The 66,845-nt window shown below is 36.4% G+C and overlaps 2 long non-coding RNA genes across 2 annotated transcripts; one reads left to right on the top strand and one right to left on the bottom strand.

Annotated features, from left to right (window-relative positions):
- Positions 1-6,237: 6,237 nt before the first annotated feature.
- LOC125871257 (uncharacterized) lies at positions 6,238-17,061 on the bottom strand. The gene is made up of 4 exons (XR_007446990.1): positions 16,846-17,061; positions 16,315-16,373; positions 14,669-14,743; positions 6,238-6,413 (listed from the first exon to the last, which is right to left on the bottom strand). It is a non-coding gene; the product is annotated as an uncharacterized LOC125871257 (long non-coding RNA).
- A 1,647-nt stretch (positions 17,062-18,708) lies between these two features.
- LOC125871256 (uncharacterized) lies at positions 18,709-20,831 on the top strand. Its single transcript, XR_007446989.1, has 3 exons — positions 18,709-18,821; positions 19,283-19,360; positions 20,585-20,831. It is a non-coding gene; the product is annotated as an uncharacterized LOC125871256 (long non-coding RNA).
- Positions 20,832-66,845: the final 46,014 nt, after the last annotated feature.

Below are 66,845 nucleotides of genomic sequence, written 5' to 3'. Positions count from 1 at the left end.
GGGGGGGGGGGTATATCAAAAGAAGCAGTAGTATTCACTTGTTAATTTCAACAAGAAAATCAGTTCATTTTTTATTATTACCTTTATTATTCCACAACAATTCAATTAATTCTGTTTATTTCTTTATTTTTTATTATTTTTATTCCTTTTCATTTATTTTTTTAAATCATAATATTATTTATTTTTTCGCCACTATTTAATTTTATATTTTTTGTCATTGTATATTTAGATTTTTATTTTTTCTTTCAGTTAATTTTCTTTTTATTTTTTCATTTGCTTCTATCTGTAATGATACTATCATAGTATATCTATACACTTTTATGGTATCATTGGTGTATGCTTCAATACTTTAGTGAGATCTCCATAATACCATCACAGTATATCTATATACTAACATAGTATCATTGCGATTTTCATTATTTTGTAATGATACAACCACAATATATATATTTACTATACTATCAGGTACCATTGATGTGTACATCATTCATTCAGCAACACCTCCATGATACCATCATATACTTGCATGGTATCATTAAGGATTGTTTCATAAAATAGTAACATTCCCCATATTATGTATGATACCATCACAGTATGTGAATATACTGTTGTGGCAACCCTAATGTTTCTTTCCTTCATTCATTCACAATACTACTCATTCATTATTGATACCATAATAGTATATATATATATATATATATATATATATATATTTATGGTATCACTAAGGTTTCATACATTTCATTCATGTATAACCAACTCATTCCTTAGTGATACCAACACATTATATATATAATAGTATCGTATCATATATTGATGAGCAGTCCTTCGAGGGAGGAACTCATAATTTCTCGATGATACTATCACAACATATTATATGTTGACATGAAATCATTAAGGACTATTTCATATGTTGGTAACACTACTCAGCTCATGTATGATACCATCACAATATATGAATATACCGTTGTGGTAGCACTAAGGTTTCCTTCATTCATTCATTTACAAAATTACTCATTCCTTAATAATACTATAACAATATATTCATATATTTATGTGGTATCATTAATGTTTCCTGCAACCATTCATGTACAAACAACTCATTTCTCAGTGATACCATCACAACATATCATAGAATGATATGATATCATTAAGGATTGTTTTCATATATTCATATATTGATATGGTATCATTAAGATTTCCTACAACTGTTCATGTATAACCAACTCATTTCTCAATGATATCATCACAGCATATCATATACTGACGTGGTATCATTAAGTATTGTTTTCATATATTCATATATTGTTATGATTTCATTAAGATTTCCTACAACTGTTTATGTACAGCCAACTCATTTCTCAAAGATACCATCACGACATATCATATATTGTCATGGTATCATTAAGGAATGTAGCAAGAAGAATGAGATATTGAATATTGTAGGAAGAAAAGTACATTGAAGCTAACATAGTTATGTATTTCTTTTTTTTAAATGACACTAAATGTCAAATGTAGTTTATGCAGACCCAAAATCACATAATTCTATATTTTTCTTATTTATTTATTTTTATTGTCTAGATTTTTTTTATTAATCTGAAAGATTAGTCAGTATTTTAATTTTTGGTATTTATTTTATTTTCTTAAAAAGACAAAAATATAGAAAGACAGAAAAATTTAAAAGATGATAAACTGGCCAAAAAATAAAAAAAAGGACAAAAAGAAAGAAAATATAGAAGAAGAAGCAAACAAATAATAAAAATATTACTCCATCCGTCCAACAGTAGTTGTCCACTATAATATTTTGGCATGTCCAATCATATTTTTCCACTTTATGAAATCAATGGATTTAATTTTACACTTAGTTTCTAATTTACTGTTATCATTAATTATAATCATTTCTTTGTTGCATTTTTCAAAACATTGTATTTATTATATTCGAAGGGTGATATAGTAAAATTATCCTTATGTTTATAGTTTCTTAAGAAGTTTGTTGTCACGACACGAGCCTACACCCTGGACGTGACCAGCACTCGAGAACCATTGCTGGTCCCCAAGCAAACCCTCATCATGGCTATTACAAGTGGAAGACTTACTCAAGCATACATAGCTTAAAACAAAATAAAATTCATTGAAACTCAAGTAATTAACTCAAAATATAATTGTATTCAACTAGGCAACACAAATCTTTAAAACATTTAACATGATAAATGAAACAAACTTCTCAAACTCTATTGTCTATCTATGAAGCCTCTAAATGACAAAGATGGAAGTCGGGACAAGCCCCACGACATCCTGACAAAACTGAAAAGTAAATGAAATCCTCTGAAAGCAATGAGGTTCACTATAACTAATTTGAACTCCATGTGGAATCAATGAAGCTTTTGTTCATGACCCTGAATACTTGTATCTGCATCATGAAATGATACAGGCCAAATGACTCAGTACATGAAATGTACGAGCATGTAAGGGAAATTCTAAAGCATAAACATAAGCTTGAACTTGATAAAAAGGAAACATACTTACCTCCTTTCAACTCACTCATGCTAAAGTCAACTCACGAATAAGAAACATAGTTCAAATCAATGATAAGATATTTAACTCAGTGAAATAAGGCTACTCGACTCTGGGTACTCAACTCTGGATATTCAACTCAATATAAAGCAACAATACATATGCAATATATGGAAAGCTTTTAAAATAATAGAAAGCAACTTAGTTTGTATGCAAGGATACCAGATAAACTCTGCTTGTATATGAAAATACAAAGTAAACTATGTGTATATAAGAATACAAAATATCTCTGTGGGAGTTTCTCTAACCGACAACCATCTCTATGAGCTTAAGTGATGATACAGTGTTTTGCCTCATGCTGCCAGGGCCGTCCTTTACCTTGCAGGGGGTACAGAACCTAACCCACTAAGTGGATCCACTAGTCTATGCTAAAAAGATTAATGAATCATCTAAAGAGTTTGACCCTTTTCTACCCATGCTGACCACACGATTTATGGAGACTTTAAATTATATAAACTCAAACTCGTCCCCATATCGGTGCTCAATACTACTTCCATAACGTAACTAGCTCATATGTTTAAAAACATAACTCTTTTTGTGATTTGAGATTATTACTAAAAATCTTTCTCTAAAAAGAGATGTTACTCAAACTGCTCAAAACTCTTTTGGAAATCTCAGTTTCCTTCTCTTTTAAATTTGAAAACATTTACTCTTGGGAATACATAGTTCTCATATATCATTTTAAAGAAAATGAACTCGACTCTACTCTTTCTCAACTCAAGCGCTCAAGTCTTAGAATAATTTTAGAAAATTTTGTAAAAGACTTTTCAGAATAAAGCTTATGTTGAATTATGGACATGAATGACTCATTCAAGGTTTTCAATAACCATAACTAGAACTCAATACTTGAGACTCAACATCTCAGAACTCAAGAACTTTAATGGTAATACTCGTTTCCAGAATGCTCAACTCAGAGGGTGCATGCAGAATTATGGGCATGAACAACTCAATTAAAGGACTCAATAATAATTTTCATCTCAAGACTGCTCGACTCATAGGGCTCATGCGGAATTATGGGCATATACTCAACTCAAGGACTTAATGGGTAATATGTAATAGTCCCGTGATTAGGAATATAATCTCAAAAGGGTTAGGAACTCAATACTCAAGACTTCGAACTTGAATATACTACTCCCCTCAAAGATGCTCAGTTTACGAAGTTCATGCGAAATTTATGGGCATGAATGACTCGACTCGTGGGTCTACATAACAATATGGAACTCATGTATACAACTCTTCTCATTCTCATACCTATTTCCTCAAAACTCTGTTTAAAACTCAAGTGTTGGCTTTGAAAAACTTCTCAAGATTTATAACTCAAAATAGGTGTAACACCCCGTAATTTAGTGAGTTCTAGAGCCTTTGGTAAGAGTTTTGGAGTGTCGTATGAGGGTTAAAACTTGTAAAAATGGTTTTCTTACTTAGAATAGGGGTTTTAGGGGTTAAATGTTAGGGTACGACCCCCCAAGGACCACCCAAGGGGTCATTGAAGGATACCCCAAAAACAGTCCCCAAAACTATCAAATTTTTTACCTACGGATGGCCATCTACGGCCAGTAGACCAAACCACGCCCCGTAGGTGATGGGCGTAGGTCAAGGCCTGCACTGGCCTACAACTTCTAAGTTGCAGACCCCAACCACGAAACCAAATGACAGACAGTAGACCCATCCACGGTCCGTGGATGGGTGGGCATAGGTGGTGACAGTTTTTAAAGTTTTAGTTTTAGTTAGGTGTTTAGGAACTAAGTTAGTTATTAATTAGGGGTTAAGGGAGGTCGGTTAGTTAGTTAAATTACCTCCTATATAAGCTTAATAGTCCCCTAAACTAACTAATTAATTCATTCATCTTAGAACTCCCAAATCACTCTCCAAATATTCTCTCTCTAGAAGCAAAGAAGAAGAAGAAGAAGAAAAGGGGCAGCAACTAGGTCGAGATTCACCATTGATTCAAGGTTTGTTTAGGTCTTTGAAAGGAGGTATGTGAAGCTTATTCATCTATGGGTTCTTTCACCCATAGAGCCCCCTTAGTTATCCCCAAATTGTGAAGTCAAAAACCCAATTCTAGCTAGGGTTGATCTTACATTGTGGGTAGGGTTTGGGTGTGATTCCAATCTAGTGGATAACTCCTAATTATAATTGATTTAGCTTTGTTTAGTGATATTATGATGAATTCATGTGATTTCTATGGTAAACCGTAATCTAAATTGATGAATGTGATCTTTGTGGGTTTATGCCATTAGAGGTAAAGTTGAAGGTTCTTAGGTGATCTTCCTAATTCAATGTTATGTATGGTAATTGATCAAATTTAGGATCATATAATCATGAATTGAACTAGACTCTATTGTATATGATGAATCTTGACATGTAAAGTTAGAATTGAACCTTTATGATCAATTATGACTAGAATCGCCTAGTAATGATGAATATGATTAGAATACCTTGAAATCTAGGTATGAATGAAGGTTATAAGAAGTAAAGCTTGAATGTAAGGCTTGTAGTAATGAATGTTGATCACTAGGGTTTGAAGGTAAATCCAATATGATTGAACTATGAATGTTAAGGCTTTAAGAGTAAAGTCTATATATGAGATTAGAAGATGAAAGTATAGAATTGTGGTAGAAGGCCTATACCTACTTAGTTTACATTATGAAGGCTTAGATGCACAAAGTGATAGACTCACTTGATCTATGATTATACCAATGTCTAATGTAGGATTCTAGATATGGTTTTAGGCATGAGTATGATATGACATGAAGGGTTCTCTCACAAATGATTCTAGGTTGAAAGGCTTGCTCATCTAAAATGAATCAAAGTCTTAGGACTATTAAATGTGATGAGGCTTGTGGTGATTCCCCCTAAATGACGTTTACATGATAGGAATGTGTGGTGATTTCCCTTACTCCTAATTAGTTAAGTGTGGGGGAGTGGAATGTGATTACCCTTTGTATGTGTGACTCCCAAGGCAACAGGTGATTACCCATTAACCTTTTTGTTGGCCATGAAGGTTATTACCTATGATTCTTATGTGATGATGTGGGGGAGAATACCTACATTACACATTAAAACTGATATGGAGGTGAATACCTATATCACCTTAAAATGAATATGGAGGTGAATACGTATATTCTTCTAAAAATGAACATGGAGGTGAATACCTATATTCTTCTAATAATGAGCATGGAGAAGAATACCTATGATTCATGATATGTATGACTAGAGGTGAATACTCTTGTTTTTATGATTCCATGAAATGTGTGTGGCTTGAGGTGACTTCCCTTGTCCTTCATCAGCCTTGAGGTGACTTCCCCCTTGCATTTATGAAACATGAGCATGACTAGTTTGGGATAGTAGGTCTAGACACCTCTTCACTTCATGCATGACTAAGAGGTGATTACCCGTGTCTTTATGATGTTAAGATATGATGAATATTAATGATAAACCTAAGTGTCTAGCTTAGCATGGGTAGTGTCACGACCCAAGTCTAGACCCCAGATGCGATACGGCATACTTGACCCCGAAGGGGTCTCATACAAGCCTCTAACATCATCATTACATAAGACATAAAAAATAATGCGGAAAATTTTAAAACTTTTACAATAGAAGTTCAACTTCATTTTTCATAAAAGGAAATCTAGACTTTGTCTCATACACCATCTAAAACGTAGGAACACAAAATTTGGGACTTAGCCCTTTACATCAATAAAAGTCTCAATATAAGAGAAGTACAATAGGAACTAAGAAATGGAAATCCATCCTCGAATTTGAGGACTCACCACAACTTGGAGATAAGCAATCCAAGTCTTCTTCAAGAAAGAGAGTGTATGTCACCTAGCCGGAACCTACACTTATCAAAATGTAGAGGAAGAAGGGATTAGCACAAAGGTTGTACCAAGTATGGAAACATGCATAAAATCCTTAAAATATGATAAAAATGATATTTTAGTTGAAAGGAATGTATTTATCAAGTTTGGAAACTAACATGCATTTTCAATGTCAAAGACAAGCCATAATCACATTTATATTCCCAACATAATAATATCAACACCTTAGAAACCCCTAAGGAACACTTGTGCAATGTATGGTTGGCATCCCATAATACCAACCATACTAAGTACTCCCTTGGAGCTACCTTAGTCATACATATAACCTTTAGACCTCATCATAATCAATAGTCATCAATAAGGAACTAGTCATGTACATTATTTGAACATAAGGAAAGTCATTCATATCAACTATCCATTCAACATACATGCATACATTCATATCTCATAATAACATAAAGGACCCATCCCATAACATGCTACTAAGTCTACTTGTGCAATGTGGAAGTGATGTCTCATACCCCACTCCTACTAAGCAAACTCACCAAGAAGTTATAGTTTAGTTCATGTCTCATTCATTATCTTATCATATAGGGAAGAGTAGCCATAACCGACATAGACCATGTGATCTACATGGAATCTAATGTTGTGTAATCCCACACCGAGAGAAGGTGTCCTACTTACCTAAGGTAGAACTAACATGTTTATCTTTTAGGTGGATCCACTAGCTAAAGTCCTATGATGTCACATAGTTATGGGATAGGGAGATTGCTTCTAGAAACCCGACCTATTGCATTGGTGGAGGAGCTTCCATCTCATGAGTTCACTTAGATGACCCAACCTCTTGCATTGGCAGAAGGGCCTTTACCTCATTTTTCCATATCTACTCGGTGCTAAGCATTATTTCTCAAATTATACATAATTAGTCTCAAATTGTATTTACATGTGTGAAGGATTGTTCTACCCTTCGTTCAATACAATTCATCAAAATAGCTCATAGATTCATCAAGGGTGAGAATATATTTTCAACCTTAGAATCGTCATTAACATGTGAGTAGAACTGTTTTCATGAGAACTAGCCTTTCAATCAACACACAATGTTATCACCATACTAGACAAGTCATACATGAATATGTGTAAAGGGTAAGGGGAGAATTGACCTTTCAATAATACCTCAATTTACACAATGGTGATAAGATATTTACTTTTTAAGTGAATTATAAGTTCACATACAACTTCCAACAATCATGAACAAACCTTCACAATTTACCCTCTTCAAGGATCATGAAGCAAGTCTCACAATCACACTTAGAAATACTACTTTAAGCATGAATAAAATAAGATTCAATAACTAGATTAACTTAGGAACAATTCATAGTAATCATCTTGCATCAATACACCCATCACAATTCATGAAATTGGGGTCATTGGGTAGTTCATGGGTTTATGGGGAATTTTACAATAAAAATCACCATTAAACATCAAATCATCCATAATATAATGCAATTAACATAGTAAAATGTTTTTTAGGAAGAACCCATGGCTAGAATGAAAACCCTAGTTTTTGAACAATAACCCAAATTTGAAATTAGAGTTGGAAGGGCCTCATGGAGAAAAGTGTTCCATGAATCAAGATTCCCATACCTTAATTGAAGCTGAGAAGATTGATTTTTGGGCCCTAACCCTCAAGTTCTTAGTGTTCTTCAATGGAGGAACTTCTAGAGAGAGAAATATTGAGAGGAGAGGAATTTGGGGAAATATTTGGGCGTTGTGAATTAATGAGTCAGTTTTGTGAATTATGACTTGAAATCAATATATATATTTTACCCCTAAAATACCTAAAACACCCCACATTAATTGGACTTAAAAGTAAAAGACTTAAATGGCCCTCACTTAAGGCCCCCGTCCAGACCTCACACCCATCTTCACGAGTTGTGGTGAGGACCACGACTCGTGGTCCCTCTCGTGAATATTGGGACAGTGGCTAGTTGTTGGTGGCCTTTGGATCATGAGTCCAACTCATCTCCACGGGCCCCGTGAAGTGGACCACAACACGTGGCCATTCCCGTGGAAGGTTGAGGCAGTAGCCCCTCCATGGTGGCACAAGGCCTACACACCCAAGGCATCACCACGAGGGGCTCCATGAGCCGTGGTCCCTTCCGTGGTCCTTGAGGCAGTAGCCTCTCCACTTGGGACCTTGCTCATTTGCCTAAGGCAACTCCACGAGCACCTCCCATGGTTGTGGTCATGACCATGGACCATAGTGATGGTCGTGGAAGTTTAGGAAGTAGCTAGGAAATTTGGTGGTCAAACTTTCATGGCCAAGGCAAGACCACGCCCACATTCACGAGACGTGGTGAGGACCACGACTTGTGGTCCTTCTCGTGAAGGTTGAGGTAGTAGCTAATGGCTAGGGGCAGCATTGGAATTTTGGCTTTGGCTTTGCCCCTTGGCCATGTCACTTGCCTCTTGGCCTTGACCCCTATAACTCATTTTCAAGACGTTCGTCCTCACGTTTAGGCTCTAGTTTAACTTATCATTTTCTGGAGTGTCACAGGTAGGATTATGGGGTCTTGTTCATGCATGACACAAGCTTACCTTAGGTGACTCATGAGATGTTTGCTCTTATATGATGTATGTTTAGATAGGATTGCGCTATAATTGCCTTCCTTGACATGATATGATTGACTAGGGTGATAGTTCCCTTGTCCTTATGAAGTAAGCTAGTATTGAGACCAAAGTAGGGTAAATATGACTATGATGACTTCAAGGTTATGTTTAGTGTGAAGGGTAGTGTGGGATGCCTTTCATACATTGCAAAAGTGTGCTTTGAGGTTACTTAGGAGTATGGTTCCCTTAAGGTAGGAAAAGCTTAATGACTTAAACCATGTATATAGACTATGATTAAGAGGACCAAAAAGGGATACTTGGCTTGGGTGGTATTATGGGATGCTATTCATACCTTGCACTTGTATGCTTTTAAGGTTACTTGAGAATGGTTCTATTATGGTACAGATGACTAAGAGCCAATTATGCTTATGAGATGATTATGTTGAAGACTTGGCTTATTATGATTATGACTTATCTCCTATGCTCATTAACTATGTCTTATGTTGACTTATGTTTATATGAGGCTTATGTTGGAGACCATGCTATGACTATGATGATGATTATACTATGACTATGATGATTATGTTATGACTATGTTATTATCTATTATGCTTATGTCTTATGTTGACTAGCCATTTTGAGATTCTCTTATGATGTTGTGCTAGCTTCATACTTGGTACATTTTGTACTAACGCATATTGCCTACATTCTAATCAAATGTAGAGTTGAGAAGATTGAGTTGCTTTGAAGGCTAGGTTTCCAAGGATCTAGAATAGTTGAAAAATTGGTGAGTCCTCATAGCTTCGAGGACAAACCCTTATTTCCTTTATGTCATTTCTTTATGTTTTAGACATTGCATGGGCTGCGTCCCAAGAAGTTCTATTCATGAGTTCAAATAGATGGTTTGAGACAAAGGTTTTAAGTTCTGTTTGCTTATGAAAATGTTTTTAATTGTATAGTTTTAAAGAAGTTTTAAATTTTCATACTTTTCTATTACCTATGTTATGATGCTAAGGGCTTGTATGAAACCCATTCGGGGTCAAGTGCGTCGTGTTATGTCTAGGGGGTACTCCTGAGTTGTGACAATAGGGTTCATGCTGAATTATAGACATGAACAAATCAACTCAAGGATCTCAATAAAAATATAGAAACTTAAAATAAAAATTAGGAATAGAATTTTTAAACGAAACATGAACTCAAGAACTCAACAACAACCTATCTCAAGAATATTCAAATCTAGGGGAAAATCCTAAATTACTCTTTTACTGATTTGAAAGTAGATGTAGGGCGTGAGGACGAACTAGTCCAACACTATGATAGCCTTACATACTTGCAAGAACAAGGTTCTTAAAGAATCTTGAAGAAGAACTTGATTAAAAGCCTTGAAACCCTAACTTGAAGGTAAACGATCAAGAAAACCTTTCTTGAGATTCTTGAATTAGTTTCTTGAAATATCTATGACCAAGAATTATGATTTTCATTAGTGATTCATAATTTTATGGAGAAATTTGAGTTGAAAAAAAAAAAGAATTCTTGGAATAAGACTTACCTTGAAGAAGAATCTTGAAAAAGATTGAAAGAATCTTGAATGGAGTCTTCTACTTTAATTTTTCCTTAGGGTTTGAGAGAGAAGAGAATAATGGATTAAAAGATGATTTTTTTAGCCTTTTATTAGTAAAGAAATTTGTTTAGGGTTTTCTTGGAGGTAAAAAAAACAAAAAAAACTCTGTTTAATATTTTCCTGCCGGCTAAATTCGTAACAGCACTGTATAGGTTACTAAAATAGTCATAACTTTTTACTCAAAAATAGGATTGACGCAAAATTGGTGGTGTTGTAAAGTAGATTCAAATACCTTTAATTGCATAGGTTATGGCTCACATAACTCTTTATATTCTAATAGATATGGTCGTTTAAAGTTGACCCATGTATAATCTTACATCAAAACTTAATCAATAAGGAAACTTCAAGAACACTTATCAACAACTCATCAAGAAATTAAATTGATCAATATTTATGGATAGATTCGCAAAATAAAATCATGATTGGCATGTGGGTGAACGAACCTAACAATATGGAAGCTTACGTACCTCTTAGGGATCAAACCCATGGCGAAAATCTGCAATGAAACTCAAGAACCTCGACGAACGCCTTGATCCTTTCCACTTTTCTCCTTTTTTCCTCTTACTTTCTCTTCTTGAACTCTCAACTAAAACCCTAGGCGTATATTATGATTATAAAACTGAACCTAATAGGATTAGACCCTTAAAACCTTACTAAGACCCTTAAAACCTTACTAAGACCCTTAAAACCTTACTAAAAACGAATTAAATCTGATTGGGTAAGGAAAAGATCAAAATACCCCTTACTATTTTTGGGTAACTTTCCTTAACTGGACAGCTTGACTTCAAAAGGGCATATCTCACTCATCCGACCTCGAAACTTAGAAACTGAGTGGCGTTGGAAAGATAATCAAAGATCTTTCACCAGATATCTTGTAGCCCACCTAATCATCATGTACTAAGAGTTATAGTCGTTTGAAGTTCACCCAAAACTCATAACTAGAGCATAACTTGCAAAATTTCAAATTTTGCTATTTTCAATTTAGTTCTTTTTGGAATCAAGATGCTACATCTAATGACCTTAACACTTAGAAAAAAAATTAAATTCCTTGGTAAAAACTTACTCACTACGAAGGATGGTTCGATTCTTAGTTCAAAATATTTCTGGGGTGTTAAATGTGCAAAGTCACTAGTGGACAAGTATTATTGGACAAAGGGAGTATCAAATCGTATCTCTAATAAAGAATAAAATAAAAGAGGGGATAAAATAATAAATGAGAAAAAAACAAAAGAAAAAATGAAATTAATAAATGAGAAAAGAACAAAGAAAAAAATGAAAATAATAAATGAGGAAAGAACAAAATAATTAATGATATGACAAAAAAAAAATAAGAAAACTTGTGTTGTAGTTTCAATATTTATTTATTTTCTATATTTTTATTAGGCAAAAAATAGTAACCAAATTTTTTATCATTGTATTTATTCTTCTCTTTGAAAAAAAATAAAGAAAATTATTAATAAAAAAAAAGCTAAAAGGATACAGTAATTACTAATTGGTGGGGAGCATCGAATAAGTCAAAGATGAGGTCAATATTACAAGCAATTCCTGCCATTATTATAAGGGAGCTTTGGAAGAGGAGAAATGCTAGAAGACATGGGAATGAGGTGTCCTATTAAAAGCTGCATCCACAATGTCAAGACACTGTGTACAAGCTGATTAAACATCTTTACCCTTGGATTCAGATCCCAAGAAATTGGGAAGGAATGTTAGGGGTTATGAAGGAGTATAAACCTAAGTTACACTATCATACTGTGTGTTGGGGACTGCCTCAAGAGGGGGGAGTGAAGTGCAACACGGATGGAGCAAGTAGAGGAAATCCGGGGGAAAGTGCATATAGTTTTTGTGTTAGAAATCAGGCAGGAGGCAGGAAATCTGATGTATGCAGAAGCATGTAAGATTGGCATAAGGACTAATATGGAGGCAGAAACAGTGGCAATCCTAAAAGCCCTCAGATACTGTAAAATTAAGAAAATCAACAAAGTGTTGATTGAGACAGATTCACTGGGGGTCATAAAAATGATAAGAAATGAGTGGAAAATTCCATGGAATCAGGCAGAGGAGATAGAGGAGATGGAAGAGATTCAGGAAATTATAGAGAACATACAAGCAGATATTACACATGTTTTTAGAGAAGCTAATCAGCTAGCAGACAAGTTGGTCAATGAAGCATATACGCACACTGGTCTAAAGCAATGAGAGAAGTTTCAATAGTTATCAGGTGAATGCAAGAGTATTTTAAATGCAGATAAATCAGGTATCCCTACTTTGAGAATAAAAACAAGAAGAATAAGAGTGCAGCAGAATAATCATGGCAGTGTACAAAGTTAAAGCATTCAAAGAATCTTTTGCCACAGAAGGGATTACAAAAGAGAGAGATTTAAATGTACTAGGATATCTGTGCTAAACTATTACAGTTTATAGAAAGTGTTACGAGCATGAGATGAGAGCAACAAAGTCAGATTGGGAGTTGAGAACTTGGAGCGGTGAAGACAACCATGGACGAAGGACCTAACGTTTCAGTTGCTAAAAGAATAAAAGAACAATGAAATTGAAGAAAGAGGAGACGGGAAGAAAGTAGAGAGATTTACCTGATCATAACGAAGCAATGCTGTAAAAGTGATTCTGAAAATCAAGACAATCAATAAATAAGTGCTCAGCAAACAACAAGCAAAATAGGATGTTTCAAAGAGTAGAGGAAGAGAGTTACCTTGATAAGCTGAGTTGTTACTAATGGAAGAGTTGAAGGCATCGTTGACCCAAAGCAAATGGAACAAGGAGCTGATGGAAGCTCAACATAATTCACATCTGAGACAAGAACACAAAAATGAAGGAAGACAATTTTGGAAAGCTAGTGGATAGGAATTTAGAAATTTGGGGGCATTATGGATTGGGCCATCTGGGTCAGGTACATTTATTTAGTTTGGGCCATTTTGGCCAAGTTTTGTACTGTTTTATTGTCACTCAATAAAAGAGCTATAAGCTCATTATTTGATTAAAAAAAAAAAGATAAAGTAATTAAATTAGTTAGGTATGAGGGGGAAATGAAAAAAAAAATAGAAATGAAAAAAAGAAAATAAACTGAAGCACAAAGTAATAGCTAAGAATTATCAACTGAGTATGCAGGTAATTATTTACTATCATATGATCATTGTTGTAATTAATTTAAGTAGGGGCATATCCGAGTAATGATTTTAATTTTATGAATATTACATATAGTTTTCCCTTTCATATAGTATTACTAGATGATATAAGCCTATGCAAGCACGGGCCCAACGTAACGATCTACTATTATGATAAAAACATATATATATGTCATTAGCATTTGTAGAACAGTGTCGTACTCTATATTGTATTTGATTGTTCCATAATCCAACTTATTGCTAATGCTTTTTGGAGATAAAATTGGGTTGAAAGAACACTGTGTATACTATTATGATAAAAAAAAAAAAAAAAAAATATATATATATATATATATATGTCATTAGCATTTGTAGAACAGTGTCGTACTCTATATTGTATTTGATTGTTCCATAATCCAACTTATTGCTAATGCTTATTGGAGATAAAATTGGGTTGAAAGAACACTGTATATACAACAGAGTGGTTAGGAAGAGAGAGAGTGAAATAATTTTAGTGGGAAGGAAAAAACAGGTGGAATTTTATTATCATGATTCATGAATAACACATTGATATTCACAACTATTTGCACTACAACTATCCTTTACTAGGATTCCTTAGTTCTAGAGTAACTATTGTTGTTTCTAAAAAAGCTTCAAGAACTAAAACTGTGCAGCTAGTTGTGTTTGTATCCTCAAAAGATGAAGCCTGCAAGGCTGCTACACATATCAAGCTAACATCAGTACAGCCATAGTATACATACATGATAAACAAGTTTGGAATACTTTCAGATATTCTCTCTTTGTCAAGTGGTCAAATTATATACAACATCCTCTCCTATACCATTAAATGAAGTTGCAGTTAATGGCTACAAGGACACCAACGGAAAGAGAAATAGAATCACAAATTCTAGCAGGTTTCTTACCTTATAAATAATGAAATGGCTAGCTAAAAATCCGATAACAAAGCTCAAATTACTCTTGCTACCACCTCAAAGAATCTGCATTTTAATATTGAAACAATGTTATAGATTCAAGAGAGTATATATTAACTGAAACAATTTGCAGATAATAATCAGTTTCGAAATTGGTTCTTTAATAACTTAAGCATAACCCCCAACAACAGAACAATAATAAGCTAAATACGGAAGAATGAGAAACCAAAAAATTCAAATTTTGTTACACCAATCCAAGCTCCCTACCCTCATGGAAAAGAAGTGTCCACCTAATTAATTCCATGCTTCTAATATGCTGATAACTGACCCCCTTAATTCCATTTTTCCTACCATGTAAATAATAAATTTTAGACGCAATATTTTACAACATTACAGATTTTCAGAACAATTTATAGTAGATAATTACTCGAAGAGCATGTTCTTCGCAACTTCAATTAAAAAAATTGTAGATGTTAACAACAAATCAATATCTTTGAGCGAAAAATGAAACTCTTTTGCTAAAAAAATGCATAATTCTCCTAAACTGCAGGAAAAATAATATACCCTTAGCTTGGCCCATAGAAAAATTACATAGTTGCAACATTACTAACCCTTGTGATGAAAAGAAGAATGTTATCTTTCCTTGAATAAATTTGAATAAACCAAATTAAATTTGGTGAGCTTTCATCATGTAAGTTTTAATAGAACTCCCTTTGATACATAACAAAAAAGTTGGTCAGACTGCATAAGTTCAAAGGAAATCACTGTTAATTAGTACCCAAAAGTAATTGTCTCATATGCACCAAGGAATTAGAGTCTATTGTTGAAACCATCAAATATAAGAATTAAATAGCAGCTCATATCATTTTTGCATTAAAGAGATGTCAATTTATCTATTTTTGTCGATCGAATGTAGAAGATCAGGGAATTAGTTGAGCTCGAACATCACGAATATGGAATCATAAGAAGTTACAAACTATATCACGTGTTTATAGGGCTAGAGTGCACTCTATTAGAAATATGAAAACTTAAGAAGAGTTTCAAACTACTCAAGGGTGTGGCGCTTGCTTGTAACGAAATGGGTGAAAACCATGAAAAACTCTGGGTGATTTCCATAAGTCATGGTGAAACATACTCGGTACTCATAAGAGCTAGCAGGTACTCAATCAGTGGAACAAGTAAGGCTTGCGCAAACTAACCCGAACTCTAATGTTATAATAAGCAAAAGGAGTTTCAGAACTTACTACGTCAATGACAATGAAGTGGACAATGATCTTTGCATAGCAACCAGGCTTTATGAGGGAGTACAATAATGAGTGTAATGTAGCAATTCGGCTGAAGAAACCAGTCACAAAGAGTGCTACTACAAAATAGTTGCAACATTCATAATTCGGAAATTAATAGCTTTTTTAAAACTGGTTTGAAATTAAGGTCAATTTATTTAGTGTTTGTGTTGATGAGATGTAGCAGGTATCTTCTTCTCCATTCTGTATATTCACACTTGAACTAATAAAGCAACAGGAAGCAGAAAACATAAGAAACACAAAAGAATTAGCTAATAAAACAACTAACAACACAAAATTCAAAAGCAAAGAAAATGAGATTGACCATAGAATCAAATCTACCAAGTGACATACCTAAACAAAGCTCACCAAAGAACCACTGTCAATCTTCCTTCCAAGCTTAAACTTTCCACCTACAACATGATTCATTGTGATTTCAACAACTGCACTTTAGAAATTTCACCAATAATAACAATTTAAGTAGCCAATATAATTAATTCTCTCACATTTTCACTCACTAAGATTGGCCAAAAAAATCCCAGAAAATCCAAGAAACCATTTTTCAATCAGAACTACTCATACATCTATCCAATTCTTTGAATATTCATCTGACATTTTGGATTCTATCATATTCAAACTTCATTAACCCATAAACCTACCTCTAAAATAAAAACTTTATAAATCTATTCAGCTAAATGTAAAATTCGGAGAAAAAAAATTGAAGCTCAAAACAAAATTAAGCAAAATATATATGAATATGAGAATTAAGGAATCGAATCTTAAAAAATAATTGAAGAGGAATACAGAGAGACAACAAAGAATTAATTCAAAATTATAGCTGATTTTAGAGAAGATCGAAGATGAAAAATTGCGGAGTCAAAATACCTTTGTTTTCCTCTTCAACAGATGAGAGGAATCTGATGAAGGTCACATGAGATTCTGAAATAAATTACAATTATCAAAATTAAACGAAGGAAAAAATTCACCAAAATTGAGAGTTGAAACTATAGACAAAGTAGAATCAAAGATGTGTAAAAAAGCATTGCAATGTATAATTGATTTGAGTATGAGAGGAAGAATGTTTTACTGAAGAAGAAAGAGAGTATTCAGATGATAAAGATGGAATAGTTGATGCGTTGGCCTATTAACATTCAATCTAGATGACACGTAGAATAGGAAAATCTTATTAAAAGACTTTATTACCCCTCAGTTGAAATTTATTGACATTTAGCATACATGTTGATAGGGGTGTTCACGGATCGGTTTGGATCGGTTATTGGTCAAAACTAAAATCAAACCAACTTAATTGGTTTAAAATTATCAAAATCAAATCAAACCAAATATAATATACATTTATCGATTTGGTGGTTATCGATTTCGGTTTGGTTTGATTCGGTTATTAACCATACACAAAAATAAAAGAAACAATTCATTCAAAATGTGAAAAATGTGATAACAATCCATTCAAAAAGAAGAATAGTTAGATATTGAACTTTCGATCACTAAATTTACTATCAATAAAGCTTTAAAATTCACTATATTGGCCTAGAAGGAAGAAACAATAACATTTTCAGTTTCACAAAGAATTGTCATAGACACTCATATTGATGAAATCAATAAGATAAACGTTTCATCTTGGGCATTTTTGTTTTCAATAAGTAAATTATAAAGAAATTTTAATGAAAATATGTATAAGATCTTTAAAATTATTTATAAAAATAATATATTAAGTATGTATATTAATAAAATATATGTATACATCGGTTCGGTTATTTCTTCGGTATTTTTGAATAAAATCATAACTAAACTAAATACTATCGGTTTTCAAAAATCTAAAATCAAACCAAATCAAACCCAAATAAAATCATTTTATTTTATCAATTTGATTCAATTTTTCGGTTTGGATCGGTTTTTATGCAAAGCATGAACACCCCTACATGTTGATACCATAGGGGCATCCCACACCTCTAATATAGTAGAAAGTAGAAGGTCTAAGTGTAAAAAAAACTTAAGGACTTATATGTAATGACCCTCATGGTCATTTCTGTGTCTTGCCTTCTGTGTGTCATTTAGAGCATTCCTATAGCGACCCCAAGTCATTTATGACTTGCTGGGACTGACAGTTCGGTCACCTGGTCGTTCGTTTGGTCTTGGTGCGAGTTTTTGTGTTTTGGAGCTTATGAACCTTGAATGATCATTTTCGATCAAAAATTCAAGAAGATGACATCGGAATCCAATTCTGACGATTTCATCAGCTCCGAAAGGGTCATTTTAGGCTAGTAGCATGGTCGACATGACTCCCGAGGTTTTCAGTGTGAGTCGGTGCGATTAGGCATTTTAGCCTTTGAATTTTGGCTTAAGTTTGACTTTGGTCAACATTTTGAGTAAACGCGCTCGGATGAGAATTTCGTCAGCGTGGTTAGCTCCGGAATGTCAAGTTTGGTCTAGATTGACCCTTCTTTTGTGTCTGGAGGTTTTCGATATCTTTCCGAGCCTTTTTGTGGGTTTTGACTTAAAAGGGCTTTTGGAAGTGGGACCCACTTTTTATCGAAATGACCTCTGATGGAAATTTCGACTGCGCCGTTGAGTCTGGAATATCGAATTTGGTATGGTTGCATATCTCGTTTGCGTGCACGGGGTTCCGAACGAGATCGGAGCACCCCGTCGGGATTTTAAGTTTTGCAAATGTTGCAGATTTTCTGCAATAAATTGCAGAAAATCAGCCACATTTCTCAAACTTCAAACCCTCATCTCTCTCTCATCTCTCAACTGATTTGGGTGATCCAAAAGGCTAAGTTGTGAGATTTTTCGAGGACAACGTGTTGGTGAGCTCGGATAGTGATTTGGAGTCCCCGTTTGAGGTAATTTTCGAAAAGTACCTGCTGCCAGACCCCTTTTTGTGAGCTTGTTTTTGGGAATTTTTAAGACTTGTTTTCTTAGCCATTTTAGATCCGATTTTGGTGATTTTTGAGGCTATCTTGAGTGGTTTTTCGAGGAGAACATTGTGGTGTTGTTAGATTTTACTGTAGATCGCCCGTTTTTGGTAAAAACGCTGAATTAGCTGTTGTCCCATTTCTATTCTTTTGAGAAAAATTGGGTTTTAGTTGCTTGTTGATATTGTGTTGTTCCCGAGCCCCGAATTGTGTCCCATTATGGGAAATGAGCTGGGGGAACTGGTTAGGACCCACTTTTGGGGTTAATTTCGGAATTTCCTGCGCGGGTCCCACGATTCCCGTTTTGACTCCAAAATTGACCCATCTCCGTTTGTTGTGATTTTGGTGTCTAAACGATTGTATTAACGTTGTGACTCTATTTTTGATAGCGGGGCAGCATTTCGAGGACATTCGGAAAGGAAAAGCTCCGAAGAAGTGATTTTGGAGCGCGTGTGATCGGCTTTAAGGTAGGCTACGATTTTCCCTCTCTTAGATTGAGCTCGAGAATGTGAATGCATGTTGATTAGTTGGGATTTGGGTTGGGTAGTCATTGAATCTTGCATAGGTGTTAAGAAATCATGTTTTCGGCCTATTTCGAGAATTATCGGGTAACTGTGAGCATGCTTTGTGTTATTAACGGACCCTCCTCGCTATGTGGAGTGCTTGCATGCTTAATTATTGTTTAATTGAAGCATGTTGGGCCTTAGTTTAGGTTTGACTAGGGCTTGCCTTAGAAATACATTATTCGGATTCAATAGGCCTTAGTTTTGCCCCGACGTCGCTCGGCCGACTTAGATCCCTATAGACTGGTGTAGCAGACTTGAGTCTGGTAGATTGGGCCTTAGTTAGGCGATACGCTTGCTCCGACTTTAGTTATCCTTATTTTCCCCGATGTTACGGCTTCACGAGTTACGTCGGCGACACTAGTTCTACTTCGCGATTTGAATTTGATTTTTGATTTGGTTCCAAGGACTTACATTGATTGGCTAAGTATGGACGGCGTTCCACGGACATTTATGAGTGTGGATCGATTAGGACTCTTTCAGCAGCTACATTGGCACCTTTATAGAGCATCTGGTTTAAGGTCCGGCCTCTATTGCCCAGATATTTATATAGAGCATCCGGTTTAAGGTCCGGCCTCTATTGCCCAGATATTTATATAGAGCATCAGGTCCGGCCTCTATTGCCCAAATACTTATATAGAACATCCGGTTAGAGTTCCGGCCTCTTATACTTGTTACTTGTGATTGGTTACTTGGGTATTTCTTGTGAGTATTCGGTTCGAGGTCCGGCCTCCGTACTGTCAGATTCTACTAATTAGGGTTGAGGTTCTGGTTTGATGTTCTTCGTTCTTGGGTTCTTTTATGCAATTCTCTTTAGTTATAGTTATTATGTGTACTCGTCGGGCTTATGGGGGTCCGTTTGGGTTTTTATTTAATTTGCGCACGAGTTACCTTCTGGGCTTATGGGGGTCCAGTTAGGTGTAGTTAGCTTATAGATTACTTTAGTTAGTTCTTTAAACACTCGTGTGCATTCCATTGTTACTTAGATTTCCGCTCTTGACCTTCGGTTTGTGTTATTCCTTCTTTTCTTATTGCCTTTACTTTTCAAGTTCAGTCGGCCTATGATGCCTACTGGGTACCGGTTGCTTTGGTACTCATGCTACGCTCTGCATCTATTTCGTGATGCAGGTCCGGGCACTAGTAGCCAGCGTTGATCGAGCTTGGAGCAGTCTAATCCGGAGACGGGAGTGAGCACACGACGTTTTGTACTATTTCAGTCTCCATCTGTATATATAGACTTGTCTTTTACCTTTCGAGACAGTCCAGTCTCTGTTGTCCACTTTTGGGACTTGTACTCATTTTGTTAGTAGTTCTGTACTAGTGACTTCCAGGTTCTGGGAGGGATCTTTATTTGTATATATGTTTTTGGTTTGCTTCCGCCTGTTTATATTGTTATTTGTCTACTCTTGTTTAGTTTCTACCCTCAGACCCATTACTTGTTGTTCCGGGTTACGAGTTGGCTTACCTACTGGTGGGTTATAGTAGGTGTCATCATGACTTGAGAAATCGGGTCGTGACATTATAGGAAAAAGGGTCAAAGTTCTTTATTTTCTATATTTTTATTAGGCAAAAAAATAGTAAGCAATTTTTTTTTATCATTGTATTTATTTTTCTCTTTAAAAAAAAGAAAAGAATAAAATAAAGAAAATTATTAATTAAAAAAAAAAAAGCTAAAAGGATAAAGTAATTAAATTAGTTAGGTATGAGGGGGAAACGAAAAAAAAAAATAGAAATGACACAAAGGAAATAAAACTAAAGCACAAAGTAATAGCTAAGAATTATCAAGGGATAAAGGTCTGAAAAATACCTCAACTTTGGTCGAATTTGCTGTTGTGATACTAAACTTTCATGAAGACCTATTACCTTCCTAGACTATTTAATACCGTATTTTAAACATATATATTTGCCCACGTGAACATAAAAAATAATGTAAAATTATAAATAGTAATGTGTCCACGTGGGCTTATATATACCTTTAAAATACATTATTAAATAATTTAGGGGGTAAAAAATACGGTATTAAATAGTCTAGGGAGGTAATAGGTCCTCATGAAAGTTTAGTATCGCAACAACAAATCCGACCAAAGTTGGGGTCTTTTTCAGACCCTTATCCCAATTATCAACTAAGTATCTAGGTAATTATTTACTATCATATGATAATTGTTGTAATTAATTTAAGTAGGGGCATATCCGGGTAATTATTTTAATTTTATGATTATTAGATATAGTTTTCCCTTTTATATAGTATTAGGTTTAAGTGTAAAAATAATAATTAAGGACTTATAGGAAAAAAGGGGTCAAAGTTCATTAATTACTAACCGCAAAATTGTCCCCAACTCTCAATTTTTAATACTTCGGTCACTCTTTTCTAATTTTAAGATTTTTTTTCACTTTTAATGAAATCTCCCAAGTAATTTAACACTCCATCCGTTCCTATTTATATTTCACCATTTTAGATTTCACGTCCCTTAATAAATTATGTAAGTTTACCATTGTACCCTAATTTAGTATTCTCTTGAAGTTAAATTTTCAATAAATGAATATAAATTAATTCATTTTTCTTAATCAAATTGACCAATGAACATGAATTAATTATTTAGTTTTCTAATATTGGTCAAATTCATACTTTCAATGCTATTAACTCCCAAGGGTAAAATAGAAAGAATAGTGTCAATTATGCATTAATTTTGTGAAATGACAAATATTAACGACAATCTACTTTTAGTGAAGAGGACATATAAATAGAAACAAAAAAAGTATAAGTGTTCCTTAGTATAATCACCCTTTTACAGTTATTCTACCAACATTTTCTTAATGGATGACGTAAGACAATAGATAAGATTAGACTTGTATTTCTTTGGCAGCTTTATTTAAATACTCTGAACTTGTGGAGCGTTCTATGGAAAAATAAAATTCATTCAGCTTTGTAAGGACATTCGATAATCGATACTACGAGTCATGGTTATTGCAGAATCACTTTTATTAGGGAGAAATTGTAAGTTAATTTTGGATCATGGGTCATCCATGTGGACCCAATCCGACCCAATATAGTTTCTAACAAAGAAGATAAGCGTAAAAATACTATTTCAAAAACAGAGAGAACAGTTACAGCTGTATCTCTCACTCCCTTTAAAATAGTCTTCACCCTTAAGAATGGGGGAAAATAATCAGAAATGAAGGTAGAAAGAAAAAATATTCAAACTCTTAATTTCTTTACACCGACATCAAACAACCCAAAAGATACTCAGTTTGTGGTATTGTACTTTATTTTCTTGAGGTTTAGCGTCCGATTCGGAGAAACTCCTCAACAAAGATATCAATTATTGTTGACACCCAATTTTGACCGACCTTTAACCCTTTTTGGAAATGCTATTCTATTAAATACATATTTTTAAAATATATTTCAAGTATAAAATTTTAGTCAATTTTGTCTAAAAATTGTACATTTTAGTATGTATGCTTTACAAAAATTATTGTAAATATTATTGAATTTTTCTCTTAAGTTATTTTTATAATCGATATTTGTACTCGAAATATTTATTTTACTTATTTATTTTAAGGTTCTTAAAACTTAGATGTGCTTAATTTAGGGGAAAATATTTTAATATATGTAGTATTTCATTAATCGAGTAGCGTCTCCTTAAGTTTCCCTTAAATCATTTAAATCATAGCCCTATCTATTCAATTTTATTTCAAATCTAGCCCATTTTCCTATTCAATCTCATTTCAAAACTAGCCTCTTTAAACCAATTACTATTTCAGTTATAGCCTTTGTGAACCCAAAGCTAAAAACCTCATCTTTTAATCTAAACCTTTGATTTCTTTTATTCAATCTCATCCCTTCATCTATTTTGAAATCGAGGGTCCAGATCAAATCTACCCTTTTCCCTATTTTAAACAAAAGACCCCAACCCTAAAACAATTTTCACTCTCTTCTTCCTCCCCAACACATATTAGCCGCCTCTCCTCTCAACTCCACCGGTGATGGCGAGTCTCTGACGAGAACCAGAGGAAAGAGAGGCCGATCTCTTCTCCTCTCCACCTTCTACTCCTATCCTCTCCGCCTTCTCTTCCTCTCTCCTCTTCTCCCTCACTCCGTCTCTTTTTCTCCGACCAGCGGCTGCTCCAAGAAGCCAGGCGAAGCCATCGACTCCACTGGACAGCAGCAGCAACCGACGACTTCTGTTTTCCAGGCGAGGAAACCAGTGAGCCTCCATCGCTGGCAGCACTCCAACCAGCGACCAGCAGAGCCAGCAGCTCCAGTGAAGGTCGCTCCGAGCAGCATGCAACCAGCAGCAACAACAAGCCCCAACTCAGGGAAATGCTGCTCCATCCAGCGAACAAATCGAGCTCCGACGGAGCTTTTGAAAATGTCAAGTGGGTCAAAAGAAGGATCTTTAACAGATCCGTGCGGGTATATTTCTTTCAGATTATTATAGAATCTTAGCAATTTTATTCTTCTTATTTGCAATGCGACCTTGATTTTATGATATGGAAGTTCTATGCATGTTTAGTATATGTAGAAACCATTTAGTTTTAAAATTTGAACTACTAGTGGGTATGCCCAGATGTTATGAACGATAGTTGTGTTTTAATACTCGGTGGAATATAGTCATTTGCTGCTCCTGCTTGTTTAGTTGACTCGTACTACTGATGATTTGATCTAGTCCGAGTATGTCGTGTGGAAAATATATCGTTGTATTTCTAGCATCATCATGGTTGGTTGATCTCTTGACTAAAATTGGTAATATTGGTTGCAAATTTACTGATTGTCTTCCCTTTCTCGGATCAATTCTGCTCTTTGGCAAATTAAGCCGTGACATGGGCTTTCTAAAAAATGTGAGTTACTAGGTTTGATTACGTAGGTAGAGAGTTGATTAAAACCTCTGCTGTGATTATATATATGGTAGTGTATCGAAGCAGCGTGATTGATATTAGGATTGATGCTTTATTTGCTTAAATACAATCATGATAAATATTTTGCTGATTTTACATGTCACTAATTATTCTTTCCTTTTCTGCAAAGCATGACTGCCCATAATTTTGAACTTGGTAAAATTTGTGACTGACTCCTTTTTCCTCAATTAAAAGATTGACAGATTTCTTTCTTGTTTATTTATGTTAATTTAATATTAGGTAAATATTTGATTTAGATAATTATTGCCAACCGGTTGTTGCACTATTGGAAACTCGTAATTTTTTTTCTTTGCCATATTTAGTTGCTCATAATTTGGTAATAATAATTTAATTTAAATCCGACTTTGGCTCTTCTTTGAAATAAGGAAATTGTTATGCTAATTGACTCCTTAAAATATTTATTTTCCTTATATATGCTCCTCCTCTACTATATAAAGAGACCTCTCTTTTCACTCTGACACACGGTTGAACCTCTATACATTCACATATTGCCCTCACATTGCTCATACTAAAAAAAATATATATTGATCCCTACTCTTTAAAAGAATTAAGATTCCGATAAACATTCCAAGTGTTGCTTTAATCGATTTTGCTGTGTTCGGGTCTAATATCGAATCAAATTGGGTCTTCATTGCTGATAAACTTTTTGCACTATTGGTTAGTTCTTCTTCATTAGTTTAAGTTTTGACTTGCATTATTTATTATTAATGTTGTTGGGTGTTCGAAAATAAATAAAAGGAAGCATCCGGATTAGTTTCATTATCCCTTTCTTGTCAATGTGTGATCTTATATGTTCTATGAATCGTTTGAAATTCGTGTGTTTGTTGTGAATGTTTCGTTATGTTTCTATATAGTTACTATTATGCTATGACCTTGTGTTTGGGTATTATTCTGCTTAACAGGTTTTGAACTTAGAGTTCAAGACGTTGAAGAGTCTCCTAAAAGAATTCCAGATGAAGCTATTATATTTAAGTTTATTTTAATGTTGTATATTTTAGTCATTTGTTCTTTTGTTTTGGTCTGTAATATTGTGTATAATTCTAACTCTCTCTGTATAATATAACTTGGGGATCGTCTAAGGGGGGAGGGGTTTACGTTCTACTTGTTTATTTTACCGTAATTTATTTGTGTTAGAAAACATGCCTATAGGATTGAGATCGCTTGATAGTTTGTATTTTAATAACTTCGCTTTAGATCTAACTAAAATAAAATAAATTTACTATTAGCATTAATCACCTATTTAAAACTTGTCTAATTATAGCTTAACATTTATCATGTGTTCAAATGCTTTAATTGCCTATTATAACTCGTTTGTTTGATTTATGTGATCTCCTTCTTAATTATTAATAATAAATAATGTATATATTCTCCTCGTGTTTCACTTACTCAACCCAACACTTGTTATATAATCATTGGGTAAATATAGAAAGATTTGTCATAATTTGTTTTGTATTGGAATATTCTGCTCATTTTTAGAAGTCATGCCTATAGGAGCTATGCATTTTAACCGTTCAATCACCTAGAAATCATGTTCATGGGTACTTTAATCAATTTCCAGCATGTCACGAAATCCTGAAATTTTAAAATAATTTTTAGGATCCTATCAAACTAGACTAATTAATCTGTTTATTGAGACCTTAACGTCCTGATTAACCAAAAGTAATTTCCAGCATGTTTAAATTTTTTTGTACACATACTTTTTGCCACTTAATTAGTTTAATTAATTGTTCAGCATGTTATAATTGACTAAAATAAATCTATGCATAAATTGGATCTGCTTGTTGACTTATTACCTGTTATGAGTTAAAATCAGAATAGTGATTATTTTCTAAGTATAAATTTCACAAAACTAATCTGATAAAATAAGTCTGTCTGAAATAATAATTATGTATTTAATAAAATGTCTGCTGCTTAAAATAAATATTTTGCATTGGTGATCTTTCGCTGCTGCATTTGAGTTATTTTCTACCCACTTTTAAATAAAAAATATTCATGTCTTTATTTATCGTCAAATATTATTGTTCAATTCACCCCCTTTTTGAAATTGGGATTGGACATGATTTTTAAAATTATATAAAAAATGCTATCTCCTAACCTATAGTTAGTGGGAAAGTGAAAGGAATTATGAGGTCTAATTCCTCTTTTTAATTAAGCCGACGCGTCCCTGGGAGTACTACCTCCCCAAGTTTTTTTTTGAAAAGGATTATGTGTATTTATATGTAAATATTTATGTGCTTATGTGTAAACTAAATCTTTTCAATCGTCTTCAAAAAATAAACTACTACTAATTTTATAAGACCGACCTCAAATCAAATTGTTTCTTTGGTGGATGAGCGCGATTAACAATATCGTGGTATCATCCCTATAAAGAAACAAACATTTTTTAAATAAAAAAAAAACTCTATTCATGACTTGCTCAACTTTTAAAATTTTATTCTTTGCACATCTTATTCTTGTTTGGGATTGGTTAATAAATAAAATTGGATTATCTTTTATATATATATATTTGTGCATAATTCTGTCTTCTCGCCTATCTTCTATAATTGTTTTTATGTTAACGTATATTTAATAATATGTCATCCCTTAGTCTTGCATGCTTAGCTAATTAATTAAAATAACTAAAATGCCCTTAATTGCTTAACATCATGTTGTCACCTAGTTGTGCATGCTAAACTAATTAAAGTAATTTAAGTGATCTTAATTGTTTAATATTATGTTATCACCTAGTTGTGCATGCTTAATTGATTAAATAAATAAATAAAGTGATCTTAATTATATAATCTTATGTTATCACTTAGTTTTGCATGCTAATTAAATAAACGAATTGATCCTAATTGTTTAATGTTAATAATCACCTAGTCGTCATGCTAATTAAATAAACCGATAAATGAAGTGACCTTAATTGTTACTTGTAATCCCCACATAAAATTGCATGGGATACGGTTGGGTCCCACATTTGTGGACCTCGAGGGATGCCTAACACCTTTTCCTCGAGGTAACTTGAACCCTTACCTTGATCTCTGGTTCGTTGACCTTAGTTAGATTTAGCTAGGTTAGATTGATGCCCTAACGCGCCTTAATTCGTTAGGTGGCGACTCTTCAATCCTCCAAAGCCCAAAAGAGTTGTTAGGTCATGCATCCAAAATGAAAATCCGTTTTGCGAAAAACGGGGCGCGACAATTATAAGTCTTTCGCTATCGTTAACATGTACACAATCTTGTTCATGTTAAATAAATCTTACATTGGTATTAGAGCAATATTAGTTATTTCATTATTTGCGTAGTAATTCCTTAAAGTATGAAACTGATTATTATTTTTGTGAATTTTTTTATGCAAAAATCAGTGTATAAATTATTGAATCTTTCTACTAATAGATTTCAGCCTATTCTATATTAGATAATAACATGATCACTCAACATAAATCGAATCTCATATTTTATGCCTTCTAGTCTAAAATCAAGAGTACCACATGAACACTTCGAAATCAGCCACGAATTTGAAAAGTTTTTTTGAGTTCTCATTGTAGTTCTTTTAGGAGTAATGAATAAGAAAAGGCATAACGAGATTTGTTCATGTTATTTTTTTTCTATCGTTCCTCTTGAATTCTTTTTCTTGAGTAGAAGTTGTATATCTTGAATGCTAGAGATTTGTGGAGAAAATGAAAGAAAGATGATATTTATTTTATTGAGGAAAAGAATAATTTTTTTAGAGTTTTAGTACTATTATAAGGCATTTTTTTCTCTCTCTCTTCATTGAAAGAGTATAGTATCTATGTCTCTTTTCTAAAAATTTTTGTGTTGTAGAGTACTCTGTTGAGAGAGACAAATACTTTGAGTTAAATAAAGTCTTTTTTGATTTATCATTGTATTCGTTTTGGGTAAAATAATTTATGTGTACTATGACATATATTTTCTTTTGAAAAAAAAGAAAAAAAAAAAGGTAAAAGTCATGTTGGTATCTGGTAGTACTATTTTAAAAGTTGTACTAATTTCACTAAGTTCATGAAAAGTGAAGTTATGTTAGTACTATTTTGGTACTAGTACTTGGATTATTAATAGTAATTCTTACTTTATTATTTGAGGAATATTATTTATGACTATGACATATTTTAAATTTAATTTTTGTGCGGTCAAGAAAAGAAATATTAGTTTTACTTTTGACTTTGATAATTTTTTTCAAAGGGCCATGAGTTACCTTCTTTATTTAATAAAGAATATTGACCAATTGTTTTGACTAAATTGTGATTTTAATTATGTGCATTAATATTGGTCTTGATAAATTCATTTATACCTTATGTTCCTTAAATAAATTCTTCTACAAATGATTGTGACATATGTTATCACACTGAATGGTTTAACCATTCTTATTGTTTCCTTGTTCTTATTTCAGATATTATTGAACATGAGTAAACTCGAATTACTCCAAATAGGAGTTCTCGAAGCCGAGCAAAGGGACAATGTAGAATAGCACATCAACGTAGGACATGTTTCCGAGGGTGAGAGATCATATTAATGTTCCTAGCTGCAACAAAAAATCAGTTAAGTAATCAAAGGATTATTCGAAGGGGGAAAAAGGATTTCAAAGAGTTTAAATCTTTGAAGATGTCCCCTAATATATCAACACGTGATTCATTCACATTACATTTGGCCTACTCAACCTATTATGGTGAATATTTGTTGTCTTGAAGATTTGTGGGAGAATTTTAGTCTTTAAATGACTTGTAACTTGTTATTGCTTATTTGCTTTCCTATATATAAATTATGTAGTTTGTTTTTCTCAATATATGTTATTAGACTTAAAAAGTTATGTTATTAAAGTCTTCAATATATTAGCATACACATTAAGAAATTTTTTTCAAATTTTCGTTAAATATTTAGTTTGTAAATGATGATTGAATGCTTATGTGGTTTTTTTCAAATTTACATCAAATATGAAACCTTTATGAGAACTTATTTGCTTGAATATGTATGTCACATGCATAATTGATTAAAAAATTATTGCCTTATAATATCTCAAAACAGACATGATATCAAAAATTATTATTGTTGACTTAAACAAAGATGAAAACTGAACGGTTACAATTACAATAGTTGGAGTCGTAAAATATGATATGTACTAAAAGAGCAATATGCTCTCGAAGGTATAAATCGTGTTTTGAATTGCCAGAAGCGGATAACACCGCATAGCACAAAAATGATCTTAAAGCTTATAACGCTTGGGAAAAGGCTAATATGACTGCACGTGGAATAATAGTTAGTTCAGTGATTGTTGACCTCAGACATGAAAGTGAGGAATTCCCTATTGCTCATGCTACGTGGGCACATCTGCGATGAATGTATGGAGGTACGTTTGTGACATGCCTCCGACAGTTGACTATAAAAATTCGACACTTACAAGAAACGTCATGATCAAAATATCAAAAAACACCTTAGGGTGATGTCAAACTTGATAGCTCAACTCAAGAGAGTTGGTCATATTATTTTAGATGAGAAACAAGTTGAGGCAGTGATTCAGCCTCTTCCCGATAATTGAGAACATTTGAAGGTTAACTTGACCCATAGTGATAGTATCAAAACCTTTTCTGATGTTGCCCTCCATGTTGAACTTGAAGATGAGTGGCTTGGTGCTATTAAAGCTGCTTCTAATGCCTTTATGGCAGAGTCAAGTGGTACAAAATCTTCAGGCTTTAAGCACAAGATGGATTGGAAAAGACAAAGAGACCGGAGAAGAATCCTCTAAGAAAAAAAAAGTCAGATTCCAAGAAAGGAAAAAGGGTTTTCAAGAAGAGAGACAAGAGCAAAATGAAGTGATATAATTGTCAAGTGCTGGGGAATTTTGCTTGTAAATGTACCGAGCCGAAAAAGATTGCATTTTTAGAGCTAATATGCAAGTGTCATTATAAGACTATCCAGTTTCAACAAAAGCTCAAGCTCACTTTAGCTTCTTTTATAATGCAAGATCATGTTTCCATCAAATGATGACTATCCAGTTTCAACAAAAGCTCAAGCTCACTTTAGCTTCTTTTCTAATGCAAGATCATGTTTCCATAAATGCATTCAAATTCCCTCACATCAAGAACTATTACATGTCCTCACAATGCAAATTAACAAAGAAATACAAAATCAATGCAACTCTCACTCTCACAAAAGGGAAATACATGTAAGTTTCATCTTATAGGTTTGACCATATTTTACAATCATCACATAATATAGTTCATACAATATCTCAAGGGTCATTTACGCTTGTAATGAGGCTGAAGATTAAGGTATGATCAATTTGACTTGGTGACTTCACCTTTTCAAAGTATTGTTGCAATCATCTTCACCTCTTCTCAAGTTCTTTTGATTCTTTTTCATTTGAGAACTCAAACTTTGACTTTTCACTCATTTTATTTTGAATCTCCTTTATTTCACCAGTTCTTTTTTTCATTTCTATTTTCAAAATGTTTTTCATCACAATGACTTTCTTTTTTTTTTTATAAGGAGGGGTTCCTTCTTTTTGTAACAAATTTCAAACTTGAATCTCATTTCATCTTTCCTTGCGCTTCACTTGGCTTTCATTCCTCCTTTCTTTCCACACCCCAAACTTATGCTTTTGGCCTAAATTGGATACTCAAACATAATAATACTTCAAAAAGAATTTTGGGTAAGAAAGTGGGGACAATTTGGCTCAAAAGGTTTTAACTTGGTTTTATCAACAAATGGTTTAGGCTCAAATGGTGCCAAAATGGATGCACACCCTCATAAAATAGTCATAAAAGGATATAAAAAATTGGGTTCCCTCTTAGAATTTTTTCCTATGATCACGCCTTACATTTAACAAGGTTTATACAATTAGATTAACTAGGCAAATTATAGGATTTCACACACATTCTTTCAAGTAAGACCTCACAACAAATAGAACTTTAAAATATAATATTTAGCATAACCTAAATATATCAAAAGCACATGTGCGATGTTCATTGCAAGGCTCACATCACAACACAACTAGTCAACAAAAGATTCAAAAAGATCATTCAAAAGTGTAGCCACATCGATTTCATTCTTGCGCTACCAACACTATACATTATGCTCACTATGAATACCATTTAATATGTCGATATTGAACACAATTGATCCTCAAATTATTATCAATGAAAACTCAAGCATTTCACGATTTTCAAAACTCATGGACTAGTTACAAAATTGAGAGAAAACAAAAGAGGCAACAAGAGATACACTAAACCAAATGAAAAACTCTAATATAATCAAAAGTAAACTACTAAAATCATCCAAAACTGAAACATAACAAAATACAAGGTAAAAAGAGAATATTGTCTCAAAGGCCCCACCAGCCAAAAGAAATGTGTAGTGTCCTCAATGTAAAAATAATAAGAACGAGAGAATGAGTAAAAAGGGTCCTTATCTCCTCCTCATATTTCTCCTCGGCTAAATAATCATTGTCCCTATCACCATCAATAGAAACATCATCAACACTCGCAGGTAACTCAGGTTGCACACTAGAAGTAGGCTCACTATTGGGCATCATTGGTGGCATAGAGGCTGGTGCATCTTGTAGGGGAGCATCGCTTCATATCATAGAAATATATGTAGACTGAAACTGGCTTACATCCACTTACAAGGTAGAAAGCTCACCTCTCATGGTGTCAGCACATCGAAACTACGCTCGGCCATCTCTCAGGCCTCTAATCTCGTAGTGAGGTTGTCCAACCTCACACTACGGGCCTCAATCAACCCCTTACTCCTAGTCTCCTTGTCCCTCAATGGGGTCAATGCCCTCTGAATCGCCCTATCAATCAGTTTCAACATGTCTTTCTCAATCCTAGCTGCTCTGACATTCGCAGACTGGGAAAGAATGCCTTTTTTGGTAAATTAAGTCCTGGATCAAGGGGGCGGGTAGTAGGAGTGGGGGTAGGAACAACAACAATAGTAGGACAAGCAGTAGTAGCTGTAAGAAGTGTAGAAGATGAAGGCACAACATGGGAGGATGATATACCTATTTGCTCCACAAAAGGAGCAGGTATGTTAGCCTCAGAAGTTGGTATAGTTGGTCCACTATGGGCATAGTGTCTGGTGGCGGCGGCTTCCTCCGAGCCACATCATCCCATAAATATTCAGCCTCAATCCTCCTGATGTCACTCGAAGAGACTGGTGTGATCCGCACATCAGACTTCCCTGAAAGAGAACTCCTGCTCTCTTACAAACTTGGGTAATGAGAATTGGAAAAGAAAGGGAGGTCTGCTCTTGCTTGGCCTTTAGAAACATTTCCTCGACAATAATGGTACAGACATTGATTTTCTCTTTGTCGATGATACTTTCCACTAGCACTGTCGAAGAATCGATTCATTCTAGGATGACATGATGTTGTTGAATATAAACCCAAACCAATAACAGGCCACAATGTTTAAGTCTTTCTTATCAATTCTCACACCGTCAGCCATCCGTGGGGGAGAAGCATCACATATCAATGGGTTCAACCACCGCTTTAAAGCGTCTAACTCCCCAGCAATGCGTCATGTTTTTAAACCTCATATGTACCCTTTAAAATCAATTAAAAGAGACAACAGTCATCGTCAATAAAAATACTCAACTAAGAGTTGGGGTCAAATCCCTTAGAGAATGGTATATAGTAGAGAATTCTATCAAGAAATTTGGATTGTAAAATTATTCATTTGTAGTAGTAAAAACAAGTTGGTGGATGATTCCACCAATTTAATAAAAGGATTTGGTTATCAATTGTCACAATTAAACTAAAATTTCGGAGAATTCAAGAGTTAGCAAGTAATCTAGTGGTGCGGGGATTGGAAATCAATGTCGGATAGGGAAAATTATGATGATCTATAGTGGTGAACATTCATGAATATGCTAGTTCATCTTCAATTACGCTAATCTTCTTCCGATCTCATAGCATCTTTGCATATAATCTCCTTTCGATCTCATCTATATATCAATCTTAACAATCTGGTACCTTACTCTACTCTCTATTTAGATGCATAAGTAGGACAAATAGATCTGACCCATAACCTTTATTCTCAAGCAAGTTACAGAAATCCAACCTAAATTGGTAGTATTAGACTAATTATCCACTCCAATCAATCTCTTTTGAGCATTTACAGGAGATCGAAATTAGGAATCAAGTTTACAACCTTAATCCATAAGTTAACCACATGATAATTAGACCAAACTCATGTATGAATAGCAGAAAAATAGAGTATAACACAATACCCACTACATTAAATCAATACACAATCCCATAATTGCACCCCTATATCTTAGGGTTTTAGGCACCCATCACAAAAAGCAAAGAAGCTACACCTTTCATGAAAGAAGCCACGGGTAACATGAAATTAAGCAATTACAAGCAAACTCACTTTGAATTCAACTTTAATTTGTCAATTTCAAAAACAAAGTAAAAAACCCCTAAAAACTAGAGTGTTCTTCACAAGGTAAAGTTGTTTCTCTCGAGACTAAAAAAACATTGTCTAAGAACTCTCCCAAAAAATTCTCTTTATTTCTTATTATTTGAGCTATTTATAATTTCCCAAAATTTGGCCCAAAAACTCAGCAAGCTACCCTTTGGGTGATGTTTGTAAGGCTCATCGAGTTCATTCGGTGAATCAGTGCTCATGCTTCAGCTCGCCTTTTCTGTCGCAACCCAAGGGTACCCCCTAGATGTAACAAGGCACATAGACCCCGAAAGGTCTGATGTAAGACACTTAGCATATCATAACATAAGCATAGAACAATAAAGAGTAAGACGCATTTCAAGTCTAAAATTTTCATAAAGGAAAGTAGAAGTCTAGACTTATCTCAATTAGCCATCTATTACAATACTTCAAATGAAATAGTGTCACAACCCTTTTACAACAAAATATGAAAGCAAATACAAGAAAAGAACTACAAAGATATCATCCGTCCTCAAACCATGAGGACTCACTAACAAGCAAGTAGAATAGTCGAATCCAAGCTTTTAGCCAAAAGAAGATCACCTCAAGAACTGGACCCTACACTTGTGGAAAATGTATGAAAATATGGGTTAGTACAAAAGTGCACTAAGTATGATAGCTATGCATAAAATCATGAAAACATGCTAAAAGGACATTTTAGTTGAAAGACATGCACTTTACCAAATTTATGTCACAACCCGAGCCTATACCCCGGAAGTGACACGACGTACAAGACTCCGAAAAGTCTCATACAAGCCTCATAGCATTCATAACATTCGATATAAGGAAAATGGTACGGAAATAAAACTTTCTTTAAAACCATACAATTAAAATACTCATTTAAAACATTCAAAAATAGCGGAAGTCTATTGTCTCACATGGACATCTAAAACAACGTCTTGAAAACTAAAGTAGGGACATGGCCCTTTACAATCAAAAGACTAACAAATGTCTATTACATGAAAGAAAAGAAACATCTAAACACTTGTCCTCGATCTATGAGGACATACCACTTAGACTTGGAGGAATCTCAATCCAAGCCCTTGAACTAGAGAGTATCAAATTGAGTGCCAATCCCTACACTTCATAAAGGTAAAGAAAATATGTGTTAGCACAATTAAGTACTAAGTATGATTGCCATGCAAAAACCATGCTTAAAACATACATTTTTTTTAAAGTCATTATACATGCCATTTTGAGAAAACTTCATGAACATAAGCATAAGAGGCATAATATACACACATAACCAACATACAAACCATTTATCCACATTAGGACCTAATAAACATACAAACCATTACCTTCACATTAAGCCTTCACCTCAAGTAACCCTCAAGCTAAACTTTGTGCAATATATAGATAGCGTCCCATACCACCATCCACACTAAAGTACCACCTTAAGGTGACCGAAAGTGAACTTACCATTCAACCTTTCCACCTTTACACAATACTCATACATAAGAGGCATAAACCTTTCATAAGTCATATCAACACATAAGGACCATCATCTCGGCCAACCCTAAGTCATACTTGTGCAATGTGTAAGTAGCACCCCATAGTACTACTCAAACTAAGTACTCCTTTGGAGTCACCCTAGACAAGGCACATTCATACTCAATAAGTCATGACAAGGAAGTAACTCATAATACAATCCAAGTAAAGCATACATCATTTCATTAAGTATATAAGTCAACATTCTTCATTAGCTTCATTAAGAATACCTTCATTCATTAGACATTAAACCAACACTCTCATAAGCATCATCATAAGAGCACATTCATTACACTTAACATTATAAAGGAACACACCACAAGCCCTCTCAAATCCTACATGTGCAATGCATGGATGGCATCCCATACTACCACCCACACTAAGTAGGCATTCTTGAGAAGCCATAGTTCATTAACATTCTTTGTGGGGGTAAGACTTAATCGACATAGACCATATGAGCAATTCATGGAATCCCGATGTCACTCTCACCGGATAAGGGATTCCTACTTGCCTAAGGTAGGACCATTATTTTTAGCTTAGGTGGATCCACTAGCTAGACCTATGTGGGCACATAGTTTAAGGGATAAGGAGATTGCTACTAGATACCCCGCCTCAACTCACGAATGAGAAAACATCTCAAGAGATTGCTACTAGATACCCCGCCTCAACTCACAGATGAGCACCTATCTCAAGCCATATCCTCTCGGTGCTTAGCATTATTCCCCACAAAATACTTGACATTCATTACATTAGTTCATTATTATGGGATAAGGGATTGTTACTAGATACTTTGCCTCAACTCATGGATGAGTATCCATCCCAAACCTAACATTCATTCATTGGAAAGCTCATAGATTCAAAGATGAGAATAGCCTTTCACCGAAGAATCCCCATATTGTGAGAAAGTCCTTTCACAACATGTCATTATCATTCATTAGAGTACAATTGATAATAGTCTTTCAATCAACCCATCATCATTAACATGATCATAGAAACTACATTCATTAGTCATTCATGAGTGTGTGTATGTCAGAATAACCTTTCACATATAACCTCATCATTCATAGGTGTTAATAGAGAAATAAAATTCAATCATTACACAATTAACTTCTAAACATGATCATAATACATTCATTTAGATCACACACATATACTTCACATCATAATCATACATCGATCTTTCACGAACTTGCCTTCCAAGACTATGAACCAACATCAACCCATAAATCTAAGATACTACAATAGATAATGAAATTGACATGGTTCAATAAATAATTCAATATAAACATAGACAATTCAACATACTTCCATAATCAATCAATTCCCATGCACAATTCACCACTTAAGAATTTGGGGGATAACATGGGTTCAAGGAATAAATCATATTAATTCATGTTTAAATCCACAATTCATTCATAATTCAATGCAATAAAGCCTTTGGAAAATGTTTGGAATTGAACCCATGCCAAGATTGAAAACTAGGGTTTTAGGGGAAACATTGGAGACTTAAAATCAACTTTGAAATTGGCTCCTTGAAAGAAAATAAGTCAAGGATGAAGACCACCATACCTTTTATGGAAGAACTCCACAAAAATCCCTTGAAAAAGATGAAGACTTGACCTTGAGAGCTTGAATCCTTCACCTCCAATGGAGGTTTCTAGAGAGAACTTTTGAGAAGAGAAGTGGGTTCTAATTTGTGATTTGAAATAATGAAGTCTAAAATAGAGTTTAATACTTAAAAAACCCTTAAAATACATTAATAACTCATTAATAACCATCCCCCAACTTAACTAAACTTAAAATGAATTTACCATATTGCCCCCACATGGGCCGAACCCGTTGCAGAAAACAGTGGTCATCCACGAAACCCCACCCACGGACTGTGGGTGGGTCCATGGGCCGTGGTTCGTGGCTACAGCTTGAACTTGGGGGCCTTGACCAATGGAGGCCATCCACGGGGCGTGGATGGACCTACGGGGCGTAGGTCCCTTTCGTAGGTTACACCATTTTTGACATTTTGCTCTTTTGGGGCAGCCTTGGGGTTAGGCTTTAGGGTCCTCCTCAAGGACCCTAGAGTGGTCCTTGGGGAGTTTTTCCTTGACGTTTAACCCCTAAACCACTCAAACTAAGCTCGGGACAATATTTTACACCCTCAAACCTCACATCAACTCAAACACACACACGTTAGGCTCTAGTTTCACCTATTCATTTTACGGGTCGTTACAGTTTAAGATTCATTATGAAGATTAGTGTAAAAGCATAAGTCATAAGCATATTCAACAGATAGGTCATTATAGCATGATGGAAATATACCATAAGTACCCTCAAAGTCTACTTGTGCAATGTATGAGTAAGATCCCATAATTCGACACATACTAAGTAAAGCTTCTTGAGTAGCCATAGTTCATAGTTCATATTCTTGTTCATACTATCATAGTGGGGAATAAGACTTAACCGACATAGACTATGTGAGCTTACCATGGAATTCGGTGTCTACCCCACACCAAAAAGGGGTTGTCCTACCTGCCTAAGGTAGAATGATACTCTTAGCTTAGGTGGATATACTAACTAAATACCTATGAGGGCACATAGTTATGGGATAAGGATGTTTCTAATAGAAACCCGAACTCAACTATGGTAGAAGGTTTCCATCTCATGAGATATATACTTTGGGAACCCAGACTCAACTATGGTAAAAGGAACCCACTTGGAAAGTCGGACTCAACTAGGGTATAAGCTTTCATCTCATGTTTATATCTACTCGGTGCTAAACATTAATTCCCATAGATTACATATTAAGTCTTGACTTAAGTTCATATTCATGGAAGAATGTCTTGACACTCAATCCAACATAATTCATATTATAGCTCATAGATTCAATGGGTGAGAATAGCCTTTCAACCTTATAATCATCATATTCTGAGAAAACCTTTCACATCATTCATAATCATACAAAAGTGTGTACATGAGGATAACCTTCCAACAACACAACAACTAGATCATAATCATATTCACTTTACTCTCAAAGTGTTCTTAAAACATATACATAAATCTCATAATCATGCATAATTCACATACTTTACCCTTCAAGGACCATAGACCATATTCCATCAACACATCTAGAATTACTACATTAGACATGGATGATAACATAATTCAAGTAGTTAAATTACTACATGCATAATTCTATCATATTCTACTTGCATGAATCAATACTCACACTTTGAGATCCAAATTGGGGAAATAGGGGAATTCATGGATTCTTGGTGAATTCAACATAAAAACATATAATATCATCAATATATCCATAATAAAACATAATCCAATCATTAAAAATGAATTTGGAAGAAATTTATGAGATTGAAGTCAAATCCTAAATTTTGGGATTTCTAGCTTTGAAATTGGAGGTTTTGAAGGGGCACCATGGATGAAGAGATACCATACCTTGGTGAATAAATCCAATGAATTTGAGTGGAAAAGCTTGTTCCTTCAACCTTAGCTTCACCTTCATTCTTCTTCTTCCTTTGGAGTTCTAGAGAGAGTTTTTGGGGAAAAGTTGGTTTTGATTTGGGATTTAGAAATTATGATTTGGATGAGTTAGTTTAGGGGTCTAAAATACTCATATAGGTGTCTAAAAATAGGCTAAAGCGACATCACTTAATATTAATTAAAAATAGAAAATCCCAAAGTACCCCTCAACTACTCACCATAACCGTTCACACGTGACCGCCCACAGCCACACGACCACGGTCCGTGGATGGACCCACATGGCGTGCTGGTGAACCATGGGTGAGTTACTGGAGCTCACCTCAGGGGACCCACGACCCCCACCCACGGGGCGTGGACCTCCCTACGGGGCATGAGTCCATTTCTTGGGTCACTGCCTTTTTGGGCAGTTTTGCTAGGGTCTCCCTCAAGGACCCTTAGTTGGTCCTTAAGGGTTGGTACCTTGACGTTCTAACATGAAAACGTTTATTTTAAGTACGGGGAGTGATTCACGACTCTAACCCTCACGTCAAGCTCTAGTTTAACCTACTATTTTTCCAGAGTGTTACATTATCTCCCCCTTGGGAACATTCATCCTCGAATGATGATCTAGACACCTTGCGGAAGTAAAGACTCAATACTAGCAGCCCAACATACATGAAACATCAAGATAATGCACAATTCAATGGAGAAAACTTCAACTCCATCTCAAACATAATCAATGCAATACAAGGAAGTAGGAACGACATCTAACAACCCATTATGCATGAAACTCAATATTTTTCAGAGTCATAGGAGGAACTATCTTCTCTAACTAAAAGCATGCTCAACACACTATCATGGAGCCAATATCAATTACTCTCAAAAGCTTACTAAAGCATGTTCATCCACTCATCTCATGAAGTCAAATATGCATTTCATACTAAAAGCACAACAACATAAGGAACACATCAATCATGAAAACTCATTTTCTTACTAAACATGAATTTCATCAAGAACATGAATAACATAAGGAAATCATGGAAAACATATATAACACACATGACTCCCAAAACTAGAAAACTTAAGAGGAACTATTTACCTCAAGCTTGAATAGGAGTAGAAGGAAAGAGATGAGGATATCGGGACTTCATATCGGCCTCGGCCTCTCAAGTAGCACTCTCAACAAGATGATTTCTCCATAAAACTTTCACGGAAGCTATTTCCTTTTTTCTCAACCTTTTAACTTGTTGGTCTAGGATCTCTACCTGAACTTCATCATAGAAAAGACTCTTATCAACTCCCAAACCTTCTAGGGGAATAATGGATGTTGGATCTCCAATACACTTCTTAAGCATAGAAACATGAAGTATCGGATGCACCGGAGCCAACTCATTTGGAAAATCTAACTCATAGGAAACTTTCTTAATACGTTTCAAAATTTGATATGGGCCTACATACCGGGGACTAAGTTTCCTTTTCTTGCCAAACCTCATCACACCTTTCATAGGTGATATTTTTAGATAGACCCAATCATTAACTTCAAATTCTAGATCTCTTCTTCTAACATCGGCATAAGACTTTTGCCGACTTTGGCCCATCCTCATCCTCTCTCTAATGAGTTGGACTTTCTCAATAGCTTCATAAACCAATTCGGGACCAATAAGAGCAATTTCACCTATCTCAAACCAACCAACCGGAGACCTACATCTCCTACCATACAAGGCTTCAAAGGGAGCCATACCGATACTTGAGTGATAACTATTATTGAAGGCAAACTCTATTAATGGAAAATGGTCATCCCAATTACCCTTGAAGTCTACAACACATGCCCTCAACATATATTCTAATTTTTGGATGGTACACTCCGCTTGCCCATCGGTTTGGGGATGAAAAGTCGTGTTAAGCTTAACCTTAGTACCAAGCCCTTTTTAGAATGCCTTCCAAATGTGTGAAGTAAATTGAGTACCCCGATCTGAAGTAATAGATAAAGGTACCCCATGCAACTTTACTACCGCACTTGTATACAACTTGGCATAGTCTTCCGCTGAAAAAGAAACCTTGACGGGAATGAAGTGGGCTGATTTTGTCATTCGATATATAATGACCCGAATAGAATTATGTTGACTTTGGTTGCGAGGCAAACCACAATAAAATCCATTTTAATCTCTTCCCACTTCCAAGTGGGGATTGGTATATTCTGGGATAAGCCTCCTGGCCTTTGATGCTCGACCTTAACTTGTTGACAATTAGGACATTTGGCTACAAATCCCACAATATATCTTTTCATAACATTCCACCAATAGGCTTCTCGTAGATCACAGTACATCTTGGTGGCTCTCGGATGAATAGAATATCGAGAACTATGAGCTTCTTCTAAGATTTGTTCCCTCAAACCATCAACATCTGGAACACATAACCGACCTTCGTACCTAATCACCCCATCTCCCCCTTGGGAGAAAGCCTCAACAAACTTTTTGAGTACCAACTCTTTCAACTCAACGGACCTCTATTGAGACTGCGATCAATTTCCACCACTCAATTTATGTTGAGAATAGTCATAATTACCTTTCCTAGCTTTCCTATTCTCCTTAGCCTGTTCCCTAAGCTTATCACCCTCAACCTGCTGAGCATGAGTCATGAGCCTAGATATGTTTATGTCTTTAAGTAACATGGAATTCCTACATTCTGTTTTCACCAAGTCTGACAATCCATATAGAAACTTATTCATCTGAGTGCTAGAATCAACAACCATGTGAGGAGCATACCTGGAGAGTTGGGTAAATTTAAGCCCATACTCTTGGACTGTCATGTTACCTTGCCTCAGGTTCATAAATTCCTGAGCCTTTGCCTCCCTTAGCTCTCTTGGGAAAAACCTATCCAGAAAGGTCTCACTAAAGCAACCCCAAGTGATAAGAGTTGCATCTGTAGCCCTATTCTATTAACATTAAGTATACCAAATATGAGCCACATCCTTGAGTTGGTACGATGCTAACTCAACCCGATCATTCCCAGTTGCTTTCATCACTTCAAAGATCTTCTTGACCTCATCAATAAAGTTTTGGGGATCCTCACCCACTTGCGATCCAAAGAATTCTGGCAGATTCATCCAAACAAAATCTCGCACTCTGGTTGCAACTCACCCAACATTTACATTTTCCCGATCTGGAACTCGCTAATTGTTCTGGTTGGCCATACACTGAGCCAATATCTGAATGGCGTTCTGGAACTCTGCATTCGAAACTTCTTGATCTGGGACTGAAGGAGATGCATTTGCGTTCCTGGCATTCGCATTCCTGGCGTTAGATCTACGAGGAGGCATGATCTGAAATGTAGAACGTTGAGTTAGAACGGAATTAGATCATACCTTACGCATGATAAGAGTAACAAGAAATTGACGATCTTTCCTAAAACACTTTGTAGCCTCCCTCTCATTAGATGCGGTGCGCACTATATACCCATGAAAAGGACTCTAACTAGTGCAAATTTTTAGACATCCTAGGACACTTAAACCTAATGCTCTGATACCAAGTTTGTCACGCCCGAGGCAACCCTCTGGACACAGACACGGAACCTAGGATAACGAGTGACCCCTAGCTAACTATGCTGGCATAACATAAGCATACTATGATACCAAAACTCATGAGAAAACTTAAATATCATGAAAATGAAAGTTATGGGGGATACCCATTCTATATCTGAATTTATGAAAACTGCGAGTTTGAGTACAGAAGAGAAATCAAACTCTAAGACTAAAGCTGAAACTAACTATGTATGAAATAAGCCTCTAGACAGACTAGAAATGTTGGGACATCCCCCCAACTAGATCTAGCAAAATTGAAACTAAAAACTAAAAGCGATAAAGATAAACATGTCACTAGTCCTCGAAGAATAAGGACTCACCACTGATGCTGCTAAACTAAAGATCGGGAACCGATCTAAGCGTGATCTGGATGCTGAGGACCTGAACCTACATCACAAGAAGATGTAGTGCAACATATGCTTCAGTACTTGAAAGGTACTGAGCATGCAGGATAGAGAAAAGCTAAAATAAACATATAACTGAACAAGCAAAAAAGTAAGAGTGTAATCTGAACATGATATAGATACTGAATACTGAGCTAATTGAATACAATGAATATTTTATAACATGCTAAGACTGAATACTGATTGTACTGAAATGTGGTCAATGCAATGGAGTCTGACTGAACTGTGGGAGCTACTAATAACATGTAACATCCCGTAAAAACTAGTAAGACCTAGCTAAGGCTTGACTAAATCTAGTAGGTTGAACTAGAGCCTCACATGTTGTTTATAGTTGGAAACTTTTTTAAATGATTAAAAATGGACTTTGAAGTTAGTTTGAGGAGATTTGAGGTCAAACGTCAAGAAACGACTAAAACGTCTGAAAACTATTCATTTGAACTAGTGAGTAGTAAGGGTCTTGTCGTTGAAGTTTGTAGTGTTGTTTGAGGGTGAAAACTTGTAGAAGTGATTCCTACATTTAGAACACTATGTTTAGGGGTTAAACGTCTGGGTAAGACTCCCCTAAGACCACTCGAGGGGTCCTAGAAGAGGACCCCAAAACAGTCCCCCAAAGCTGTCTAGACAGCAAACTTGCAGCTTTTTGGTGGTGATCTACGGAGCCATTCCACGCCCCTTAGATCAAACCACAGTCCGTGGATGGACCTCGTGGTTCCATACTTAGAATTTTAGGAACCTGAAACATTTGGACCCTCAGTCCCAAACCACGGAAGCCATCCACGGCCAGTAGACTGATCTACGGTCCGTGGAAGGCAAATCTTAGATGGGAACTGTTTAGTAGGCAATTTTGTTTAGTTGAGGGTTAGTTATTTAATTAGTTATTAAAGGGGGGGTTAATGGAGGTCGGTTAGGATTTAATTAAATGACTTATATAAGTTAAATAAGTCCCTAAACTAAGTCATAAACTCACCACAGGTCAAGACCCCAAATCAAAACCCTATTCCCTTTCTCTCCCAAAGTCTTCTCTCCAAGAACACCATTGAAGACCAATGAAGGAACCAACCTAGGGGATTGAAGATGGAGGCTTTCTCTTAGGATTTTAGTGGGTTTATACACCTAAGATATGGTGGTTTTCATCCATGGGTAGCTATCACCCATGGAGCCCTTTCAAAAGCGTTCAATTCAAATTTTAGAAATCTTCAAAAAAGTTAGGGTTTCAACTCAACCCCATGGATTCCTTTCAAATTTGTTCTAAAAGATTGATTTACGTTTATTATGGATTATATTACTGATTTAATATGATTTTAACTTTAAATCTAAAGAATCCATGAGTTTTCCCCCAACCCTAGCTATGGCTTTTCTCTACAATATGAATGTGATTAGAAGTTGATTCAATTGAATGAATAGAAGTTGATTATGATGAAATTGCATGATATAAGTATAATTCTACATGTATTCTTGATTAACCTATGAATCTAAGATGAAATTGACATGATCTAGGTTTATATCATAAAGAGGCAAATTGAGGGGTTAGATGTGATCTTCTAGGATTGATGATCTTCTTGTTTAGTTGCCTTAGATTAGATCATCTAGGCATGAATTTATCATGATGAATCTTGTAGACCTAGACTAAATTGAATATGATCATATTGGTTATATTGTTGGTTTATGATGTTCTTCTACCTAAAGTGCCAAATCTAAGAGGATAGACTTGATCTTGACTCTTGGCTTTGAAGTACAATCTATGAAGATATGTTATGATGAAGTTATATTATATGAGTTGTTGACCCACTTGTAGTGGAGGAGTTTACTTATCATGTATCTCTTGTATGAATGGATTGATCCACTTATGGTGGAGGTGCTTACTTGTCAATATGTATTGTAGTGTTGACATAAGGTCCCTCTTCCCTACAACCCTATATATGACTAGGTATGATACGTTATGAATACGAATGATATGTTATGATCATTGTGGTGTTATGCATGTTGAATTGTATGTGGTGCTATTGTGGAAGGACCCTACCCACATATCCCTTTAATATGAATATATGATTCTCTACATGCCATGAATGATCTACTTGAATGATGAATTGATCCATGTCTATTGTATTAATGTTATATGTGTGATTTACATGGTCTAAGATCCTTAGATGTAATATATGTGAATTGTGCATGAGTTGGGATATGATGTACATGTTGTGACCCCATTTAGAAGGGAAGTGTCTATGATGATAATGTCGTAGTTGTTGTGACATTGTGAGACAATTATGCACACACACACACTCCATGCATAAACATAAATATGATGTGTCTATGGTGTCAATTGAAAGGCTAATTCTCATATGCACCCTTACTTACTATTATGCATGAAATGTACATGACCATGACGATATGACTATGTACGATATGATATGATTATGTATGATATGCTATGACTATACATGATAAGTTATGATTATGGTAGAAATGTTGTGTTGTATGAAAGGTTATTCTCATGAACACACTACGAATATAATGTGAAAGGTTTACTCACATGTTAACGTATCTAAGGTTGAAAGGACATTCTCACCCTAATGAATCTTGAGCTATTATGATGTATGTTGGTTTGAGTGGCTAGTGCATTCTTGTATAAACCTAACTTAAGAAAAGACTTAATATGACTTAAAGGGAATTATGCTTAGCACAGAGTGGATATGAATATGAGATGGGTTCCTTCACGTTAGTAGTTGGGTTCACATTATGGTGTCTCATGAGATGGAAACCCGCACGTTAGTAGTATAAGGTTTCTAGTAGCAATCTCCATATCCCATAACTATGTGCCCCCGTAGGTATTAGCTAGTGGATCCACATAGAAGCTATTATGTATGTTCTACCTTAGGCAAGTAGGACACTCTCTTTTCGGTATGGGAGTAGAACACCGGATTCCATGTAGCTCACATGGTTGTCGGCTAAGGCTTGATGAGTCCACAAATTGGACTCATTTAGGGCATTATTTTGATAAGAATAGTGTCCTCGAATGCTTATTTTGTCTCAATATCTGATGAAAACTATTAAGTTTCAGGTATTTGAAATTTTATTGAAAGCATGGACACTTAGGCACAAAAAGGCTGAAAAGAATGAAGAAGCTAAAGCCTGAGCATCGCCAAGCACACTTGGCGATTTGCCGAAGGGATTCACTCCGCCCTTTGTTCCAGTGTGCGAAGCCCTGAAGAAGAAGGATCAAAAGGCGATGAAAGGAGCAGTCGACGCTTCACCAAATATTTTTGCGAAGCAGTACTATACCGCCCAATAGTCCAGAACGTGAAGATGTTGAAGGCAAGCACGAAATAGTGATGAAACAAAAGAAGGGGGAGTCGCCGAGTCATTCGGCGACATTGACTAACCTCGCCAAAAGATCCGCCAGCACTATTTTCTAAAGTCTATAAATACTAAACTTATTATTAATTTTAGAAGAGTCAAATATTTATTTTAATTTCAAGAATAGAATATACCTTTTTGGGATATTTTCTCTCAAGTTTGGAGAGGGTTTTGTGGAAGTGGGTCTTCTCCATTATTCTTCCTTTGCTTAAATCAAGGTTCAACTTATTATACCCATTTGATTTTAGTATCATTTTAGGTGTATTTTATTATTTCTTAATGTGTGGCTAAAAAACCCCATTCTTGGGGTGTGATTTAGCAAATATGTGTTGATATTGTTGTTGGGTCTTACTTGCTGATAGGTAAGATGTATTTTAATGGTGATTTCACCTAGTGGTTTTGGTTTAATTTTAATGAGTTTGTAGTTGCAAATACAAAATCATCCCTGTGTTTTTGGCTTGCCCGAGAGGGAGGTCGCGAAACCAAGACCACTAAACTGATGGCTTAAGGAGTGGGTCGACATGAGGTTCATCCCGAGAGGGTGAAATCTAGTCCCATATCCTAACACTCAGCTCGAGAGAGTGAGGAGTAAGGAGTAGGCTGGTCTTCATGCGGCAAGTGGGTGTCTGAGAGGAACCCATTTGAAACGGGGTAAGTTGCCCGAGAGGGAACTTATTTCCATCTAAAGCTTAACCTAGTAACTATTATCTTGTAAATTTCCTATCGAAAACATGTACCCAACGATTTATCTCAACTTGTATTGCGGTCACACCCCGAGAATTTTCTCCCATACTTGAATTTTCTCTTTATTTTTGTTGTTTAGCTATACTTGTGACAAACCCCCATTGATATTTGACATTTTGGTGTCACCCACTTGAATTTACTTTGTTTTTATTCGATAATTTCTCAAACTACAGCTAACTAGAACAAAATTCTAGCCTAACTACTTTTTTCACTACCACTCCCTTGGGACACGACCCAAACCCTTGGTTGGATTACTATATTATCGATGATTGTAGACCCTTGTACTATAGGTTAGTGTCGTTGGTCACGATAAGCATCAAAATGGTGCCGCTGCCGGGGAGTGGTGTCATGTGAAAATGTAATTAACTAGATCTTTTTGTTCTTTTTAGTGTAGTTTTTACTAATTTTACTTTTAGTTTTGTTTTTCTTTCTTTATTGTTTGTGTATGCAGGTCCTCTACCTAGAGGCAAAAGAGGGGTGTCCTTATGAAAATGTGGCAAACCTCACTAATGGAACTTGAGTGAGGAGTTGCGTCGTGCCACGACGTTAAATAAGGCGCTTCTTGGGAGGCAACCCAAGGTCGTAAATTTAGGATTTTACTCTAATAAATAATGTTGTGTTGATGTTGCAGATAAACCGAGGAAAGTGTGGAAAATCTCAGGTTGGCGAGCAGAAAGTCCATTCTGTGAGTCGCTAAATAGGTCGGTGAGCCCTACTGGATCCGCCGTTTCTCAATACAAGAGTTGTACAGAGCCTGTAAAACTCGGCAAACTTGAAAGCAGCTCGACGCATCGCCAACCTGCTTGGAGATCTCGATGCAGATCGCCGATCTCACCTCCAGAAAATTGAAGATTTTGAAAAAAGGATGAGATAAATGACCACTCGACGGACCGTTGAGTGGGTCGGTGGGTTGACTAACATCGCCGAATGGACAAGAACTGAACGGTTTTAAAGTGTCAAAAATCTCAGAATTTTTAAATTTTCCCACTCTCCCTCCTTTTAAACTTCTCAACTTCACATCAAGGTAATATTTTCTAGATTATTGTTTGCCTTTAGTATTGTAGTCGATAATTAGTGCTTGGAGTGGATTACATTACCGCCTAGCATTTCAAAAGTATTTTAATCGGCATCTAAGGTTGGTTTTCCGAACCCCAAATTTATTTTTAAGAATTTTGTACTCATTTGCAATGATTTTTTTTCGTTATTTACATTTGAGGACAAATGTTTTTATTTGTGGTGGGGTGAGGCCCACCTTGGTTTGCTTGTTTCGGATACTTGTGTTTTGGTGTACATTTAGGTTGTCTATTTTTAATTGTGTTTTTAAAAATTGCTTTGCGATTGTTTGAGCTTATGGCTCTCTGTTGGGTTTAATTGAAAAATAATTTTGACCCTTCCGAAAAAAATTTCAATTTCCAAAATTTTCGTCACCTCTTGTGTTGAAAGTGGTTGTTCTTGTACAAATTCATGTCTCGGTTTCAATCAATACCGATGACTTGAATAGTGCTCTCAATCGAACAAACATGAATGTGCGGCTACAACGAGAATAAATGAAGTAGCATAGACAATATGTGAACTCTTTGCATCTCGCTGGGATTAGCCATTTCTCAAATTGATTCTCTTGTAATGACCGTTGCACACTAGCGAAATTGTGTAGTCTTGTTTGACTTAAGCGTCGATGCCTTGTGTGATGAGCTTACTTTGAACCATGCATGAATAAACCCAAAATTTGCCCCGTTAGTCTGATTGATTTAGAAAGGTGTCCTCTTGTGATGATCTTAGGCAACTTTAAAGAGTGTGAGCCAAATTTCATATATACTCTTTTGTGGCCTACCCATGAGCGTGTGAAACTCTTTTGAACACTCTTTGAGCCTTACCTTTCTTTGGAAGAACCTTGATGAACCTTAGACCTTACTTGACCCACTACCTATAATCCTTTTGATTTGTGGTTTAGCGAATAGCCAACTTAGGCCAAATGGCCTAAGTTGGGGGGTATGGTGAAAAGGTAAAGGAGGAGTCAAGAAATGCAAGAAAGGTCTCCCTTTAACCCATGGTATTGCATAAAAATGGAATCCCTTACAAAAAGTGTGTGGAATAAAGTACAAAAGAAATTGGATTTCCAAGCAATCCATGGAGATGAATAAAAAAATGACTTAGAAGCACTAGAAAAAAGAATTGAAAAAAGGGAAAGAAGGGAATGCCTTGAGAACACCACACCTCACGAGGATGAAAAAGTCACTGAACCTAAATGACCATACCTTTGCACTCAGCCTCATTACAAGCCTTGAAAAGTTTTGATCTTGAGTAAGCCAATTCAAAAGTCGATAGGAAAATAAGGGCAAACATGTTGGTGAAAACATGCATTGTGTTCCTCTTTTTGAGTGTGAGCGTTGCATCGAATTCCTAATCTTAAATGGATTAACCTATAGGTGTGAATATGGAATCAATTCTTTGTGTGAGGGCATTTATATACTTTTTATTGAGCTTGAACTTGCACAAGTAGCAAGTATTGCGAGCATGAGAATCTTTGGTAGTGGTGTGTCACAACTTGAATCTTTGAGTACACAGTTTAATTTTGCATAAGTACTTTGAGTCTTGTTGTGTATGTTCATGATTTAGACTTGTGTAGCACTATTTGAGACACATTGTTGAACAGCTGAACTTGAGTTTCCTTGAGGACAAGCAAAAGTTGAAGTTGGGGGTGTTGATGAGTCCACAAATTGGACTCATTTAGGGCATTATTTTGATAAGAATAGTGTCCTCGAATGCTTATTTTGTCTCAATATCTGATGAAAACTCTTAAGTTTCAGGTATTTGAAGTTTTATTGAAAGCATGGACACTTAGGCACAAAAGGAACAAAAATGCTGAAAAGAATGAAGAAGCTGAAGCCTGAGCATCGCCAAGCACACTTGGTGATTCGCCGAAGGGATTCACTCCGCCCATTGTTCCAGTGCGCGAAGCCTTGAAGAAGAAGGATCAAAAGGCGATGAAAGGAGCAGTTGGCGCTTCGCCGAATATTTTCGTGAAGCAGTACTATACCGCCCAATGGTCCAGAATGTGAAGATACTGAAGGCAAGCACGAAACGACGATGAAATAGAAGAAGGGGGGTCACCGAGTCATTCAGCAACATCGACTAACCTCGCCGAAAGATCCGCCAACACTATTTTCTTAAGTCTATAAATACTAAACCTATAATTAATTTAGAAGAGTTGAACATTTATTTTAATTTCTATAATAGAATAGTACTTTTTGGGATATTTTCTCTCAAGTTTGGGGAGGGTTTTGTGGGAGACTTGAAGAGAGAAGGATTTCATCTTCCCCAAGTTGGAAGTGGGTCTTCTCCATTCTTCTTCCTTTTCTTAAATCAAGGTTGAATTTCTTATACCCATTTGATTTTAGTATCATTTTAGGTGTATTTTATTATTTCTTTATGTGTGGCAAAAAAACCCCATTCTTGGGGTGTGATTTAACAAATATGTGTTGATATTGTTTTTGGGTCTTGATTGCTGATAGGTTAGATGTATTTTAATGGTGATTTCACCTAGTGGTTGTGGTTTAATTTAATGGGTTTGAGTTGCAAATACAAAACCATCTATGTTATTTTGGCTTGCCCAAAAGGGAGGTCGCGAAACCAAGACCACTAGACTGATGGCCTAAGGAGTGGGTCAACATGAGGTTCATCCCGAGAGGGTGAACCCTAGTCCCATATCCTAACACTCAGCTCAAGAGAGTGAGTGGGGTAAGGCGTAGGCTAGTCTTCATACGACAAATGAGTGTCCGAGAGGAACCCATTTGAAACGGGGTAAGTTGCCATAGAGGGAACTTATTTCCATCTAAAGCTTAGCCTAGTCACTATTATTTGGTAAATTTCCTATCGAAAGCATGTACCTAACAATTTATCTCAACTTGTATTGCGGTCACACCCCAAGAACTTTCTCCCATACTTGAATTTTCTCTTTATTTTTGTTGTTTTAGCTATACTTGTGACAAACCCCCATTGATATTTGACTCTTTAATGTCACCCACTTGAATTTACTTTGTTTTTGTTCGATAATTTCTCAAACTACAGCTACCTATAACAAAATTCTAGCCTAACTACTATTTTCACTACCACTCTCTTGGCACACGACCCGAACCGTTGGTTGGGTTACTATATTATCAACGATTGTAGACACTCATACTGTAGGTTAGTGTCATTGGTCACGATAAGCATCAAGGCTACTATCCCTAAATGATATGAATACAAGCTATGATAAGAATATGGACTCTAATTATGACTTCTTAAGAGGTGCTACTTAGTATGGGTGGTAGTATGGGATGTTATCTATACATTTCACAAGTGGACTTTAAGAGGGGTTATAGTTAGGTTACCTTACGTTATGAAGACTTATGAATTGTGTATGTGTGATATGAATGAATCTTAAGGTTGACTTTACTTATTAGAAGTTATGATTATGAATGTCTCCTTATTTATGTATGTTGGCTATGAATGAATCAAAAGTAAGATATATATGTTGTTGGTGCTCTAAATGTGATACTTAGCATTTGGTAGGGTTATGGGATCTTACCTTTGCATTGCACTAGTATGACTTTGGGTTGCTTATATCTTAGTATGAACTAATGTTAAGTATGATCATAGTGTCCTAAAAGTGATACTTAGTGTAGATAGGACTATGGACCCTATCTATGCATTGCACAAGTGGAGCTTAGGGTTACTTATGTTGTTGTTTTATTATGATGTTATTGTCTTGATATGTGACTATGCATGTGTATTATGTCTTGTAATAGATGATGTGCATTATGACTATGTTTGGAGAATATGCTTATGGTAATGTTGATATCCTTGTGCTTTGATGAACTATATGTGAGTTGTTTATGACTTGTGTTCTCCAACTCTTTCAAGAAAAATGTTCAAAAGTGCATAGCATGAGTTCCAACTAAAATGTTCCCTTTCTAGCATGTTTTAAATGTTTTTATGCATAGCTACCATACTTGGTACATTCTTGTGCTAACCTATATTTCTATGTTTTCTACAAATGTAGGGGGTTGGTTCATGTAGATGGGATCTGTTGGTTCAAGCTTGGGAATAGGTGACCCTCCAAGTTAGTTGATAAGTCCTCAAGTTCGGGGACAAACATCTTACTTAGTAGATGTCTTAGTAGTTTCTTTATAGTTTCATTTTAGAACTATGTAAGGGTTGTATCCCTATATGTCTAAGTATTCAATTATATTAGATGGCCAATGAGATAGTATTTAGACTCTTTTTTACTTTATAGAAATGACTTCGATTGTTGAAGAAAAAGTTTTAATTTTTCGCTTTTATTCTATGACATAAGCAATGATGTATGCTAAGGGCTTGTATGAGACCCCTTCAGGGTCGAGTACGCCATGTCACGTCCAGGGGGTAGTCTCGGGTCGTGACATAACCGATAATAAAACCACATGAGCTAAATGTGGAGTCCGATGTATACGCCCTATCGAGAGGATCTAATATACCCGGCCAAAGGTATAGAGGCATACTGGCGTGATCACTAAAATGATGCCCACAGAGGGGACTTACAACCTACGTGGCTCGTAGTTCTGGGACTATTTAGGTACGCTGAACTCTAGTCCAACTCAGTATTATGCTACTCCCAATGGATTAAGTGATTAATATATTATGAATGAATTTCTGTGATTCACTGGATAGCTCAAAATGACATGCGAACTGAGAATGCACATAAATAAACTGTAAATGACACATTCATATACTGAGGCATGTATATCTGAAATAACTGAAATATCTGGCCTAGCATGTGTAATTCAAGAACTAAATAACTACAATAGCTAGGGTTCTGAAATTCATGCAATAAACTAAGTAATAACATAATAATCTGATTTGGATCATTCTAACAGCTAAAACCCAACAATTCTAACATTCAAGAAACTCTAGGTGTAGATGATATTGAGGGAATCAAGAATCTGACTGAAAACTAGGGACCTAATGGGCGAGAAGGAACCCACTAGTGAAATCCCACATAACTGGTGACGAAATCCATGGAGAAATCTTTTGATTTTGGGGTTGGAACTGATGGAACCTTGTTAAGTTCTTGAACTAGGGTTCTTGACCTCTTTTCTCCTCTTACGCTCTAATTTTTCTAAGTTTTGATTAATGATTTGACTTGGGTAAGTTCTAGTTATATTTCTAGGCTTAAACTAACTAAAACCTCATAATTTAGGGGCCAAACGAATAAGGAAAAGACCAAAAGACCCCTCACTTAAAATTTGTCGGAGTCACCGATGGAGCTGACTGACACACCGTGAGTCGATTGACGGTCCGTACTGGTCGACCATCGTTCGTGACTGAAGGCTGACATTTGGGATCTAAAACTAAAAGTTGACTGGCCCATCGATGGAGCTGACTGATTGGACGTGAGTCAACTGACGGTCCGTACTGGTCGACCATCGTTCGCGACGGAGGTCTGAAATCTGAAGTGAGAAACTTAAAGTTGATTGGCCCAGATAGAGTTGACTGACGATCCGTAGGTGGCTTCTGTCGATAGCACCTGCAACTTCTGAAAATATGGAATTTTTCCTTTTCCGAATTTGGGGAGTTACATTTATCCTCTACATGAGCCACACTACCCATGGAAAATCTACTAAGAGCATCTGCTACCACATTAGCTTTGTCAGGGTTATAAAGGACACTCATGTCATAATTCTTCAATAATTCTAACCACCTCCTTTGGCAAAGATTCAAGTCTTTTTGACTAAACACATATTGTAAGCTCTTGTGATTGGTAAACACATAAACATGCTCCCCATATAGATAATGCCTCCATATTTTTAAGGCAAACACCACCACCGCTAATTCAAGGTCATGGGTAGGATAACTCTTCTCATGGACTTTACGTTGCCTTGAAGGATAAGCAATCACCTTACCATTTTGCATAAGCACACATCCCAATTCAACTCTAGAGGTATCACAATACACCACAAAATCATTTGTACCCTCCGGTAAAGTCAACACCAAGGTAAAAGTAAGTCTATCTTTCAATTCTTGAAAACATTTATCACAAGCTTTCGACCACTCAAACTTAGACTTCTTTTGAGTCAATGTCGTCAACGGAGAAGCAATGGAGGAAAACCCCTTAACAAACTTCCTATAGTAACCGGCCAAACCCAAAATGCTTCTAATATCTGAATGAGTTAGAGGTCTAGGCCAACTCTTGACCGCATCCGTCTTCTTAGGATCTACCTCAATACCCTTGTTTGACACAATATGACCAAGGAATGCTACAAACCTTAACCAAAAATCACACTTGCTAAACTTTGCAAAAAGTTGATGGTCATTAAGAACTTGCAATATAATTCTCAAATGGTCAACATGCACATTCTCACTCCTTGAATAGATCAAGATATCATTGATAAACATTAACAGAAACATGTCAAGATATTATCGAAACACTCTATTCATTAAGTCCATGAATGCTGCCAGAGCGTTAGTCAAACCAAAGGACATTACTAGAAATTCATAGTGACCATATCGAGTTTGGAAGGCTGTCTTTGGAATATCACCCCCTCTCACCCTCAATTGGTGATAACTCAAACGAAGATCAATCTTAGAGAATAACTAGCCCCTTGAAGTTAGTCAAACAAGTCATCAATTCTCGGAAGAGGATATTTATTCTTGATGATCACTTTATTCAATTGATGATAATCAATGCACATTCTAAGAGACCCATCCTTCTTTCAAACAAACAACATCGGAGCACCCCATGGAGAGATACTCGGTTGAATAAAACCCTTGTCTAATAGATCTTTCAACTTTTCTTTCAACTCCTTTAACTCGACCGGAGCCTTTCTATAAGGAGGAATGGAGATAGGTTGCGTATCTGGAAGAAGGTCAATACCAAAATCTATTTCCCGCTCAGGAGGATTATCAGGCAAATCATCAAGGAAAATTTATGGGAATTCATTCACTATCGAAACCGATTCTAGGGAAGGGGTTTTGGATTCAACATCCCCCACTCTAACAAGATGGTAAATACACCCTTTGCAGATCATCTTCCTAGCTTTAAGGCAAGAGAAAAATTGACCTCTAGGCATAGAATTTCCCCCCTTCCATTCTAAAATAGGCTCATTTGGAAATAGGAACCTAACCACTTGAGTCCTACAATCGATAGAGGCATAACATGCATGCAATCAATCCATATCTAAAATCACATCGAAGTCTAACATGTGGGACAAGGAAATGGGACAACTTCTATAAACCCTCTTAGCCACTACTAAGTCACCAACCGAGGTAGAGACCAAAAAAAGGTTCTACTAACACTTCGGGTAGTATTTCAAACTTCATGGCCACAAAAAGTGTCACAAAGGACAAGTAGCACCGAGATCTAACAAGGCATATACATCAATAGAAAAGACTAAGAGCATAAAAGCAGTTTTGCTTCTGAGCATTGAAGTTTGAACTGCTTGGAGGAGCTTGTTTATCTTCTCTTCCCTTAACCTTGAGCATTGGAAAATCTCTCATCTTGCGGCCAACCTTCCCACAACTAAACACCCATCGGTGCCAACTAGGCACTTACCATCATGCTATCTACCATGTTTTGCACAATTAGGCCTAGCAACATAAGAACCACCACTACCTCATTGGAAACCCTATCCTTGTTGACCCTCGGAGCACTAGAGGAGCCTTAGTTGGAAAACCTTTGTTTGAACCTTGGTTGACCTTGTCCATCAGACCTAGCATTGGAGAAGTTCCCTTCACCGGTTCCAGCTCTGTTCACCTCTCTATTCTTTTTCTTGAGTTTTGATGCCTCAATTTGTTGAGCGTACACCATAAGCCTTGTGATATCCATGTCATGATGGAGCATTATCGTACAACATTCTTCTTCAACCAAGTCAGACACACCCGTCAAAAACCTACTCATCTCATCCCTCGAATTTGCCACCATAGCCAGAGCATACTTGGACAATTGAGTGAATTTTAGGGAATATTATTTCACGCTCATACCTCCTTGACAAAGCTTAATGAATTCCTCCACCTTTGCTTTTCTCAACTCTCGGGGAAAGAATCTATAAAGAAATGCCAATTTGAACATTTCCCATTCAACCGGGACTGCTCCTATAGGTTTTCCCCTCCTTCATTGTCCATACCAAACTTGAGAAACACTTTTTAATTGGTAAGCGGCTAACTCTGCTTTCTCTACTGAAGTCACCCCCATAAGATCAATTATTTTGTAAACCTCATCCACAAATTCTTGAGGGTTCTCTTCCACTTTGGAGCCATGAAACTCGGAAGGGTTCATTCTTGCAAAATCCCTCACTCTAGAAGCCACGGAATTCACATTAGTGTTCACCAGAGCTAAAACTTCTCTATTGGCTTGAGTCGTCACGACTTGAGCCAATAATTAGATAGTATACCTAAACTCCACATGGGTCACATTCTCAACCACGGGATCAACCGGAGCTTTATTATCTTGAGGAGGATCTCCTTGATTCACATTCTCCTCTTTCATCCTTTTAGCGTTGGCCCTTCGTGTATTCATATCCTGAAGACACAAGAAAAGGATTAAAAAAAGACCTTATAGAGTTAAACTCTATCGCATGACTTAAGAGTAATGAAATAAGTGAAATTTCCTAAACATCTTATAGTCTCTCATTTATAAATGTGGCACGCTTCACACACATGAACAAAACTCTACTAGACATGGCTTATGAGACATCATCCTAGAATCATTCTAAACATTATGCTCTGATAACAAGTTTGTCATGACCAAAGGGTACCCCCTAGACGTAACAAGGCACATAGACCCGAAAGGCCCAAGCCACTTAGCATATCATAACATATGCATAGAACAATAAAGAGTAAGACACATTTAGCCATCAATTACAATAATTTAAATGAAATAGGGTCACAACCCTTTTACAACAAAATCTGAAAGGAAATACAAGAAAATAACTAAAATGATATAATTCGTCCTCGAACCATGAGGACTCACCAACAAGCAAGAACAATAGTCGAATCTAAGCTTTTATCCAAAAGAAGATCACCTTAAGAATCGGACCCTACACTTGTGGAAAATGTAGGAAAATATGGGTTTGTACAAAAGTGCACCAAGTATGAAAACCGTGCATAAAATCATGAAAACATGCTAAAAGGACATTTTAGTTGAAAAGCATGCACTTTACCCAGTTTAAGAGTCATCATGAAGATTAGTGTGAAAGCATAAGTCATAAGCATATTCAACATATAGGTCATCATAGCATAATGGAAACATACCATAAATACCCTCAAAGTCTACTTGTGCAATGCATGAGTAAGATCCCATAATCCTACACATACTAAGTAAAGCTTCTTGAGTAGCCATAGTTCAAAGTTCATATTCTTGTTCATACTATCATAGTGGGGAATAAGCCTTAAGCTACATAGACCATGTAAGTTTACCATGGAATCTGGTGTCTACCCCACACCAAAAAGGAGTTGTCCTACTTGCCAAAGTTAGAACCATACTCTTAGCTCAGGTGTATATTGATGAGTCCACAAATTGGACTTATTTAGGGCTATATTTTGATAAAATTAGTGTTCTCAAATGCATATTTTATCTCAATATCTGATGTCTGATGAAAACCCTTAAGTTTCAGGTATTTGGAGTTTGAGGGAAAGCATGGACATAATTAGCAAAAAAAGAACAAAGGCAGCTGAAAGAACGAAGAGATGAAGATCTGAGAATCACCGAACCCATTCTGCGAGTCGCCAAAAGGTCTTATCCTCTCCTTTTGTTCCAGTGTGCTAAGCCCTGAAGGAAAAGATCAAATCAGCTATGAAATGGAGCAGTCGGCGTGTCACCAAGCAGTTCCGCGAAGCAGTACTATACCGTCCAATGATCCAGGATGCGAAGATGCTGAAGACAAGAGCTGAAAGTCGATGCAGCAGACCAAAGGGCGGATCGCCGAATGGCTCCTTCGCAGAACATTTTCTAAAAACTATAAATACTAGTTCAGTTTTTATTCTGAGTAGTCAGTCTTGTATTAAGTTTATAATGCAATTTTGAGAGACAATATTCTCTCTAAGTTTGGAGAGGGTTTTTGAAGAACTTGAAGATTCAAAGGATTTCAACTCCAATATTTTGGACTTGGGTCTTATGGGTTCTTCAATCTTGGCATGTTTCAAAGACTTAATCTTGCTTACCCATTGATGAAAACTGATATTGGTATAACTTTTTATCTCTTTTACATGTCTAGATAAAACCCCAATTCTTGGGGTGTGATTTTGTGAATATGGGTTAGATTATCTGTTGGGTCTTTCTTGTTGATGGTTTATTTGTTGTGTAAATGTGATTTCGTTTAGTAGTTGTGGTGGAACTTAATGAAATTGTAGTTGCAAATACAATTTCACCTTTGTGTTTTTGGCATGCTCGGGAGAAAGGTCGTAAAACTAAGACTACTAAATTGATGGCCGATGGAATTGGGTCGACATGAGGTTCAGCTCAAGAGAGTGAACCCTAGTCCTTCTCCCACACACTCAGCTCGAGAGAGTGAGTGGGCTAAGGCGGAGGCTGTGCTTAAAGTGGCAACTCGGTGTTCGAGAGAAACCGAGTTGATTTTGGGTAAGTTGCTTGAGAGAGAATTTACCCCTACTATAGTCTAACCTAGTCACAAATATTCAACAAGTTTACTATCAAAAACATGTACCCAATGATCTGTTTTAGCCCGTATTCCTATCACATCCCAAGTATCACGTCTCCATATTCATATCTCTTTTTATTTTTGTTGATTTTGCTCTTTACTTGTTTACAAACCCCCCATTGATAATTGGCACTCATGTCAAACCCTTTAATTTGTCTTGTCTTTATTCGATAAAGTCTTTAGCTACGGTTAGCTTTAGCACTTTCGCGCTTAATCACTAATTTTTATGAACCGCTCCCTTGGGATCGACCCCAACCCTTGGTTGATCGACCCAAACCCTTGGTTGGGTTACTTTACTATTGTACGATTGTAGACACTTGCATTGGAAGTTGTGTCTTGATTACACGAACAACAAAATGGCACCGTTGCCGGGGAGTGGTGTTACGTGAATTTTTTTTATTAAGTCGAACTTTGCTTCTGATAGTCGTAGGTTACTAACTTTATTTCTAGTTTTGTTTTTGTTTGTTTATTTTGTGACGAAAACAGGAAAATGAGTGTAAATAGTGAAGCTGGTGATCAAATGGATTACCTCCGTCTAAATAAAAATTTGATGCTCAGGGATGGCATCTTAAGTTTCAATAGAGAGGAAGGGTAGTCAGTTCATGAGTTATGGTGACAATTCAAAGCTCTCGTGCATCAGCACCCAGCTCATGACATTCCAGAATGCAGATTCATCAGTTGCCCTATGCAAAAGCAGCCCACCTCCTTGATCACATGGCCAAGACCATCAAGAAGAAGGAGAAAGACCAAAGAATGGCCGCTTTGTTGGAGCAACTCGATGACTTGGCCCAAAAGGTCAATGACTTAGAGGTACTATCCAAAGGAAAAGATAAGTACATTCCTCCTCACAAGTATCAAAAGACGAAGAAGAAACAGGGCGATAAAATTGAAGAGGTCCTCTTGCTCATCCTACACAAAGTCGACAAGCACAACAGACTGTTGGAAGAAATTAAAGAGAATGTTATGATGCTAAACCAGATGACTGCCTCTCATTCTTTGCTCATTCAGCTGCTGGGGTCCCAAATGGACCAATTGATGCCCTTGCCCAACTCGGATCCAACAAAAGGGTTGGCCTTATGAAAATGAGGCAACCCCCAATACTGAAATTTAAGGGTTGATTCACGTCATGCCGTGACATTAACTAAGGCGCTTCTTGGGAGGCAACCCAAGGTCTTAAATGCTTTGTTTTATTATAGAAATAATGGTGTATTGATTTTGCAGGTTGAAATGTGGAGAGTGATGGACAAGTGTAGATTAGCAATCTATAGGTTTATTCCGCGAATCCGATCTAGACCGCCGTTAGACTCAAGACCAACTTACATTGGAGTTTGTAAAACTCAGCAAGGAAGGTAACTACTCGGCGTGACGCTGAGTAGTTCGGCGGTCTTGACTAATGTCGCCGAAGGGGCCACAACTGGACGGTTTTACAGGCCAATGGTTTCAAAGTTTGACAAACTTTCATTTTCCACTCGATTTAAACTTTCGCAAATCTACACCTAGTAAGTAATTTTCATTATCTTTGCATTCATGGTATTTTAGTCATCAATTGGTGTTCGAACTTGGGATTACATTGCCTCCTAGCATTTCAAAGTACTTTGATCAGCATAAAGGGTTGGTTTTTCCCGAACCCCGAGACTACTTTAAAAATTTTGTTCTCTTATGCATTTGGGCTTATTGAATTGACGTGTGATGGACCTCTCTGATAAATTTAGATTGTTGAAATGCCGAGTTCGATTTGTAAATCTTTCCCATTTTATCTTGATTTTTTGAACTCCCATTTTGTTGAGTGTAAAAATGAGTTAAATCTTGTGGGGTTGTGCGTGCGCGGTGTTTATCATGATTAAGTGTTATGGGTCTGAGCTTAATTGTACTAGTGCATAGTTTAATTTTGTTTTTTGGGGTTGTGGGGTTGAAGTCGAGAAGATAGGTTGGAAATAGGCATGTTGGGCCATTTGGCGAGCTGGGTCGAGCTCGCCAAACCATTCGGCGGTTCACCTAATGACCCCATCTCGCCTTTAATTTCATGTTACTTGTGATATGGGTTCTGTAAATTTTGGTGAGAAGACTTTGATCGCTAAAAGCATTCGGTGACTCACTGAAAGTCTCCTTGATCGCCCTTTGTCTTCACCCCTGAACCTTTGTTGCACTGTATCTTTTGACGGATAAAACCCTGATCGACGAAAGAAGTTGACAACTTGTTGAAAGGATTTACCCATCGCAGACTTGTTAAAAAAATTTAGCCAACTCCTATCGGCGAGCTCTACCTAGCTTGCCAAAGCAACTTGGCGATTCACTGATCTATTCGGCGAGTTTTTCTGCAAGTGTGTCCCTATGAATTTGATTTAGTTGTTTTAACTTCCTCCCAATTCTTTGCTGAAATGGATAGATATAAAGTTGCAGGAAGAAGCAGGCCACCCTAAGGTAAAACAAAAGGGATTCCAATCAACGAAGATGCAGCTGCATCTAGAAGCAAGGTTGCTAAACTTTCCACAATTGGTGGGAAAGGCAAGGGCAAAGACAAGACCCTTGAATTATCAGATGCAAGCACTGACAGTGATGGATTTTATAGAAATGACCCCAACCAATCTGAAAGCGAAGGTGTGGGTTCTGATGAGGATGATCTGTTAATAGCACAGAGGACTGAGCGGCGAACTAAGAAGCTGAATGATCCATCCAGGGTCAGGACTCCCCAGCCTACCACTATTACACCTCCAGTTCCAGAGCAGGCAATGGTATTAGCACCTCCAATATAGGGTCCTCCGCCTAAGTTAATGAATCGAGTAAAGGCTGAGGGGCTGAGGACAATTCTGGAGGAAAAATGTCTATCCATAGACGGGGTTATAGACAGGCATCCAGAGATAATTGAGTGCCTGAGATACCACAAATTCCAAATCTTCACTAAATCATGTGGCCCTTATATTCCAAACTGGGTAAGAAAGTTCCACAGTGCATATAATGCACTAATACCCTAGAAAAAGCAGCTAGAAGCAGCCTTCAAAGAAGTGGACTATGTGGTTGTTAGAGGCAGGAGGGTGAAGTGTGATAGTGGGGCGATCAACGCATTCTTGGGCATGTCCACGAATATTAGGGATCACTACAAGCACTTGATCAGAACAAAGAAGTTGGATAAGATGAAAAAGTGGTTAGCCCCACTAATTTCAGATGAGACTCCGAAGTGGTTGGCGGAAGGAGTTCCAATTGAAAAGAAAGAACTAAACATAGCCGCAAGGTTCTGGTTCGGTTTTATCAGCAGCACAATTATGCCATCCCAGAATGAGTCGATCCTTCGCCTTGCCAAGGCAGCTTGCCTGGGTTGCATCATAGAGGAGACTCGGACAAAGTTGGGTACAATCATTGCTTTAGAGATACTCATGCGTGCAAGGCAGAGCCAGACCTCACTTCCATTCCCAATATTGATTACAAAATTATGCAAACAAGCTCGGGTACCTCGAGATGGCAAGAAGGATGTGGAAGTGATGCCCACAGCCTCTACTGATATCCGAAGGATCGAAACCAAGAACCTTAAGGATCAAGCATAAAGGAAGAAGGCAACATCGATGGAGTTAGTAAACACATAATCATCACCTACAGAGGCACCTCTGCCTACACCGGCCCCAGGGCCTTCAGGTATATCCATTACCACTACGACTCCAAGTTATTATGCTGTTGCTCGATCTCCCAAACCCACTCTTGTTGGTGCTATTTCTCAGCCTCCACTCACCTAGGCTTCCCTACTCCGGATGGGACAACTGGCTCTTTTTGCTGATCGTCGAGCTGCCAGTCTGGAGGCCTCTATTCCAGGCATGATCTAGATTGCCCTAGCTGATGTTGTGACACTTATGCACTACCATTGATGCCCTATAGGCCAGGCCAGGATAGCGGTGTGTGAACACAACCAAGGGGCCACAGAGGAGGTGACGACTTTAAAAGCTGCCATTGTTGAGCTATGAAAAGATGTAGACCACCTGAAGTCCACCGATGTGTCCATGGTCTTTGGAACAGTGGAGATTCCAGATTTGCCTAAGATGCCTCAGACCACCACTGGACATTGGGATAGAGCGGAATTGACAACCGATCCTGAGTCAGAACCAGAGACTGATGAAGAGATGCATGAGGAGACTGAGGGAGCTGCAAATGAAGACCTTACCGAGACGAAAGCAATAATGATAGATGTTATTGTGCAGTCTTTCTTAGCACCTGTTGCTGGATCCAGTGGAGCTGGTCGGGCACTGAAGCCTAAACAGATGGAGCGGCCGATCAGCCAGGATCCCCTCTTTACCCCCCTCTCTGTCTTTCTTTATTTTTACATTTTGGATTTTTTGTTATTTGCATTTGAGGAAAAATGTTTTTATTTGTGGTGGGGTGAGGCCCACCTTTATTTATATTTGGGCTTTGTGCTTAAATCGTGTTTACACTGCTTCATGTGGATGTTTGAGCTTGTGGCTCCTTTTATTTTAAATTGCAAAATGATTTTGACCCGTCCAAAATTTTTTGCCACCTCTCGTGTGTTGAATGTGGTTGTTCTTTTGCAAAATTTGAGTCTCGGTTCTGATCAATATCGATGACTTAAATAGTGCTCTCAATCGAATGAACATGAATGTTCGGCTACGGTGAGGCCAAATGAAGTTGCATAGACAATATGTGAACTTTTTGCATCTCGTTATGACTAGCCTAGTATCGAATTGAGTCTCTTGTGATGATCATTGCACACTAGCGAAAGTGTGGAGTCTTGTTTGACTTATAGTGTCAATACCTAGTGTGATGAGCTTACCTGTGAACTATGCTTGATGGATCCTAGTATTTGCCCCGTTGGTCCGATCTACTAAGTGATGCTATCTCTTGATATGATCTTAGGCAACTTCTAAGAGTGTGAGCCAATTTGACATATACCTCTTTTGTGATCTACCTTGTGAGTGTGTGAACCGTTTTTGAACACCCCTTGAGCTTTCCCTTTCTTTAGAAGAAACTTGATGAAAACAATGATTTTTCTTTATCCATCACCCATAATCCTCATGAAGTTGTGGTTAGTTGAATAGCCAACTTAGGCCAAAAGCCTAAGTTGGGGGTGTGGTGAAAAGATAAGGGCAAGTTAAGAAGTGCAAGGAAAGTCTCCTTTAACCCATGGTATTGAGAAAAATAGAACCCCTCCATATATAAAAAAAAAAGAAAAAGAGAAGAAACAAAAAGAAAAAGAATGAGAAAGAAAAGTTGTGGATTAAACTTGAAAAGTACAAAAGAAATGGGCTTCCCAAATAATGCACGGGAAGTGAATAATAGGATGACTTATGAGCACTAATGAAAATGATGAAAGAAAAGGAAAGAAAGTGTTGAGAGCACCACATTTCATGAGGATGAATGACCATACCTTTGCACTCAACCCCATTACAAGCCTTGAAAGACCTTTGTGATTTTGAGTGAGCTGAAACAAGTGTTGATTGGAAAATACGGGCAAACCTATGGGTGAAATTATGCATTGTGTTCATCTTTGTGAATGTGAGCGTTGCATTTTATTCCAAATCTTTAAACTGTGAACTATCGTGTGAATATGCAATCATTCTTTGTGTGAGGGCATTTGAACACTATAGTTGAACTTGAACTTGCATTTGAAGCAAGTATTGTGAGCATGAGATTCTTTGATATTGGAGAGTCACAACTTGAATCTTTGAGTGCACATTTGATCTTTGCATAAGTAAATTGAGTCTTGTTGTGTGCATTCATGATCGAGTCTTATGTAACATTGTTTTAGACACCCTTTTTGAACGGCTGGACTTGAGTTTGCTTGAGGACAAGAAAAAGTTTAAGTTGGGGGTGTTGATGAGTCCACAAATTGAACTTATTTAAGGCTATATTTTGATAGAATTAGTGTCCTCAAATGCATATTTTATCTCAATATCTGATGAAAACCCTTAAGATTCAATTATTTGGAGTTTGAGGGAAATCATGGACACTACTTAGCAAAAAAAGAACAAAGGCAGCTGAAAGAATGAAGAAATGAAATCTGAGAATCGCCGAACCCATTCGGCAAGTCGCCAAAAGGTCTTATCCTTGTCTTTTGTTCCAGTGTGATAAGCCTTGAAGGAAAAGATCAAATCAGCGGTGAAATGCAGCAATTGGCATGTCGTCGAGCAGTTCCGCGAAGCAGTACTATACCACCCAATGATCCAGGACGGGAAGATGCTGAAGGCAAGAGCTGGAAGGTGATGAAGTAGACCAAAAGGTAGATCGCCGTGTGTATCGGCGATCCCGACTTAATGCGCCGAATGGCTCCTTCGCGACACATTTTTTGAAAACTATAAATGCTAGTTTAGTTTTTATTCTGAGTTGTCAGTCTTAGTTGTATTTAGTTTAGAATACAATTTTGAGAGACAATATTCTCTCTAAATTTGGAGAGGATTTTTGATGAACTTGAAGATTCAAAGGATTTCAACTTCAAGGTTTTAAACTTGGGTCTTGTGGGTTCTTCAATATTGGCTTGTTTGAAGACTTAATCTTGCATACCCATTGATGGAAACTGAGATTGGTATAACTTTTTATCTCTTTTACATGTCTAGCTAAAACCTCAATTCTTGGGGTGTGATTTTGTGAATATGGGTTAGATTATATGTTGGGTCTTTCTTGTTGATGGTTTATTTGTTGTGTAAATGTAATTTCTTTTAGTAGTTGTGGTGGAACTTAATGAAATTGTTGTTGCAAATACGATTTCACCTTTGTATTTTCGGCTTGAGAGAGAGAGAGGTCGTAAAACTAAAACTACTAAACTGATGGCCGGTGGGATTGGGCCGACATGAGGTTCAGCTCGAGAGAGTGAACCCTAGTCCTTCTCCCACACACTCAGCTCGAGAGAGTGAGTGGGCTAAGGCGGAGGCTGTGCATAAAGCGGCAACTCGGTGTTCGAGAGAAACCGAGTTGATTCGGGGTAAGTTGCTCGTGAGAGAATTTACCCCACTATAGTCTAGCCTAGTCACAAATATTCAACAAGTTTACTATCAAAATCATGTACCCAATGATCTAGTTTTGCCCGTATTCTTATCACATCCCAATAATCCCGTCTCCATATTCGTATCTCTCTTTATTTTTGTTTATTTTGCTCTTTACTTGTTTACAATCCCCCCATTGATAATTGACACTTGTGTCAAACCCTTTAATTTGTCATATCTTCATTCGATAAAGTCTAGCTACGGTTAGCTTTAGCACTTTCGCGCTTAATCACTAATTTTGTGGAACCGCTCCCTTGGGACTTGACCCCAACCCTTGGTTGGGTTACTTTACTATTGTACAATCATAGACATTTGCATTGGAAGTTGTGTCTTTATTACACAAATATCAAAATGGGCTCGGTGACACGCCGACTGCTCAATTTCACTGCCGATTTGATCTTTTCCTTCAGGGCTTAGCACACTGGAACAAAAGGCGAGGATAAGACCTTTTGGCGACTCGCCGAATGGGTTTGGCGATTCTCAGATCTTCATTTCTTCGTTCTTTCAGCTGCCTTTGTTCTTTTATTGATAAGTAGTGTCCATGCTTTCCCTCAAACTCCAAATACCTGAAACTTAAGGGTTTTCATCAGATATTGAGATAAAATATGCATTTGAGGATACTAATTCTATCAAAATATATCCCTAAATGAGTCCAATTTGTGGACTCATCATATATACTAGCTAAATACCTATTAGGGCACAAAGTTATGGGATAAGGAGATTTCTACTAGAAACCCAGACTCAACTATGGTAGTAGGTTTCTATCTCATGAGATACATACTTTGGGAACCCGGACTCAACTATGGTAAAAGGAACCCACTTGGAAAGCCGAACTCAACTAGTGTATAAGCTTTCATCTCATGTTCATATCCACTCGATGCTAAGCATTAATTCCCCTAGATTGCATATTAATTCTTGACTTAAGTTCATATTCATGGAAGAATGTCTTCACACTCAATCCAACATAATTCATATTATAGCTCATAGATTCAATAGGTGAGAATAGCCTTTCAACCTTAGAATCATCATATTCTGAGAAAACCTTTCACATCATTCATAATCATACATAAGTGTGTACATGAGGATAACCTTCCAACAACACAACAACTAGATCATAATCATATTCACTTTACTCTGAAAGATTCTTAAAGCATATGCATAAACCTCATAATCATGCATAATTCACATACTTTACCCTTCAAGGGCCATAGATCATATTCCATCAACACATCTAGAATTACTACATTATACATGGATGATAACATAATTCAAGTAGTTAAATTACTACATGCATAATTCTGTCATATTCTACTTGCATCAATCAATACCCACACTTT

Source organism: Solanum stenotomum, chromosome 7 (genome assembly GCF_019186545.1).
Source record: "Solanum stenotomum isolate F172 chromosome 7, ASM1918654v1, whole genome shotgun sequence".
In the NCBI taxonomy this organism is placed as follows: Eukaryota; Viridiplantae; Streptophyta; class Magnoliopsida; order Solanales; family Solanaceae; genus Solanum; species Solanum stenotomum.
Note: the sequence above shows the minus strand (reverse complement) of the source record. Positions and strands in the feature narration are given on the sequence as shown.